Source organism: Strongylocentrotus purpuratus, unplaced genomic scaffold, assembly GCF_000002235.5.
Source record: "Strongylocentrotus purpuratus isolate Spur 01 unplaced genomic scaffold, Spur_5.0 spur5_scaffold_8, whole genome shotgun sequence".
Classification (NCBI taxonomy): domain Eukaryota; kingdom Metazoa; phylum Echinodermata; class Echinoidea; order Camarodonta; family Strongylocentrotidae; genus Strongylocentrotus; species Strongylocentrotus purpuratus.
This window is the reverse complement of record NW_022145614.1, coordinates 13523733-13584680: the sequence shown is the minus strand read 5'-3', so window position 1 is coordinate 13584680 and position 60948 is coordinate 13523733. Positions and strand designations below refer to the sequence as shown.

The 60948-nt window shown below is 38.3% G+C and overlaps 1 protein-coding gene across 1 annotated transcript; it reads left to right on the top strand.

Moving 5' to 3' along the window:
- Positions 1-357: 357 nt before the first annotated feature.
- Positions 358-57586, top strand: LOC105439894 (U3 small nucleolar RNA-associated protein 4 homolog). Its single transcript, XM_030975641.1, has 16 exons — positions 358-467; positions 3214-3413; positions 4345-4464; positions 6324-6389; positions 8046-8220; positions 10729-10883; positions 11596-11815; positions 14133-14239; positions 15846-15945; positions 17608-17672; positions 43447-43563; positions 44826-45107; positions 46187-46285; positions 47359-47544; positions 55869-55985; positions 57443-57586. Exons 2-16 carry the CDS (start codon positions 3249-3251, stop codon positions 57584-57586), a joined length of 2118 nt encoding a protein of 705 aa, XP_030831501.1. The 5' UTR covers positions 358-467; positions 3214-3248.
- Positions 57587-60948: the final 3362 nt, after the last annotated feature.

The following is a 60948-nucleotide window of genomic DNA, read 5'->3' as shown; positions in this document are numbered from 1 at the left end:
TTATCAGATTATGAAGGTTATAACTTTAAGTTAATTACCCAGTTAACTCAGGGAGGTGAGCTGAGCAGATGCAGATTGCAGTCTAGTCGAGTCCAATGATAATCGAAATGGCGAAGAGTCTACGTAGAGGTGGTCAGAGGGGCCGGGGCCAGATGCAGATGCTCAGATCAGCGGAACAACCGTCGACAAACAGAGACTGCAGCTATATGTTGGTCGATCCGTGCTGCAGGAGAGGGCCAGTGATCGGATGCATGGCACGCCAGGGCTGCCCGGCTCGGATCAGAGCGACTAGCTAGATAGCTGGTACAATTTCTACTGCTCGCGCTCGATGATACGCTCCATGCATAGCCGAAGCCACATGCCCATGCGTACCGGTATACTGCTTCGTCTTTGCTGCAGCATGTAATTGCCGAAAATATAAAATATTGTTGAGAGTCTACGCACTTTGAATTTAATTTGGATTACACGTAAGTATTTTGAATGTTTGATATGGGACTACTTGATTTTTAAAGTTTGATTGCTGATGTAGAGAATGTTATTTGAAGGTTGATTTTGACACGAGTAGATATCGCAGTCCCACGTGTAGACATTTGTGTTAGTCACAAAGAAATTGTCCCACTGGTAATTGGGTGGGGGTGATTGCCTAGGGGCAGGGGATAATTGTCTTAAAACCTAATTTGTTATTAATGGATTCGTAGTGAATTGTACAAAATATGTGCGCTAGTTCAGAATCGTATCCAGAGTTTGACCCGTAACTCCGGCGTGCACGTGTGCGTGGAGATACCCTAGCTATAGACCGAAAGCTTCAGTCTCTATAGATGATAATAGATCTACTGTCGGTTGTTCCACTGAGACTACGTCTGGCTCCACTAGACCTCCGGTTATAGAGACTGAACGATCGCCTATGCCAGCCTATGTTGAAGATATCACGGCTAGATTTTAGCCGTTAGGCCCCTCCCACAAACATGAACAAACTTGCCACGGCTGTATTGTTATGCCCCCCAAATCCCCCAAAATGTCATTTTAACTCGTGCATATCCAATTTTACATTAGGCCTAGGCTATAATACTATGGTGTCTGAACGATTTTTCAATTTTCAATTTGGGATCGTTTTTCACCATTTTTGTTTGATATTTGAATAAAAATTGTTATCAGAATAATACATTTCAAATTTCAAGTCTCACCGATGTTTCTATCAAAAGTTACAGCCCCTCCAAGACGCTGGTATATTCATATCATTTTGGTCAAAATCGACGAAAAAGACGTCCACGCAGAGTGATGTTGTTTTGCTAAATTTAGCCAAACAGCTGTATCGCGCGATATGCAAGCGTATGCATATCGTACGCATGCTGCTAAGCCAATCCGCGACTTGCAGCTTGAGCTACGCTGTCTCCGCGACATGTGCCATTGACTAGTATGGTTGGCGTTCGTCGCACAATAAACCCGGAAGTGAATGCACGTTATAGTCAATGGCAATATCGCGGAGATGTCTCCGCGATATTGCCATTGACTATAACGTGTATTCACTTCCGGGTTTTATGCCACGAATGGCCACCCATACTTGAATTTGGGGTTTCGTTCGTACGCGGAGATGTTACGCGATGTAACCATGGTTTGGACTGAGCGGAGCGCACGCCCCCTAATTAGCTGATCCACCAAATAGCGAGAAGGGTATTTTTAAACTGTTATCAGTTGTGATCCCTGGGGGCTAGCGAAAAAATAAGCACATAGAATTGTTCCTTAGGACTGGGACTACTTATCGATCGGGGCGTCATATCTCAAAAGTGACAAACCTCAGAGTTAGCCAGGACACAATGTTTCAATTGCTGTTTTGACCAAGATATTTTTAGCATTTCGGGGGCTACGCCCTTGGGAAATATTGGAATTCACCTGCTCTTTCATATGACACCTCATTTATTGATTATCACCTTCAGGATCACAACAGATAAAGGTTTGAATCTCGAATTGAAAAAAAAAAAATTGACCTTTTTTTGCATGGTCGCGCAATGCACGTAGACTGCATAGGGATGCGTGTAATCTCTATGGGAAGAATTTTAGCACACAACATCGGGTGCGCGATCAGACACCCTAATAATACATCGGTTCCACTTACTAACTTGATTGAAATAATCCGTTTAATGGTCCCTTTTAAGGAAATTATGGGTCAAAATCGACATCCATGTTGAAAATCTTGCAAGCCGTGTTAAACTCTCGCTGCCGTCAATCTCATCCCTTCTAGTCTACGCATGCCGAAGGCAAAAATGATTACGAAGGAAAAACTGTGATAACGCCATTACGAACGTGTAGATGGCGCACAGTTTTTCCTTCATAATCATTTTGCCTTCGGCGTAGACTAGAAGGGATGAGATTGACGGCAGCGAGAGTTTAACACGGCTTGCAAGATTTTCAACATGGATGTCGATTTTGACCCATAATTTCCTTAAAAGGGACCATTAAACGGATTATTTCAATCAAGTTAGTAAGTGGAACCGATGTATTATAGCCTAGGCCTAATGTAAAATTGGATATGCACGAGGTAAAATGACATTTTGGGGGATTTTGGGGGCATAACAATACGGCCGTGGCAAGTTTGTTCATGTTTGTGGGAGGGGCCTAACGGCTAAAATCTAGCCGTGATATCTTCAACATAGGCTGGCATAGGCGATCGTTCAGTCTCTATAACCGGAGGTCTAGTGGAGCCAGACGTAGTCTCAGTGGAACAACCGACGGTATAGAGACTGAAGCTTTCGGTCTACCCTAGCTAAAACTGAAAAGATATAGACTCTACCAATGATTGACTAAATCTTCATCAATTGTTCAAATAATGGTCATGGTTTAATAGTCGTTTTTTACCTCTTTCGTGTCAATTTTCTTATCTTTTTTGGTGTATTTTCCTAAAAACAAAGACTTCTATACACTTTCTCATGGGATCGATTCACGGCAAACTGCTGCACAATACAATTGCGATGGGGTGCGGGCGCGCGCGTATGTTAAGTAAGCGACCATAAACTAAGATTACAGTTAAGCTGATCATAGAAGTTTGATGACCTTGTTGCTTGTCATGTCTTGTGAAACGGTTTGTCAGCTTCTTAGATCATGGACAATGGCATGCTGCGATCGTCATGGTTTCCTGATTCATTATGAATAATTAAAGCATCAACATTATATGACTGTAGTGCAGTCTATCATACTTGTTTTTATCCATCGTCACAGGTTCACAGCGCTCAAGTCTAGCTAGACAGACAGTCATGAGTGAGTTTCAGGTCCACCATGTCAAGTTCTGCAACTATGTCCCGAGTGGAATCCAGAGCCTGGCATACAACCAAACAGACAAAGTCCTAGCAGTTGGCAGGGAGGACAACTCTGTCGAGATATGGAAGACAGGAGAGGGCAGGAAATGGTTGCAGCAAAAGGTTTGTGTAAAGCCAAGGTGGTAGCACTCCAGCAAAGCATAGAGAGTCAATGCTAAAGCGTATTGACCTCTAGCACTGCATACATACTGTGAGGCAGGGACCTAGAAGTCTATACACAAATATACACACCACACAATATCGCCTAGACTGTACACAATCATGTCGATGCAGCTGTAAGCAAAGTTTGACACTAGACTTACAATTTGAATTTTTAAATTATTCTTTTTAACATCAGTAAGTTGAAAAAAATGTATTTTACTGCTATTTAGGTGTCATTGATTGTCACTAAAGTACCGATTTTGAGTGAAATCAGTTGAGTTTTGTACAGTGGTGTTTGAAATGTTGAGAATCAAAAGCACAGCTTTTACTACACAGCCAGGATAGTGATGCTCCTATGTGTGGGTGGTAGCAGGATATTATAATAATTATGAGAGCTCTTACATAAGTCTAGAAATGTATACCTTTCTAGTTTGATTTCTTTTCAATCATTTAATTAAAGCAAAAATATCTTGAGAACAAATCTTACATCTTACAAAAGTGGAATAGGTAGAATAGGGGCACAGCCCTCATGTTCAAGTGAATGCCTCTTCAGGGCACAGAGCAGCAAGACATGTGTATATGATGAAGCTCAATTGTAGGCCACATTACGCACTATAAATTTGCACAATAAATTCCACCTTCATGGTGGTACGTTCTTTTTTCACCTCGGTGTGTTTCTAATATTAAGCTTAGAAGAATACTTTCAAGTGCCTTTTAGGTTGACAATTTAAAGGGGGCACATTTTATAATTGTTTTTGCTTGCAGATTTTTAAATAGCAGAATATTACCGGGCTCTGTCCCCCTCCCCCCCCCCCCCCCCCCCCCCCCCCCAAAAAAAAAAATCTGGCAGTAACTAAAACTACCTTTACACTGTAATTTGTTTTCTTTTCAGGTAATCCCAGGGTCCGAGAAGAGGAAGGTGAACAGTCTAGTCTGGGTCAAAGGTCGACTCTTTTCTGCAGGTCTACAGGGAGACATCACAGAATATGATCTGCAGCATTTAAAGCCAAAGGTATCATAAAAATGATGCATTTTGTTCCGTACAATATTTCCCAGTGAGAAAATAATTAGATGAACAGTTAGCAATATATTTCTAGCAGAGATTCCATTCTTTAGATTTTTCCTGAAATCAGGATTTTACAAATAAATTGAGAAAGTTCATGGAAAAAAATGAACATCAGAAAATGCACAAATGAAATATCTTGAAAATCTTACTAAAAATATAATTGAAAGTGTAGGGTTTTGAATACTGTTACTATTCACACTATGCTCACTCCACTCAGATTTCTCAATATTTGAATGTCAGCTCAGGGTATTTTTTTAATTCCTTGTAGGGACTCTGCTCTAGAAGACTCAAAATATTTACTCTTGAATAATATGATTTGCATCAATGTACTGTACAATGATTTTCAAGTTAAAACAAACAGAATTAAGCTCTGAGAAATTTGGCTTTAAAACTTCTTAAGAATTTAACACCAGCTCTCATTAAAAAAAATAAGAGTAAGAATAATTTTCAAAAGGGGAAAAATTATTTAACTTGTCAGAAGGAAAGGTAAATATTACATCAAATTCAAAGCCAAAGGTATTGAAAGGTATCACTTGCTCATTGTTTTTAAACTATATTCCTGGATCATTCTGTGTCGAATCACAAATGTTTAAATACCCTCAGTTTGTTAAAAGTTTATTTTTACTTCTTATTAATTAAGTCTAGAACACTAATACTGTTTTCACGCTGGTACTTATTTTGCTTCACCCCGTACTATAGGTGGGGTTAAAGGGTATCTTAACCCCACCTATAGTCCGGGGTTAAGCTTATTCCACTTTCTTTTCACACTGGCAAAATGTGGCTTAACCCCATACTATAGGTGGGGTTAAAGGGGGGTTTTAGCCCCACCTATAGTACGGGGTTAAGCTTATTCCACTTTCTTTCCACACTGGCAAAAATTTGCTTAACCCCGTACTATAGGTGGGGTTAAATGGGGGGGGGGGGGGGTCTTAGCCCTACCTATAGTCCGGGGTTAAGCCTATTCCACTTTCTGTTCAGACTCGTATTTACCAAAGTGGGCTAACCCCACCTATAGTACGGGGTTAACTAACCCTGCAAAATAGCAGGGCTAACCTCGCAATTGTGGTGCTAACTCCTGCTAACTCCGCAATTGTGGTGCCAAGCAAATGAATGAGAACAGAAACGAAAAATAGTCCGGGACTACGTAGTGAAGCAAATTAATGAATTCCATGGTCATGGCTAGTACGGGGCTAAGGGATTGCAGTGAGAAAAGCCAAAAAAGTTAGTCCGGGGTTATGGATAGTACGGGGCTAAGCAAAACAAGTGTGAAAAGAGTATTATGAGCATTCGCAATTTATTCAGACCAATACAAATACCCATTATGGATGACATCAACCATTGTTCCATCGTCCATGTTCTACTCTTCATAGCCTCATGTATTGTAAGCTTAACCTAAACAAAAAGCATACAACAAATCAAAGATAAAGGTGAGTTCTGGTCTTCCGAGTGCATTGTGGAATGGATCTGAAAAAGTTGATCATGTAGCATATAAGTATTTGTGTGTCCTGCAAAGTTCTGGAGCCATCAAAATCATAATAAATCGTAACAAACACTGTACACAGAAAGATGTATATGGAACTACACAAATGGTGTCAGGGCTACCAACCTTGATTTCCTAATCTTTCTATGCTCTTTACTCAGCCAATGTACAGTTGCTACCAAAAAAATTTGGGGCAAACGACATTTATTTGTAATCTTGAACATTCAGTGTAACTTTCTTTTGATTCTGTGAGAATTCTTTTTCTTTTTTTTACCAGAACTCACCTTTATCTTTAAGATCTTTTTCCTATTCTTTCTCGTTTCAGAAATCAATCTACTATGGTAATGCCTTTTGGTGCATTGCAGTGAACAATGCACAAACTCATATAGCAGTAAGTATCATCTCCAATTCGTATGCAATACTTTCAATAGATCATACACATATACACGGTCTACATAGAACATATTTAAAATACAAATCCACTCCACTGAAAAGTTGAGCTGATTAGATAGACAAAAATCTAAAAAGCCCAAATATAACTTGGTTTTTGAAAATGGTGCTGAGACTTATTCTTAATAATTTTGTTTAATGGGCAAAAAACTAGTAAATGATCGAGCCAGTTCTCCCCTACAACATATTTTTGTGACGTATGGTCCTCACAACAATTCAATTTGTCAGATTGGTCTATTTGATGAATAGTAAACTATCAGAATTGTAAATGGAATTCCTTTACTCCTGGGTCCTGTAGACTGCTGATTGGATTTTACAAGACAATTACCATTCCAAGTAATTGAATATTAACTCATAGCCTGCCATAAGGCTGCATGCACGCTACCATTATAGTGCTTTGTTCATGCAAGCGAGCCAATGGGCCGTATGCATAAAAAGTAGCAATTGCTTGCAAGCAATTGCTTCAAGCACAAGCAATTGCTTGTCAAGCAAAAGATCAAGCTCAAGCAATTGCTTAAATCCGTATGCATAACATTTTGCTTGTGCTCGTACCTTTTGCTTGCCTCCAGCAAGCAATTGCTTACGATCTCAACAATAGCGACGTCACGCCGGTGCGAACATCATTCATGGGAGAACAAAGGCGGGTTTCGCATACTAGTAGTGTATTCAAATGTCATGCGTGTGGGGTAGCCTTTCCTGACATGGCAGTATAACATTCCAGGATGACATATTTCAGAACAAAATGAAAAAAAAACACCGATACATGCACACACAAGCGCACACCCAAATACAGATACACACATGGCATGCATATACTAACAAGAAAAATACGTATAATACACGTGACTGTACTGAAGGGATTTTACAAGTAAGGCATTTTTTCATCATGTTCAGGTATGAACCTGTGTGCTAACCACTCAACGTTCTCTTTGTCGAAACGGAATAGTTTCCGATAGGTCTCGGGAGCAATTTCTTCTCGATTTATTCTACTCCTGTACAACTTTGGTTTTTCTCTAACGAGCATAAACATGATGCTTAACCGCGAACGTCCCGATTAAGCAAGAGCTCAAGCTGCTATGACGGAGCTTGAAAAAACGTAAGCAATTGCTTATAAGAACAAGCAAAAGGTTCGTTTTATGCATACGTTTTTAAGCAATTGCTTGATCTTTAAGCAATTGCTTGTGCTTGCTAGCAAAAGCATTTGCTTGCAAGCAATTGCATATGTTTATGCATACGGATTCAAGTAAAAGGCTAGCACAAGCAATTGCTACTTTTTATGCATACGGCCCCATTGCTTTGGTGCTTCATGCATGCTCGCACGCATTCGTAATGGCAGTTATTGTTCATGCTCATCATAGTGTGCTGGCACAGGGGGATTTGGGGCTTGGCACAACGGGGATTAGCCCTGTGGCATGAGAAGAGTTAAAATAAATCAAACAACAGATAGATGGAATACACAATATACAAAAAGCACACGCAGGTATTTAACAATGACATAGAGGGCCTGGTTATCATAGCCCTTTTTTCAAAAGCTCTATTTTTTATCTATCTTTCTTATTATTGTTTATTTCTATTTTGCTTCCTTCCCATAACTCAGGCAGGTTGCGAGGATGGGTACATCCGTCTCTACGAGATGACAGACGAGGGCCTCATCTATGATAGGTCGCTCCAGATGCAACAGGGTCGGGTCGTGTCACTAGCATGGCATGTGTCAGATGAGGTCATTGTGACGGGGTCACTGGATAATATCAGGATTTGGAATGTGAACACAGGTATGTGATGCATTAAGTCTTCAATATTACTGTTTACATTCTTTTTTTACAACTCTTGATTATATCAATTGTATCAATTGACTTAAAGTAAGTTATTCAGGAATAGAGTGGTGAAGTGTGACGTCATCAAAAATCTATTTTTAAAATTTCTCAATTTTTTTTCTTCATTTTCTGAAAGAGCATCAAAAATAATGTCCAATTGTTGAAAACCAATTAAATATGTTAAGTATTGGCTGAGATATGACCGTCTGAATAAATATATTTCCTATAGGAACTCAGTGTTATTTGCTCTAGTTTATGATGATTAGGAGCCAGAGCAAATAACACTGAGTTCCTATAGGAAATATATTTATTCAGATGGTCATATCTCAGCCAATAACTAACATATTCATTTTGGTTTTCTACATTTGGACATTATTTTTGATGCTCTTTCGGAAAATGAAGGAAAAATTGAGAAATTCCAAAAATAGATTTTTATGACGTCACAGCTTCGGTACTCTATAGTTCATTTTTACAGGATACGATGCTGAATTTTGAATATCGTTGGACGATTTCTATTTTTTAGATTTACATGTAAAAGCCATCTCCATCACATAATACAATTGTGGTTTGTTGGATGTTGCATAGAACTAATTCCCCCCTCTCTCCCCCTTGTTCTGTGTCACACTCTGTTTCAAATATTATATCACAGCCTCACTGGATGGGCAGGTTTGTGGCTAGTTAAAAGCCGGGGGGGGGGGGGGGGGGGCACCTAGTAGGTCCTTTGTATATCAATATTTACATGTTGAATAAATGGTTTTGTTATACCTGGGCAGAAAAACCATCAATCACATTTTATTTCATCATAAGGTAATACAAAGTTTTGGGAAATTTTGAAAAATTGGTGGATAGTGATTCTTTACAATTTTGATATATTTGGATGCCCCTTTGGATGTTTTAAAAGCACTAGAAATTTTAGCCCCTAAAACACTTCTGCTTTCGAGAAAAATTTAATACAAAGATTTACCGGTGCTCCCTGTAAATTTTGATATATTTCAAATAGCTCCTACGGCTGTACTATGGTAGCTGCGACCATGAAAATCTCAGAATATGTAGTTGTGGTATATAATTTCCGAACGGGAATAGCTAATTGGCCGATTTTAGTCAAGAAACATTGTTTTACAGCTTAATTAATATCTTGACCTTGAGAGGGAGCTATACAACATAAAGTGTTGATTATTTACAATTTCATAACTTTAGAGTCGATTTCGACCGCGACAACGATCAGTGAATATTGTAGGATCGCATATGCTTCCAATATGTTCATTTGAACCAAATTCACGACCCCATACTAAAACTTTTTATTACCTTTAAGTTCCTCAAAGGCCACACAAAAATATGCCATAATGATGTTCTACCTAATGGCTAAATGGCAAAACTAAGTGAAGGCTTCTTAAACCATGCTATTTTGCCTAATTTGTTTTGACCTTTATATCTGTCTCAGTGCCACCAGAACAGCCTGGCCCTAAACCTGATGCTATTCAAGGTGCCCTTATCGTATGCTCTGGCAACAATCGCTCTGGGCTGTATTTCATCTAAGATGTAGGGTTAGGCTTGGGCTTGCAAGTGGGTTTTAGATTACGCTTAGGGTAAGGGTTGGGGTTAGATGAAGCCTTTGTTCCATGGTTGAAGTAATTGCTTTGTACACCTGCCAACCCTTACAATTCATCCGGAATATTCTGTTTTTCTGGATTTCTAGGACCTGAAAATCCAGAATATTCTGTTTTTTCAAAATTCCAATTTTTTTTCTTCTTCTTTTTAAATTTTTTTTTTTGGTGCTTAAGCCAAATAAAATTTGTTTTATCATGTGCCACGATGTGTGCGTTTAATGGTTGCATAATCGAGCAGCGAATTTGTATTCACCCTTTGGTACAGATTTACCGCCAGTATTGCCAGTTACACCGCCGCTGCAAGTGCGATTTGTCATTTTCAAAGACATACCGTGCTAGAAATACCTATTTCTTATTTTCAAATGTTGGCAGGTATGGCTTTGGGTAGTGTAGGATATTGTCCAGAGAGGAAATGTCACTGGAGCATCTGTCGTTCATCTGTCATTTATCTGCCATTCAAGTCTTGTGTCATACTAGGTATCTCTAACAAGTCAATGTTGTATCTGACTTTAAAGGGATCCGGTAACTTTGTCTCAGATTCTGAAACAAAATCTTTAGCTCATGCTGCAATGATAATTATAAACCTTTAGGTCAGTCAGGAACCCCATAACTTTTACGTTACTTTGCGTTTTCTTAACGGTTTTCATAACACTACAGTCTATTGGGGAAAACGAGTATGGTAAAACCGGTCACTCAAAGATTTTTACTTTTTTGAGGCACTTCTTGATCATTTTGAAGCGCAATTTTTTTTAGGGCTTCAATGACAATATTACACCATATCACAGACACTGATAACACGTAGGGCCGTGCATCTCAGATTTAACATTGTTTAACCTTTAACCTTTCACTACCCACCCAGGACACGCAACGCTGAGGATCACCACTCAGAGGGTCCAGAAGCACACCGAGGTTGTAGTTTGGCAGGTGGCTGTCCTGGATGATATGACCATAGTCAGTGGAGACTCGGTCGGGAGGACCCAGTTCTGGAACGGAAAACATGGAACACTGCTCAAGGTATCAGGCTAGATTAAAGACACTCAGTAGTCAGCTCTCATGGGGAATTTGACACCATTCGGGTGTTTACCCAATAACAGGTGTTGTCAATTACCAGGGTTAGCCTTCAGTTTTATGACCATTAGACTTTGTGTAATGCTTTGCTTTTTCGTCACCCGAAGACTCTCGAATATTCTCCGAGAAATTAGGGGGGGAATTCTTGACTGGCCAACGGGTTTGCTGTGTGCAGATTTGTACTCCCATTAATGGAATTTCCACCAAGTCTGGAGTCAGCGAATTATGGCCTTCTGCACATGGAAACTGATGAGTGACTCCCTTTAACCCCTATTTCATAGAAAAAGAAGCTAAAATCTGAACTGAACTTATGAGTTGGGACACCTCAGTTTATGCGAATTAGTGAACCTACAGCAGATCTGATTCAAGGAACCAAAAAGGGGTTAAAGAGCAATGGTGAATAGATATTGAAAAGGCCCCAATTAATAGAGAGTTTTGATTGATCCAAATTGATCACTAGTCCTCTAACCGATCACAAACCTTCAATCTTTTATCTCTAATTTTATAGCTGATGTATAATTATGCTTGTGGATTACACTAACTGCATGTAAAGAGGAAAAAGATTGCCCTGTAAATTCCACATATTAGCTATAAACAGAACTATTTAAAAGTGCACACTTGTATAATTTGTACTCTTTTTCACTCTCCTCCTTGACAGAGTTACACCAGTCACCGAGCATCGGTCCTAGACCTCTGTGTGTCCCAGGACCAGACCAGTGTCTTCTCGGCCGGTGTGGATCCCATCATCTCCGAGTTCCAAATGGTCCAGAAGGCGTCGGGATCTGAGACCAAGCACTGGGTCCGGGGAAGGTCCATACGGGATCACAGCCACGATGTCATGGCCGTGGTCATAGCTGGAGATAAACTCGTGTCGGGAGGTATGTGGATAATTTTATTAATGATAATTTACATTTATATGACAACTAAATGACATGTGCCAAACAAATTTGGTAGACAATGTATAGACGATGAGAAATGAGTATAGAAAGATAAGGAAATCAAGGTAAGTAGGCCCGACATCAAGTGCTTAACATGGGTCACTATGTGCAAATGAGAGTTGTGGTTTTTATTGAAGATGATTTCCAGCAAGTTTTTGTGAGTTTGTTTTTATTTTACTGGTTCAAACAATCAATCTACTGCAGGATAAACAATCCAGAATGAATTATGTTCCTTCGACATACGATTCCCATACCAGAGCTCAAGATAAGATGAATGCTAACATCACATTGCCATTTACTCATCTGAGGAAGATGTGAGAACCATAGGCATTTCAAAATATCACAGAATATCACAGAAATATCTTTAGAAATGTCATAGCACTTATTTCTAAAACAGTTTGTTTAATATTTAGGAGTCTTATTTATTGTGCCAAAAATTTTTATCAAGAAGAAAATAACATCATCATTTCATAACGCAATTCAGAAGACTTTTTTTTTTCAGAGCTTTTTGGCAAAGGAAAACACAAAATATGCTATAGTCTCTGAGCATTTATGCTGTTACCTGCGACCTAGTCTTGGTTTTGTAGTGTCACGGTCACATACATGTACATACCCATTATTCTCAATCTCTTTCTCCCTCGTTCTACTGAACTAATTTTCCTTTTCTAGAGCTTTTGCCGGCAATCATTCATTTCCCCCTCTTTTGTATCTTTCTTTCTTTTTGCCTTCTACTATTTTCCTCCATTTTATTTTTGTTTTCCTCTTTTTTTTATGCCTCCGCCACCGAAGGTGGTGCCGGAGGCATCATGTTTTCGGATTGTCCGTCCCGTTTGACCGTTATCACAATATCTCAAGAACCATTTAAGATTTAAACTTAAGACTCGGGAATAGTATTTATCACCATAGGAAGACGATCTGATTAGATTTTGGAGTACGTAGGTCAAAGGTCACAGGTCACAGAGGTCAACTTATGAAATTCCTTGTATTGAGTTTGTTAGCGCGATATCTCAAGAACCATTTGAGATTTAAACTTCAAACTTAAGGATAGTATGTATCACCATAGGAAGACGATCTGATTAGATTTTGGAGCACGTATGTCAAAGGTCAAGGGTCACAGAGGTCAACTTATGAAATTCCATACATTGAGATTGTTATCATGATATCTCAAGAACCACTGGAGATTTAAACTTCAAACTTAGTGATAGTGTGTATCACTATAGGAAAACAATCTGATTACATTTTGGAGCACGTAGGTCAAAGGTCAAGGGTCATAGAGGTCAACTTATGAAATTCCATACATTGAGATTGTTATGATATCTCAAGAACCACTGGAGATGTAAAAACTTCAAACTTAAGGATAGTATGTATCACCATAGGAAGACGATCTGATTAGATTTTGGAGCACGTAGGTCAAAGGTCAAGGGTCACAGAGGTCAACTTATGAAATTCCATACATTGAGATTGTTATCATAATATCTCAAGAACCACTGGAGATTTAAACTTCAAACTTAATGATAGTGTGTATCACCATAGGAAGACAATCTGATAAGATTTTGGAGCACGTAGGTCAAAGGTCAAGGGTCACAGAGGTCAACTTATGAAATTCCATACATTGAGATCGTTATCGCGATATCTCAAGAACCACTGGAGAATTTTCACTTCAAACTTAATGATAGTATGTATCACCATATCATAATATCTCAAGAACCACTGGAGATTTAAACTTCAAACTTAATGATAGTGTGTATCACCATAGGAAGACAATCTGATTAGATTTTGGAGCACGTAGGTCAAAGGTCAAGGGTCACAGAGGTCAACTTATGAAATTCCATACATTGAGATTGTTATCATGATATCTCAAGAACCACTGGAGATTTAAACTCCAAACTTGTTTAAATTGCTCTATGGCGGAGGCATCATTTTCGACTGCGCGCAGTCAAAATTCCATCTAGTTTAATTATATTTTTTCCCCCATAATTTAGAATTTTTTAGTTACATATTTGTCTATTTATTGATTTCTAAACATACTTTGTTCATGTTATATTTTAAAACAGCATCTGAGGAACTAACACTTCAACAAGCCCTGCTTCAAGTTAGTTCCTCTTTCTCATGCTTTTTTTCCATTATATTTTTTGTTTCATTGCAATTTTTTTGTGATATAATTATTCATGTATTATGTTTTGCATGAGAAATAAACTCATTTGAATCTTGTTGAAATATGACAATACATTGTATGTTTGTGTTGTGTTCTTTACAGGTGTAGACACCATGCTGGCAGTGAATCCAGTCCACATAGAAATGTCTGGTGGCAAACTGAGTAAAGCGATGTCCCGACTGCGTCACAGAATACGCGGCTTTCCACACGTAAGTCTTGCTATGAAACAATCATCAATTTTTTTACTTGATGTACTCATAATTCCACAGTGCTTCGCGTTACCCCCTCTTCATTCTATATCAATCATCTTTTACGTTATACACTACTTTGATTTTAGAAAAACATGCAGGGATTCAAACCCTTGACTGATGATTTGACTGGTATGAGGAGGCCTGATAAATTCCCGATTTAAATAGGTTTCCCAATTTTGTTGTTATTCCCTGATTTTCTTTGTTCCCCAATATTTTGTGGATTTTTTTTTTTTTCATCCAAAAAGATGGATAGTCCTTGAGATTGATGTAAATCCGGTTTAGAATTAGGGGGGGGGGGGGGGGTAAGGTGCTGTTTATCCATGACTTGCTTGAACCTGTTTGTTTGTTTTTTTAACTCTCACTAAAACCTTTTTTTTTTAATGCTCATGATCACCTCTGTATAAGGCTAAAATAAGATTTGCAATTGAGTTTGAAGTTAGAAGTGGGTATAAAGTTGGGTCCGAGGTTGAAGTTTGAATTCATCTACTGTAAAACTAAAAGCGTTTTCAGGCATGAAATTTTGCAATTTTGCTTGTGGATGAGATTTGCAAAGGTTCAGTGCTGTCAAATATAAAATCATGGCATACAATTCTGTTATTTGGGATAGTTTTAGTTTCACAGTTGCGTGAAATTTACCACTGAGCAATAAGTGAGTTCGTTAATAGCTTCGGAACGCATGACCCTAAAATATTTATGGATGGATACGTCCCACTTGTGCATTTTTAGAATAATCACTGCCAAAGTGATGAGGGTGCTTTATGAATACCTTTTGTTTGCCTTTTAAGAAGAATACTTCCACCTGTGTATCAAATAAATGTACTGTCGGCGCATAAATGAATATATAACTTTCATGAGCACGATACCAGTAATCATCTCTTAATGGGTTATACAATGGGGAATGAATAACCTTTATCTGCCCATGTGCAGATAGTACTTACGAACTGGCTTATTGTCACTGGACCATGTGCTACATTAAAAATCTGTCAAACTCTCTGTTCATGTTCAATTGACCCCTTTGAAGTCTCCTTTCCTCAAGGATTAAAGGTAATACAAAGTTTTGGTATGGGGTCATGAATTTGGTTCAAATGAACATATTGGAAGCATATGCGTTCCTACAATATCCATTGATTGTTTAAATTTATGAAATTATAAATAATAAACTCTTTATGTTGTATAGCTCCCTCTCAAAGTCAAGATATTAATTTAGCTATGAAACAATTTTTATTGACCCAAATCGACCGATTAGCTATTCTCGTTTGGAAATTGTATATCACAACTATATATTCTGAGATTTTCATGGTCGCAGCTACCATTGTACGGCCATAGGCGCTATCTGAAATTTATCAAAATTTACCTGGAGCACTGGTAAATTTTTATATTCAATTTTTCTCGAAAACAGAAGTGTTTTGGGGGCTAATTTTTTCAGTGCTTATAAATACATCCACAGGGGCATCCAAATATATCAAATTGTAAAGATTCACTTTCCACCCAATTTTCAAAATTTCACAAAACTTTGTATTACCTTTAATCTATTCATTCTGCTCTCTATGATTTTTCCATACAGAAGCCCATTGTGACTTTGGCGCCCAAGGCCAGGATGCTACTCCTGCAGTATTCACATTCCCTGGAGGTGTGGAAACTAGGCAACACACAAGCATCCTCAGGTGAACGAGATGAAACCACCAATTCTTTTTTCTTCAATTCAATTGTTTTATTTTTCCAAATCATTAACAAATTTACATCAAATACAATTACAAATACAATTCATGTACAGTAACATAATAGATAAGGTGAAAAAGAGGGAACCAAAATAGAGCAGAAGCCTGAGGGTTGAAAAGTTCCTCAGAACATTATCATAATCAAACTGTGTACATAAATGAAAAGTAAGACAAATATTCCAATATAACAGTTACACTGTACAAGACAGATAGATAGAAAGATAAATGGATTTTATTAACATCTTCGTGTCTGGCAGTTAAAAACTGAAATGAACATGAATAACAAAACAAATTTCCAAAGAACATTCACATAATAATATGAGATACCAATAGGTCACTTTCGCAATGCACTCAAATGCAGTCGAATGGAAATACCAACAAGCTTTCACAATCGCCCGCTGAGGGACACTGCACTCCAATAGCCAGGGCGCGGACCGCATACATCAGACGCCGCTAGACCGGGCAAGCTATAATGCTCGTCCAGCCCAGCAACGACTAATGCACGCAATCCTCACCCCGACAACCAAAACACAGCAATCCTCGGCAGGCGAATGCGATCATTCATCTCCAGGCACTCCATAAACACTTGCATATAATCTGAATACATTAGAGAATGGTATTGCTTAAAACATTAAAAATATAAATTTGTGGGTATTTTTTTTTTATAGACAAAAAGTTAAAAAGTGTATAGTTCATACCAATTCGTTCCCATTTTCACGAAGTGACGGCAGTGAGGAAAATCCGCACGCAAATTGTATGCGATCTTCATTCACTCCCGTCACCTCGCGAAAATAGGGACGAATTAGGGGATAAATACATTGTATTCTTCATTTCAATGTGCTGTATATTGCACAAATATTTCTTATTTCTTACAAAACTGACAAATCACCACATGGTGACAGTGTTACTTTATACTTTGGTGCTAGTCGGTCAAGAGCATAGTGGTCAGTTGACATTGATTTATAGGCGTTTTGTTTTCACTATGGTATGTCATGTATGATTTCATCCATTTCCTATACTGAATTAAGGGCTGAGGCATAAAGGAGATGCAGTTGCATTTGTCTTGTTACATCTAGATGTAACCTTGGTTTAGTACTCCATTTATTTTCTGACATTACCATAGCTCTAGATTACCATACTTTTAAATCTTTCCAACCATGTAAAACAGTTGATAAATTTATGCCATCTCGTCTCCATGTACGTGTATCTCCTTAATGAAATAAAAAAAGGTCTCTTGCCTCCCTAACAACATATTAAGTAAATTTAGAATGAGGGTTCGGGTGTATTCATGATGGAACCTTTGTTAGAAAACAAGATTTACATTTTAGTTGAACATAAATCCCTTGATGCATTTGTGGGAGTCGAGTTGGAGTAAATTGGAGGATCAATCATAGATGGCCGACATATATCTATTCATCAAATGTCACACAGAAACTTAAAAGCTTTGAAACTGTGCCTCTCATCCAGGAAGGCATAAAAATAGTAAAGATATATCCGTCAGGATATAATGTTTCTCCGAGTATGAATGTATAATGAATTAGGGGGTTGACAAGTGCAATTGATGTAATCTGTTTTTTCAATGTTTTTTCTTTTCTTTTCTTTTTCTAGATGAAGATGGAAAAGTTTTGCCATTATCTGAGAAGCCGGTCAAGTTACTGGAACTTAGAGCAAAGGTAAGAATCTAGAACTGTTCTGGGATGGTGGTACCAAAGGTGTATCCACGATTTTGATAGGGAGGGGGGTGTAAAATGAGAGAGCATTTTTTTCTTCTCTCAGCCTCTCTCTCTTTCCCTCCCCCTCTCTTTCTCTCTTTCATTCTTTATCTCTTTCTCTCTCCCCCTCTCCTCCCTCCCCCTTTCTTCATCTCTCCCCCTTCCCCTCAGCCCCCCTCTTTCTCTCTCCTTCTCTTTCTTTCTCATAAACGGGGGGGGGGGGGGGGGGGGGGGGGGGGGGGGCTTCAATCACCCCTGAATCCACTTAGGGATACATTCTGCTGGATCATAGCTGATTAGTATGAATCTCTGGAGATCTAAGAACTTTCTTTGAAATTTGATTTGATAGACTCTCCATAACCTTTCTGGAGATATTTACCGTAGACTAATGCCACTGCAGAGTTGTTGTATTTGAGTGATTTAAGCACTTGGCTTGAAATGCGAAGGTTGTGGGTTCGATCCCGACACGGCACTAACGTCCTCTGGCAAGGCATTAACCTACATTTACCACTCCATACCCAGGAGGAAAATGGGGACCTGGTAGGATGTAAAAATCCTTTGTCTTTGTAATTGCCGGACCATATGGCAGGATACTACCCAGAGAGTGAAGATGGTGCAAATTGTGTGTGAATGAATGCAATGACTGAGGTAAAGCACTTTGAAACCGTATTTTGGTATTGAAAGCTGTTTGAATCCTGATTATTGTTATTATTAGACTGAAATATAACTAGATGAATAGAGATAAAGCTGTCGGCAAGTATCCCAGTATACTAAAAGACTGAAAGTAACAGATAATGTGGATAAATGTCTTTATAACGCCAAACTTGGGTTTTAGACCCAAGACTTCTTAATTGGTATTTGCTAATTGCTATTTTTCAAAAGAAATGCTTCAAGAACCTTGATTCAAGTCGATCTCATAAAGCCACTGCTCTACCTTAGACTTAGCCCCCTCCTCTTTTTACAGGGAAAAAGTTGATGCCCGGTTGGATTTCTATAAGAGCTTTTATGAGATTTGTATCAAGGTTATTGTAGCTTTTCTTTCAAAATAACGCTAATAGCTCGTTTATCTGTTTGTTTATCTATCAGCTCATTTACATGAACAAGTTTTATTCCTTTTCTTGTAAAGCAAAGAGTTTATGTTTGATAGTTAATTCAACATCATTTTCTCTGCAAAAGACAGGGGGTGGGGGTCAACTTTTTTTAATAGTAACTATTAAAGATATTTTGTAATTACATAATAATCTGGTCTGGTGCCGTAAAGCGTACATAGATGGGAAAATATACAAGTATTAGGGTGCGTTCAAGCGATTTTTTGAAGCTAGAATCACAAACATGAATCACAAATCAAAACGGCATTACAAAACACGGTTACTGTGGGAGATCGTTCAAGCGATTATCCATCAACGCTGATTCTCGCTTATTTCAAGCTCATCCACTATACGCATCACACTGCCCAGTTTGACACAGGACCTGGGAATGTGTTCACGGTCGACTGTCGGCCAAACTGGAAGCAGGCCAGGATAATGACGTCATGGAATCATGATTGAGAACTGTTGCATTCAAGCGATTTTTAGCATCATGTTACAGAACGCATCTTTTTCAGAATTTTCATACTTATGCTTTGAAACTAAGGCTGTGCACAACAGTGTAATGAGGTACTCGAGTACACTCCCAGGCTTACAAGCGAATACTCGAGTATTCGGACGCCATGTTTTTTATAATTTTTTTGAATTTTTCAAATTTTTTTGATTTTTTTTTTAAAAAAAAAGGTTTTTTTTTTTTTTTTTGGCCACCACCATACCACTGGGGCAGTATCTCATGTCGCCGAAAATGCATGCAATTTTACTTTGAGTTGCAGTTGAAGGCGCCGATTTAATAATAATAATAACAGTAAACAATGCTGTTTTAAAAACCAAAGATGGCAGAATAATCCATTTTCCTCCAAGTCCAAACAGAAATCCAGACATTTGGTCCCAGTTTCTGAGTGGTGAGTTTGACAGTGCTTGAGTTGGAAGCATTTTTACCGACGGCACCATGCCAGCGGCCGCCGCTCACCCAGGCACGGGTAAGCGTCGGCCTGGACAGATTTTTTTTTTTTTTTTTTTTTTTTTTGCGGCCGAATATTCGGGTACTAAAAATCGTACCCGAGTAGTTGTCAACCGTGCAGGTACTCGAGCATTCGACTTCATGTCGCAGCCCTATTTGAAACACGTTTATTTTTACGACAGACGAAAAATCGCATGAACGTAACATGTCTTAAACTAAACGTCTTTGAAAAACGTGTTTCTAGACTAAAAAAGTGTCACTTGAAGGCACCCTAAGTAACATGGAATAATTCTTTTTTTCAAAGCTGCTGTATGTTGCTGTTGTAAATCAAAACATGTCATTCTCAATTTGATGGGGATCACTGTTGGAGGAAGTAATATGCATGACATTATGCTTGAACATTTAATAATGCTTAAGAAGCAAAAAAAATGACATTTCGTGCACATTTTCTTATTAAGGACCTTGTCTGTAAGCTAGATCCCTTCTGTAATTATTTTTGTTATGCCTCCGCCCTCTTATACTAAATTAAGGGTAGATACATATACGTCATCTTGCTACTTCGCAGCGTAAATCAGAAAGTAAAAACAGAAAGAGAAAGTGATAGAATGATGAAAAAAACAAAAAATAACATAAGACAGGTGATAGAAGGAATAAACAAAGAATAACATAAGGAAAGACAGAAAGAGAAAGTGACAGAATGATAATTAACAGAGAATAAAAGAAGAGAAGGTGAAAAAATGAAAAACAAAGAATAACAAGGAAAATAGAGAGAGAAAATATTAGAAGAATAAACGAAGAATAACATAAGAAGTGAAGGAAGGAGAAATTGAATAAGCACGTGCGGGGGCCATTACATCATCGTGTAGAGAACGGGCGTCGACTAAAAACAAAAAGGGTTATAAGGTAATGAACAGGACGGGTGTCTGACGCCAATTCGCATCGTTGGAGGACGGGAACGCCGTCCTCGTCCACACAAACGAAAAGCCCCTAATGTCTACTTGTACCTGCAGTCTGAAGCCTAACAAAAACTGATTTCCACATTGCTAGGGTTATAGATTTGAATTATTACATAATCCAGTTAATTATATTTTTTTTTCTTCAGACAAAACACATCCCCTTCCAGTTTAGCTTGGAAAATGTGCTTCAGGGATTATCTCATTAAAGTTTTAAGGTCTAGGCTCACAGTAAATTTATGCAACTATGTCTTGCAGCGTTTTATAGATTGAATGAACGGTATGAAGCCATTTCTGTATGCAATTAAAAATGGGTCATTCCTTGTACACGTAGTTCCTGATAAAAAAGAATCCTGAAGAAAATCTTAGCATCATTCATATTTTATGTACTAAGATTTCATGATTTATGTCTCCCCTGAAGCTTTATTGCTTTACTAAAATTACATTCACAATATAAGTTTTAATGGTGTTACCGTATTGATGTTATCTCTTTTATTTCAAAAAAATACTTTAAACGTAAAGACCAGTTTTGGAAACGACCCCCCCCCCCCCCCCTCTCAAAAAAATAAAATAGAAGCTCTTATTACCAATCATGTGAAAGATTTTTTTTTTTACTTAATGATACAAATGTTGCCGAGAAACCGCCTACTAATTGATATATTTGGTAAATTATTATATCTATCTGGACCGGATAGATATCGTGCACGTGACCCGTAGTCCCATATACATCTTTCTGTGTACAGTGCTTGTAACTTTATAGAGACTGGGCCAAATTTCTTATCATTTTGATAATTCCAGAACCTTGCAGGACACACCAATACTTATATGCTAGATGATCAACCTTTTCTGATCAATTCCACAACGTTTCTTTCGCAATGCAATCGCATGACCAGAACTGGTCTTTACCTTTAATGTGTCTTTTAAAGTCAGTCTTGACATGCAGTACTGATGACTGGTCGGTAAATGCGGTCTACCTGGAAGTTAAATGATGATTTCCTCAGAGTGACAAATATGAATTTGTTTCTTTGGAATTGGAAGTTTAATAACCCTAAACTAAAAGGATTGTGTAACTGTGTCTCAGATTCTGAAACTAAATTATGGACATAGCTCATGCTGCAATGATAATTATAAACCTTTAGGTCAGTCAGGACCCCTATGACTGTTACAAGCCGATCGCCTGTCTGATTGTCAAGATATTTATGATTGGAAATCAAAATTTATTAACCGTTTCACTAACGGTTTTCATAACACTACAGTCTATTGGGGAAAGTGAGTATGGTCAATCTGGTCACTCAAAGATTTTTACTTTTTGAGGCTTTTCATGATCATTTTGAAGCGCAATTTTTTTTTAGGGCTTCAATATTACACCATATCACAGGCACTGATAACCCATAGGGCCGTGCATCTCAGATTTAACATTGTTAAAGGATGCCTTTAAAGTATACGAGTTAATGCCGTTCTTGCTCCAAGCAGACAGTTTGAAAGTGGTTTGGCATGAGCCTCCCAGGTCCGGCAGCCAGCCATCCATCATCATCATCGTCTGTCCGTCTGAGGTTTTGAAGCTTTTTTGACTTTTTCATGGGGGAGCCGAAAGAATGGGGTCGGATGCGTTGACGGAGAAGCGTGTAACAAGCTTGTGAGGATGACCGACCGTAAGCTGATTATCAGATGTGTAGGAGGGACTAATTATGTGTTGATTTCATCAAATGTGCAGCCCTTTTTTCACGGGCGAATTAGTGGTGGTAGTAAAACCTGACATATATAGTGACCGCCTCTCTAAAGAGGGCTACTATATTGAAGTAACTCCTTTTCTTGTTTTATTCTCTTGGGAATATTAAAAAGAGTTTTAGAATAGCCAGTTGTGTTTAAAGGCTATTAAAGTCCACCCCAAAAATAATTTGCTTTTAATGGAAGAAAAAAAATATTGAATGGTGTTGTTGGGGCTTAAAAGTGATTATCTAGTACATATTTTTCAAATCTTTATCTTTGGAGGGTCGATGAAGAAAATAATTTAAAATACAATAATGTGTACTGGACATGTATGACGTGTGCTGCATGGATGGTAATGTTTAATAGTTATTTTACCAAAATAAAGACATTCTAACTTTTGCTTTGATAACAAGTCGAAATGTGATATATTTAGGAATATGTGCCATTTGTGAAAACTGGGCTTGAAACATTTGCTTTCCGTGTGCATTATGGGGGTCTGCACAAATAATTTGACGTAACGAGATTAGCGAGGTGGAGGTCAAAAGAAAAAAAAAATATTAAAAATAGAATGTAAAAAACAGGAGGGGCTAAAATTAGAGTGGGCATAAATGACAGATTAACGTATGGCTAGACAGTGCATTAGCCCCACTGGATGTCATTCAGCAGCATAACTAAAAGATATCATTAGAACCTGAGGTAGAGGGGGGTAGTTAATATAGTCAGTTAGAGGCATTTACGCTTAGCAGTCGCGTGAATTAAAGATATATGTGTGTGATGTGATGAAGGCTATATTTAATGTTGTACATAGTATTTGGAGGGAGATTTGAGCTAGTCTAGTGTTGGTTTGTGTATTCGATCTGTTTTAACCAACCCAGGGGGGTGTTTCATAAAGAGTTCGTAAAGTTACGCATGACTTTACGCACGACATGTATATGAAGTGCCAGGTAGGATGCCCAAAGTTTTTTCTGATATTTCCAATAACCTCAATTAAATTATGGCAAAAAATATACTTGGCATTAAAAAGTTGTTATGATAAGAATGTTAATCTACATCTGCACAGTTCAACTTAATAAATAATAATCAATAATGATTGAGCATCCCATTTGGCTTTTCATATACAAGTCGTTCGTAAAGTCATGCGTAACTTTTCGAACAGCTTTATGAAACACCCCCCCCCCCCAGGTTCCAATTTGATCTTAGTCACGTCTTTCAAGTAGTGGTGTTTAAGGTCATTTTGAGATACAAATTATAAAAATCTGATAAAGCATGCAAAAGTGAACTCACAAAGAAACCCACATTTAAAATCAAAGTGGACTGTATGATGTTGGCAGTCCTTCCCAAACCTCATGGAATTGTAAATTTTAGCTGTACTATATTCCAAAACTAATATAAATAGATCAATAGATTTAAGTAAGAATTCATTTTTTTAAAGAAATCTGTAATAAAAACTATTAGATTATGTGTGACAGTCTTTAAAAATTGAATGTCAAGCACTGAAGAAAGAAAAAACTCTGCCGAGACCCTCATTTATTGTAATATTGGATCCAAATAATGTTGATTAGTGTTTGACTAGTCTTGAGTCTGTCTCAATTGCTTTTTTTCACACATGCCTTACCAAGTTTCATGTTGTAGCCTGTGCCAGGAGACTGGGGAGGGGGGGGGGACAGGATAGGATAGGCCAATCTCGGTGTGCGCTACACAAATGTCATATGATCTGAAAAAACAAACAGGCAGATGGCAATGTGGTTGGAGAGAACATGGGATAATTTTTAAAAACGTGAACTATAGAAGCTTGCACGAGGGCGGCATGTTTAGGTAGCATTACGCAAACTCTCTCATTCAACACTGTGTGACTCTAGAGACCTCGGAGAGGCAGTATTTGTAATTAGTAGTGGAAAGTACATGGACGAGGCAATAGGGTAGAGTTAATTCTGCCACGTAGCTGCCTTGCTGAAAAGCGTTGTGATGGCAGGGAATTGTGATTGGTTGTTATTCCCTTCTACTACCACCAAGAATACACAATACTCCAATCTGATTGTTTTTCCCAGGGATGAACTGTATCCTCTGTTGAGAACCAGAAGGGTGTAAGTTCATTTGAGACGTTTGAGCGATAAGACATGAGATTAGAAAGGCGTTAATGTGATTCAGAGATGGGGACCTTCTCGTCTGGTTCGCAATTACTTTATTTGAGAACCATCTGGTAAACTTGTTTAAAGGACAGACGAGTTGATACTATCTTGGCATGAAGAAATATCTGCTTCCGATTCAAAAAGAATGTTAAAAAATGAAGAAGATCATGTCGATTACACAGAAACTCCTCAGTTGTATTATTCCATCAAGAACAACAACTACTACAAGTTAATTGTTTGCACTGCAGCAAGAAAATGTAAATTGAAAGGAATATTAGAATCACACAGATTAAGGGGAAAGGCTAGGAGAGAGAAAGAGATAATTTGAAGAAAGTAGAAGAACTTGAAGTTCATTCACCAAACCTTAAGGGGGAATTGATATGCCCTGAAAACCACAGTAGGAAAGTAAAGAAAAAAGGGAGAAATAATGTGTCTATTTCAAATAGAACAGAAGAAAATGAGGAAGATCTGGTTGATTACACTGAAACTTCTCAGTTGTAAAATTCCAGCAAGAACAGCAACTATAAATGAATTATTTGCAGAGCACGAAAATGTAAATTGAAAGGAACATTAGAAATGTAAAGATTGCGGGAAAAGGCTGGGAGGGAGGAAGATGAGGAGATTTTATGAAAAAGAACATTCAAAGAAAGGAGAAGAATTTTGAGTTCATTCACCGAACCCTAAGGGAGAATAAATATGCCCTGAAGACAAGAGGAGGACAGAAAGGATGAAAGAATGAGAGGAAGGAAAGAGAAAGAGACCAGAGGGGAAATAGAAAAAGAAGAGGGTTGATACAATAAGAGAGAGATAGAAGGAAAGTGGGAGACGAGGAAGGGTAACACTAGGAAGAGAGGAGGGGGGGGGGGGTAGAGGTACAAGTAAGTAAGATAGAGAGAAAAGGCAAAGACATAGGAAGAGAGAGAAGGTGAGGAGATATATGAAAGGAAGAGAGTGAGAGAGATTGAGAAGGTACATGAAAGAAACAAAAAAGAAAGAGGGAATTTAAATCATTTGGAATTTATTCACCAACCCTGTAGAAAAAATGAACATCGCCTGACAACAGAGAGAGAGAGAGATAGAGAGGGAGAGAGCAAGAGAAGACGATGGATTATTTTCTTCATTACAAATGCTCTCTTGAGCCTTACAATACATGCTTCCATTTTGAGGCAGAAAATGCCATGATGTTATCCAACATCGAGATAATAATTGGTTCAGTCATTATGCCCTCGGGCTATGATAAAGCTTGAATTAAAGGATAGGAAATTAAGTGGAGATGGAATTTGCTGATCCCAAGAGCACTTCTGAAATGAAAATTCAATCGTGATCGAGACATTCCCATCAAATCTATGACCTAATTTGATGTCGTTTTCAAAGCATGCATTTAGATTTTCGTAAACATGTGCTTTATTTCCAATTATAATATCCTTTCTCTATCTGTTATGCAGATCTATGCTTTATGCTTTCAATGAGGATGTTTTCCTGGCATTTTCCCCACTACCACTTAATAGGCACACTGACATCAGGCATATATTATGTCTTATGTTCTCTTTTCTACCAGCCCCTTTTCACAGTTTGTGTTCGCTCTCTCTCTCGCTCTCTTTCTCACCTTTTATAATATGTTTCCTGATCTCTTTTCAGATATTTTGTTCTGTAATACTGTATGTACTTCATGTATACACCATTTCTTTCAAGTATGTGGGTTCCAATATCCTTAGGTCATTATCTCTCTGTCACTGTTTTTCTTTGTCTTCTAATTTAGCTCTCCCTCCCTCTCTTTCTCTCTCTCTCTCTCTCTCTCTCCCATCCCCTCCCCTCTCTCTCCTCCCAGACTTTTCTTTTGGCTCATCCCCTTGTGTTAGACTCCTAATATAATCTACCTTGCCTGGATGCTTCCCCCTCAGGCTGCGACAGAAGGTTCACTGACCGGACGACGAAAGAACACGAATGATTTTTACGTGTGACTCACCAGATATGAAAATATTGGTTAATATTGTTTGTGATTTATATCTCATTTCACTTTCTCCTTCCTTCAATTACGGCTCCCCCAAAGCCCGAGAGAGAGGAGAGTACACTAAAGCTGGAAAACCACACCCTGAAATAAAGCCAAATCATTTTCCTTTCCACTGGTAATCGAGATAAAAAGATGCGGTGTGCAAGGGTCTGTCTGACTCATTTTTTTTCTAAATGTATTTCTTCTTCTGATTTCATTGCTTTCAATATTCATCTCCATGTACAGGGATGTAGTTCATTGAAAATCCATTATTAGGGAGAGGAGTTGGAGAAATACGAAAGAAGAAAAAGGGAAAAAAGATGGAGTGAAAGAGAATTTTTTTTTTTCTTTCATGTTTTGAAAAATATTTTGAACTTGTTTGATAAGATTCTCAGAAAGTAGAAAGAATGTAAAATATAGTAGAGCATCAAGGGAAGAACGATGTATGCAATCTGGTTTGTGAAGCCACGTTCAAACATGAATAAATGAATAGATTAAATAAATTTTTGTTTAATGAATGGCAGATGGGGTTTAAGAAGTAGCTGTGCATAATAAAGGCCCTTACATATACCAATTTATACATCCATTTCACAAAACTTGTCATCAGTGACAAATGACAATTCTTGTTATAAGCTACTGAAATCCTTGCTTCTGATTGGTTATCAGCAGATTTGTCACTGACTTTTGTCTTTTGTCATTGAAAAAAGGCTTTGTGAAACGGGTCCCTGTTGTAAGATACAAAGTTATCAAGCACACCATAGGTAAACTTGAGTCATTTTATTTTGCCGTTTTAGATGTTTTAGATGGCTCATCCTGTTATTTTAAAAGGCTGCATGGTTTACAAAAAACACTTTTATTTACAGGTGTCTACAAATTTGTTAATCTCAATTCTGATTTTTGTCCACAATAATTTTTCTTTTGTCCAGGATATTAACTCTTAGTCTAAACTTTTTTTGTATTAATCCACCAATATAAGTCTAACTTTCAAGTGTGGATAGGTTCCCTAAGTAATAAATTAAAAAACAAAAACATTTGACAGCTTGATTTTGTTCACATTACTGAATTTCTTTATCCCCCTCTCTCTCCCTCTCTCCTCTCTCTCTCTCTCTCTCTCTTTCTCTCTCTCTCTCTCTCCATCTCTCTCTCTCTCTCTCTCCATCTCTCTCTATCTCTCTCTCTCCATCTCTCTCTCTCATTCACTCACCATATATACATGCATGATCGAGGACAATGACACTAAAATCAATTACATTTTTTCCCCTTTGGCCATCTTTTCACAGACAGGCATTAACTAGGGGAAGAAGGAAAAAAAAAAAAAAAACAGGGCTCACATTTGTTTTCCTCCCCAGACCCCAGACAGACTGTCAGAGTATGTCTGCATTATTCTTCTTTTTTTTTTTATCCCGTCGCATCCCAACTTTAACATCAGCCGACGATGACATGTAGATCACAAGATTCATCATAGATACTCCAATAATGATGGAGGATTAATATGCCATTTACAGTCCAATCGAAGAAGTGATTTTCAGCCTGCTGTTTCCGCTTTGTGACGGAAATGCTAAAAGTCGGGATCACTCAGCTATGGGAGGGATTATCTCAACTTGTATGGCGTACAACAAGCAGAAAAAGGCGGAAAAGAGAGGGATTAGGGTTGTTTACCGATGTTGGATAAAATAAGACTTTAATCCTTTTTGAGATGTTACGGAGGAAGATTAATCCAAAGTGGAAAAAAAAGCTAGAGATTCCAATATTTATTCATCCCTGTTGAACTTAGTAAAACGAGGACATTCCCAAACCTCTCTCATCCCAATTAATTACTTCTTATTTTGATATTCCAAGTTTGATGTAAGTCTGAATATTAAAAGTAAAGATCAGTTTTGGAAACGCCCCCCTCTCAAAAAATGGAATGGAAGCTCTTATTACCAATCATGTGAAAGAATTATGTTTTGACTAATATGTGATGATATAAATTTTGCTGAGAAACCGCCTACTAATTGATATATTTGGTAAATTGTTATATCTATTTGGACCTGATAGATATAACACACTTGTCGCATGTGGGGGTAGTCCCATATGCATCTTTCTGTGTACAGTGCTTGTAACTTTATCAAGACTGGGCCAAATTTCTTATCATTTTGATGATTCCAGAACCTTGCAGTACACATCATTACTTATATGCTAGATGATCAACCTTTTCTGATTGATTCCACAACTTTTCTTTCACAATGCAATTGCATGACCATAACTGGTCTTTATCCTTAACTTTGTCATCATACTTGATAGCATATGTAATAGTCTATTTTTATAGCAAACAAGAACAGTGAGGAAGCAAAATCTTTGAGACGCTTCTTCATTGTTGACAATCCGAATGGTGCATTTTGCACGCTCTTATAGCATTTAAAGCCCCACTGCACTACTTATAGCTACTTGCGCCCTCTATATAGCAAACAATTCCTAAGCGGTGACTATTTGTCCCCCATGGTTCCCTTTTAATTGAGAGCTGATTTGATGAGATAACCACCTGTCAGGGACCATGCAGGGAGGTCTAATCCCTCCTGGCCAAACTAGTGCAGATAGGCTTTAAACGGGACCCCCCCCCCCAATGCATTTTTATTTACTTTGTACCTGATGTTGTAGGCAATGTCAAGTCATGTGTCCTTCTTTGTTTTGTCTATATTGTTATTATTTTTTTTTTGATGTTTTATTTTTTGTCTTAGAATTTTACAACAGAAAAAAGTAAATTGTTTCCAAACTTTCTTTTTACATATTAGGTGTCAAAGCCATGTGAAAAATGCCTTGTTCATTTGTTTTAGAATTTTGCAAAAGAAAAAGAAAATTGTTTCCAAACTTTCTAAATGCCTAGTTCATTTTAACATTCATTCTTTAGAGTACTAATGATCCGAGGAGATTAACAAGAGTTGACAGTTCTCTGATTCTCATTGCTTCCATGCCATCTGTGAAAGCAATTTGGATCCTTAGAACGGTTGAAGAAGTCATTCTCACTTCTTCTCAGCCCAGTTTTCAATCAGGAATTAGAAACGGCAGGATTGTGACAGATTGTGTCATTAATTTTTGTGATCATGATGAAAGGTGATTATTAGTTTCTTCTCCATCAACCACACCCTACTATGGGATATTCAAACCTTATATCTGTAGTTCTTTTTTTTTAAAGAATAGTCATCATTAGCCAGGTTTTATATTGTAATTTTGAGCTTTCTCAAAGATTTGATGATGTGAATAGTCAACTATAAACTCTCTGCTCACTGTGCCAGGGCTCCTCACTTAAATACAGAGGCCTGGTGTGCACCAGCCCCCAAAGTTGCTCATGAGCCCCTCAAATTGCACAGGAGCCCCTCAAATTGCACAGGAGCCCCTCAAATTACACATGAGCCCCCTTAAATTGCACAGAAGCCCCTGAAATTGCACAGGAGCCCCTGAAATTGCACATGAGCCCCTGAAATTGCACAGAAGCCCCTGAAATTGCACAGGAGCCCCTCAAATTGCACATCAGCCCCAAAAATTGCACATCAGCCCCAAAATTGCACAGGAGCCCCTCAAATTGCACATCAGCCCCAAAATTTAATGGATAATCAAAATTTCATTTCAGACTATACCCTGTAATCATGGTAGAAAACTGTATATTCTATAAAAGACAAACGGAACATGTCTAAATGCAAATATGTCTCCAGACAGAGGAATGAGCTTCACATTCAATGCTTACACCGTCCGTCATGACAAGTCGATCCTCTCGCCTGTGGGGTTCTTTTGATCGTGATGGAACATCCATTTTCATTAGTCCATTCTTCAAACAGTAAAGCTCTCAATCAGTTCAAGCTTTACCACACCCAGGTACCTCCCTGCACTGGTAAGGTATAGCCGCAGGAAACTAATGATATTAGGTTAAGATCACTCAGATCGTCTGCCAAATTGGACTTGATGCATATCCTTTAATACACTTTTTAGCACCCTTATGGCTTTCAACAGACAATGTACAAAAGAAGTATATTAAGCAGAGTGGAATTAACACTGGAAAAAGAAACGTTAAGTGATGCAGCCCTGGAGAAAAAAAGATAATTGGAATACTTTGACATAATGTTGTTTCACAAAGAAAAACATTCAACAAGATATCCCACAAACAAAAAAGTAATGTTTACATTAAAAATTATATATGGGCCAAATTTGTCATGGGATGGTTCACAATGCACTCCTAAATGATACAAGAATAAAATATAACTTTTGAACACAAAAAGTGACTTTCAAAGCAGCCTCAAAAAATTGAGATAACAATTTTGTTCAACAATCAGGACTTTCATCAGTACAGCTTTGAATGAGTCAGTCTTGAAAATTGATGTGATTGGTATAAAATTCTGTTTGACTAAACTCCTTTCTCACTTGGTGAGTAGACGTCTCTAATTAGTAAGATGATGAGAAAGACGTTATTTAACAGTATTTATGGGCAGGTCATCCATGGAAACAAAAAAAAGTATGCCTATTAAAGAAATGTGCTGCATTCATAATGTAATTTCTCAAACAATACAAGGTTCAAGAAAATCCATGCTTCTTGAAAAATGTGCAAGCCCCTTTAAAAAGACATTGAGTGTTAAATTGAGGTAAAATTTCCTCAATCGAAAATATAAATTGTTGGAAGTTTTTTAGTACAGAGCAAATGAGAGGGGAGCTCACAAGATATTCACAGAGTTTTCAGTCTGTGTTTGATCGATCGCACCTTCAAAAATTCATAAGTTTCTTATCTTTAATTGGTTTTCGCTAAAACTTTCACTAAGCCGTTTCTCTCATTTTTCTGCTTCTACCGAAACCAACTTAATATCAGGGTGAACTTCCCCTTTAAATGCATCCCACATGATATGAAAGTTTAATCAGGAATGTAGCGGGTTTTATCCTTGGAATTTCGTCATGTACCTGTAAGAATAGAAAGTGATTAAGACATGGGATGTTTCTTGATCAGGTTCCCCTGCAGGTATCTATGTTGATGGATTGAAGCACCGCCAGCGATTCCGCCGCCAAGACAAGAAAACAGATAGATTGTACGTCCTGATAATAATAATAATAAAACATGCTATTGTGATGTATCCTTTTGACTGGAGAGAGAGAGATTGGGTGGATTGAAAGGGAGGCTCCGGAGCTTCTTTCTTTCTCCCTCCACACCTATCTGTTGCTTTGCTACACCTTGTTTCCTTGAACGCACACAAAAGAATCACACCTTCCAGACAGTCCCAAGGGACTCCAGAAGTCACTAGATATGTTTTCATTACCGAGACGTTGTCTTCGTCCGGGAAGATCATTCCATCAGCTGGGTTTTCAGGGCCAGCGTTCACACCCCACCGTCGTCGTCGTCGAGAATACCAACTTGAGAAATTTCTTTGAAAGCTCTGCTTGTCATGTTGAGCGTACAGTATGATGTGGCCATGACAGATGACGTTCATAGATGTCTAAAAGATGAGCATTGGTAAATTGTTATACCAGGATGAAGGTTTAATAGTAAAGTGTATGCTTCGGTTATCTCTATCCCTCACTCTGTATGCACGCTGTAAGCCATAACATTTGGCAAATTATCAGAAACTTTCCTCCAAAGATAATCCTGAGGGAGTTTTGTAGCAGACAGTAGATTCAGTATTGTCAACACAGGGTTCTGTCAATTGTGTTGAATGAGCACAGAGAAGAGGCAATACTTTTAAGCAATTACCCCTCCTAGGCACTTAACTGAAAGGGTTGCTAATCAGTTGAATCTACGCAACACCATCTATCCATCACAAAGTTACCATCTCCTATAACCATTATATATTGAGAGTTGTGATCGGTATCAAACAAAAGTTTACTCTGAAACCAAACTCCAATAAAAAAAAAAATCAAATTTTTCTCAAGAAGAGGCTGTGTTCATACTAAACAAACCTCTGTAAGATGTTTAAATTTTGCAAAGTATCGCAAAATTTCCTTGAAAGGTTGCAAAACCTTTTCATAAATTCTTTATTTGACTTGCTTCTATGTCAGTATCAAACAAAAGTTTACTCTTAAACCAAACTCCAATAATAAACAAAATTTAAAAAATCAAATTTTTCTCAAGAAGAGGCTGTGTTCAAACTAAACAACCTAGATGTTCAAATTTTGCAAAGTATCGCAAAGTTTCCTTTGAAGGTTGCAAAAACCTTTTCATAAATTCTTTATTTGGCTTGCTTCTATGTAACGAAAACATGTCAAGGGACCATGGCACATTCAATGTATACCCAAGAAAGGACAATAAAGGATCCTTCTTCCTCGGGGTGTCTTGAAGGGGGAGGGGGAGGGGGAAGGGGTGGGTGGGCATCCGATTGCAATCTGCTTAAGTTACATATCCAACCGAGAGCATGTTATCAGACAACGTACATGATACTAGTCTTATTCTTCCTCACTTTATTCTTTTTTTTCCTTTCTTTTCTTTGGTTGTGTGTAATGTACCAGGTCCAATGCGATATGTATTCTTTGTTCTTTCCAGCTAAATTATTGTCTTTGCAAACTTGTCGACAACACCAAGCGCGAGAGAGATAAAGAGAAAAGAAAGTAGAAGAAGGTGAGAGAAAAATGACAAAGAAAGATGATGGGATGCGAGAAAAAAGGTAGAATTGACAGTGAGAAGAGAAAAAATGAGGGGAGATAGAAAGGGGCTGTGGGTTAATATTTGTATGTGCAGCCTTTACGCCGGCAAATACGGTAGGTTTGTCGTCTGCTTAAAAAGGGGTTTCTTGTATAGCGCTCATGCCTGTCAGACTTGACACTTCTGGCCCTTTACCATTATTTTGCTGGCTTTAGCGCGGCTGCCGTTACGGCGCTCTAGCATTTCAAGGAATTAGTTCCTGCCAGGTACCCATCTAACTCAACTTAGTTGAGTGCTGCAAACATAGATTAATGTCTTGCCAAAGGACATTAGTGCTGCAGCGGGGCTTGAACCACAGTGATCCACAGTCCGGTGACTTATCCTCTAGACCACGACACCTCCAAAAGCTACAATAGTTTGAGTGCTGTGAATAAGTACCCTTCTGTCTCTCACTAGACAGTATATCATGCTGGATTTTTTGCCTCATGATCGAGGTTGAGATGCATTAAAGAGAGGGTTGAGTTCTGGGAAGAGAGGAAAAATAATTTGTTGGCGTTATCATAGTATTATGCAAGTGTGGAGGAACATCAGATAAAAAATGTTCCCTGAAAAGCATGGCTCTTCAAATGCCTTCACATTCTAAATATGGCATGTAACAACATAAAAATCCGGACAGATTTTTATGCCACATGTTTGTGCAGTCCCATATACATCTTTCTGTGTACAGTGCTTGTAACTTTTTCAAGACTGGGCCAAATTTCTTATCATTTTGATGATGCCAGAACCTTGCGGTACGAACCAATACTTGTATGCTAGATAATCAACCTTTTCTGATCGATTCCACATCGTTTCTTTGACAATGCAATCGCATGACCAGAACTCAACTTTATCTTTAAGTTGAGAAGGAAGACAAAATACTCCGAAAATGCCTTGATCAGAGCATCTTCTTGCTCTTTCTATCAAGAGAGACCTAGCAAAGCTCATTCTGATGTCTTACTAGGCCTGTCTTACTTGGCCTGTCTTCACTAGCTCGAGATAGCCAAATATCCCGCTATTTGAACTATCCCAATCGTAAACTATCCAGCTAAATTGCGTCCTCATCGGCCCGAAGTTGCAATTAGTGGGATATTTGGTCGGGATTGTCATCCCAAGATATCTTGGGATAGTTTGCAAAATATCCCACTATTCGGCAAAATATCCAGCTATTTGTCCGGTGCGTCTTCTCCAGACAGAAGACTCGCCCTATGCGCCAACGCTGAGCAAAATACCTCGAGCTAATTTCTCAAGGTCGAGTTTCAAGTTTCGAGGTCGAATCTCGAGCTGATGAAGACGCGATTTGTAACTTCGGGATTATTTCCCAAATCAAAAATAGCGGGCTATTTGGCAATCTCGAGATGATGAGGACAGGCCTCATGTTACTCTAGTCTCCTTCCTACTCCAGGGATGTCTTTCTCAAAGCAGGGTACTGAGCAGATATCCTTCCTTGATGGTTCTAAGGGTGTTCTGATATGTTTGTTCCTCTCAGATGAACCTGCTTGGGGACGAATTAGTCTAGATGCATTTAGATAGAGATAAAGAGATCCAGCCAAAGCAAAAGAAGATTACTGTTTTTATGCCTATCTCCGTCCCATTCTACAGGCATGTACTTGTGTATGCATGTATGTAGGCTTTGCCTTAGACGAGGCATCTTGTCTGTCTTGCTGCCACAGTTTTGGTTTAAAGATCTTCCCGTGCTGTCTGCTATTCCATCTGGTTGCCACACCTTTTGCTCATATGCTCCCATTTACTTTTAGTGGGAAAATGAAAAATATGTAGTTCATGTGCAAGGCAAAATGAAAATAAGCTGAAAATACCTACAAAGGTTTTATAGGATAGGACAGAATCAATTAATACGTACAAATATTAAGTTACTCTAACTGAAGTAAGTCATTATTCCTCAGTGAAGGAGTTGTCCAACACTGCACACCCTTTTTTTAACTTTACGATTTGATATTTCAAGTTCACTGCAAATTTATTGATCAGACCAATACAGTGATTGGTTGCTTGGTTTTGTCAGGCTATTGGTTGATCGATTGATGAATGAATGATTGATTGATTGATTGATTGATTGATTGAGTAGATGATATCTTATCGTTAAAAGTTAAAGAGAAAGTTGAGTTCTGGTCACGCGATTGCATTGTGAAAGTGATGGTGTGGAATGGATCAGAAAAGGTTGATCATCCAGCATGTAAGTATTGGTGTGTACTGCAAGATTCTGGAGTCATCAAAATGATAAGAAATTTGGCTCACTATTCGTTAAGTTACAAGCACTGTACTACACAGAAAGATGTATATGGGACTACACGAACATGTGGCGTAAAAATCTGTCCTGATTCTTATGATGTTACATGCCATATTTAGAATATTAAGGCATTTGAAGAGCCACGCTTTTCACAGAACATCTTTTATCTGATGTTCTTCCACACTTGCATAATAACAATAATAACTCTCACAAATTATTTTTCACCTCTTCCCAGAACTCAACCTTCTCTTTAAGATGCATGAGAGTGTATCAAGTCATTAATAAGAATCTCAGTAATTGCCAGTATAGGTACATGCTTCAGATATGAAGTGTAAATTTTATTAAACATTTCACTTGCTTTAATTTGTACATGTATCTAAACATCCTCCAATATTCTCTTCATAACATCCGACGTCTTACTAAATATAATCACCCATGCGTTGTGTTACCGTCATTCTGAAGACAATCCCAGCTTCCGAATCCTGGATGGTATCTTGTATCATCTTATGAATGATGAATGATTGCCTACCCAGCGCAGGGCACCTAGAGGGATTGATGTTCCGCAGACGAGGCTTTCTTAAAAGGTTCAGACAGTACTCACGCTAAAGGACACGTCTACGATGATAAGATAATGTTTTTTCTGTGTCTGCACATCCTTTCTCCATTTCTGCTTTGTCTCCTTTTTTCTGTTTTTATCCTTTTTTGTTATTTGCTTTAGCATGTATTGTCTAATTCAAACCCTTTCTTGTTTGTGTTCCTTTAAAGGGCCCGTGACATCGAAATACAAGTGTATTCCTGTTGGTGTGCAGTCCTGCATACATCTCATATTTTGATATGTAAACTTCTGAATTTGTTTCGTAGATTTTTTAATATTTTTTAAATATTTGTTTTTCAAACTTGCTAAGCTCCACCCCAAGAACCTCCAGATCTCATTCCCCTTGTGACATCATCTGTCAGTCATTAATGAGCTAACTTGGGAAAGTGGTATGTATCTTTGCCAAAGTCGACCACCTGTTATGCTTTTACAATACGTAATACAATAGCAACATACAAGTTGATATGTCAGACATGTCAGACTAAAATTGGGAAAATTTGAATAAGAAGCATTTCTTCATTCTGGGGTTTCATGGGAAAGGACTTCCCCATTTAAAAATAAGTGCATTTAATTGGCCTTGACAAACCCGGGCCCTGTTTCATAAAACTTTTCATCAATAACAAATGCTAAAACTTCTGTGACAAATTTGCTCTCAACCAATCAAATGCCACAATTTCAGTAGCTTATAACAATTAGGGTAACTTGCTGTTGATACTTGTTTTATGAAACAGGGTCCAGATTTTGCAGAAGCAGATGATTACTGAGATTTGTAGGTCTGTTCGTGTTTTGATACCGGTGTGTTTGGATATGTTTCCAACCATACTGTACACATTATTTATTTGTACTCTTGAACATAAATGTAGAATGTTAATTTGATTTCATTCCACAAAAATGTCTTTCCCATCCTGACCAGAACTCAGTTTTATGCAACTTCGGACAGTCTGTTGTTTGAATTTAATTGGTCTGGACAACCAGATTATTGCACGATGAATAATTCAGAATTTGGCTTTCAGAGAAGTGTCTCTCAATGTCATGTCTCTCAATATCAATGGGGAACATTTTTAAAGCTAAAGTTGATTAACTAGTCGTGCGATTACAGGGTGAAAGAAACTGTCTGGAAGCAATTGAAAAAGGTTGATTTTGTAGTATGTATACTGTTAGGTTTTGCAATGATGAAAAGGAAGTTAATTAACTTGATCCTGATGAAACCTGGGTATATGGGACTGCACACAAGTATGACATAAAAGTTTGGTCCGAACTTTTGAGCTATTTCACATCATATTTTTAAAATGAGGGCATTTGGAGTGTATTCCTTTTCATGTGGCATGTCTTTGACAATGTTTTTCCAAGCCGACATACAAATAAAGCAAAAGCTCACAAATTACTTTTCACTTTTACACAGAACTTGATCGTCTCTTTAAAGGATGTCTCCATTCTGAACTCTGCATAATATTATTCTAGCCCGTTAGAGTACCTGGTCGTCCTAAGCAGATATTATTACTCGTGATTTCCCCGAAGTCGCAACCTAGAGACTCGGGGATGGATTGCAGGATTTTAGGGGTTTGTCTGCAACAAAGTGGTCAGGGGAACAGATGCATAATGCATGCAGGGCTTAATGGGGGGTTTGTTTTACTTTATCACATTATTTGTGCAGCGAGATCAGGCCCTTGCATTCAGATGCAGACAATTAAATATTTTGTTACAGATGAAATAGAGACGGAATATCCGAGGGGAGGAGGAGGAGACGGCTCACAGATTCTGGGAATATTCAAAATCTAATCAGTAACCCTAGAGGAGAGTGGAGACTTGGTTTGAAGAAATACTGTGCCTGGGTGTGGTGAGCAATTCAGCTAAGATGGGGAGAAAAAAAACATCCAAAATATAGAATCGGGGAAAATGTCGCAGGGGCAAAAGCAGTGAAAAGCAATCAATAAATCAACACAATCAAGCGTTAGAAAAGCTGAAACATACTTAAAGCCCCACTGTCCTACTTGTACATTTGTAGCTACTTGCTCCCTCTTTATAGAAAACTTCCACAATCGGTACCTGTTGGTCCCCAAAGGTCCTCTTTTTCTTATGTTAGTTGAGAGCTGAGTTGATGAGATAGCCACCTGTCAGTGACCTGGCTGGGTGGTCTAATCCCTTCTGGCCCAATCCCTTCTGGCCCAGTAGTATTGACGGTCTTTAAGTGTCCATCCCCATATGAATAAATGAATTTGTGAATGAATGAATAATTGAGTTAATGATTAAATAAGCAAATAAATACATGAAATAAATAAGGGAATAGATATTGGCTCTTCCTTTGTAAAAATAAAAAATATCATACCGTAAATCTCCATGTATAAGACGCACCCCTATTTTGGGGGCCAAGAAAGAAAAAAAAGAGAAAAAAAAAAGAAGAAAAAAAACAAACTTGTTTGTACCCATGTGTAAGACGCACCCCCGTCTTTCAAAAAAAAATTGGCGGGAAAAAGTGCGTCTTATACACAGAGATTTACGGTAGTTTGTTAATCCAGCTTGAAGTGGAATCTTATCAGAAAATTTGAACATGATATGCTTGCCAGTAAATGCAGAGAATTGTTGAGATAAGGTTAGATACTGAGACACATAGATAAGGCCTAAAATAAAAACTTGTTGCATTGCCCTTTGCGACCGACCCAAAAATCTGAAAATCTACGGTCGGCATTTAAAAAAAGTTTTACTTTTTAAAAACTGTTTTTTAGATTTTTTGATATTAATGAATAAAAAAATATGTATTTTGTTTGTTTAAATGGGTATAAATGCATAAGATCAAATTATTCCAAAATTCTCACCCGTGCGAACCATGGATAATTATAAGGTGAAAAAGATATCAATGGAATGATGTGAAACACATGTATTAAAGCATTAAAAACTGAGAAATATCAGCAAATAGAGGGCGGGGAAAAAACAGAAAAAACACAAAAACATTCAAATCTGAAAAAATATCAGTCCAAAGAGGGCGACAAAAAAAAAGTTTTAAAAAATAAAAACTTTTCCGACCGACCGACCCATGTTTTGGCACCCAAAGGGCAATGCAACAAGTTTTTATTTTAGGCCTAACTGCATTACATGTATTAATAATGCTATCATGTGAATAAGGAATGCACCACCCAGGCCCTGTTTAATGAAACTTGTTATCAATAAAAGGTTGCAATATGTTATAAGCTACTGAAATTCTTGTATTTGATTGGCTGTGAGCAGAGTTGTCATAGATCTGTGGCAGTTTTTATTGATAACAAGTTTTATGAAACAGGGCCTAGAACCAGGCCATATTTTAAGTAAAAACTGACCGTCCACCCCTGTTTCCTTTTTAAAAATTGAACCAACTATCCCTCCTTCCATTCATCAATCTTCTTATCCATCTATCCAGCCATCATTTCTATCAATCCGTGAATCCTATTTCCCTCCATCCGATTTCTCTCCACCCATCTTGTTATCCAATTTTTACCTATCGATCAATTCAATTTTACTCCCTATCTATTAGCTCCATCCATCCATCCATCCATCCATCCATCCATCCATCCCTCCATCCATCCATCCCTCCATCCATCCATCCATCCATCCATCCATCCATCCATCCATCACTCCATATTTCATAGGAACTGATACCCAGTGTGTTATTAATAGTGTTAGTCTAGGTGTCCCAATTTCCAGGGAGCTTTTCAAAATGACAGATGCCGACATTCTTATTCTAATTGGAACTCAAGTAAAGAATCCTGCATTTCTGATATATTATTGCAAAATTTCATCAAAGTGTGGTAGATATCATTATGCAGTGTATAACTGATAGGTCAATTTAATAGGCATCCCAGTTTCAAGGGAACCTTTTAAAATAACAATTGCAGACATCCCTTTTTACCCTATTTATCCCTACTTACATGTACAGATAACTTCTCAAAATGTCATTGATACTTGGTAGATATATCATTACAGCGTGTAAAGGAAGGGTCAGTTATGGTGTCCTGCTTTCCAGGAGGCTTCAAAAATAGGACAATTGCTGACATCCCTATTTTGATATGCACTTACTGTCATGATTTTACATGTACATGTACAGATAACTTCTCAGAATGTCATCGATGCTTGATAGGTATTATTACGCAGTGTGAAACTGAAGGGTCAGTTAGTCGTCCCAGTTTCCAGGGGGCTTCAAAAATATGAACATTTCTGACATCCCTATTTTGATTAGCACTTAGTTTCAGACGTTTACATTTCCAATGCACTAATACTTACATGTACTAATAACTTCTCAAAATGTCATCGATACTTGAAAGATATCCTTACGCAGTGTGAAACCAAAGGGTCAGTTAGGTGTCCCAGTTTCCAGGGGGCTTAAAAAATAGGACAATTGCTGACATCCCTATTCCTACTCAATTTCAAACTTTTTTATGCTTCAGGGGCATTTTACACAAGGACGTACATGCAGCTTCTCAAATTTCATGAACATAATCTTTGGGAAGATGTAGAGTATTTAATACCGTAGTAGATGTTGTAAAACAACAATGAACATCAACAAATCTTCCTTTGTAGAACATTTGTCTAAAATAAAATAATTTGATCTCCAGATTGACAAGTATATTTAGCAACTCTTTTGGGATTTTGCCCATTTGGGATAACCGTTCAAGCTCATTTTAATCTATAATATTTTGAATTAGTTAGGGGCATTTTAATTTTTCAGTATTAATGAAACAAGAAAATAACTACTGGTAATTATTTTGGTAACATGTATTGTTGCAAATAACAGGGACACAAACATTTTTGTGACTTACTGTTTTTGCAATACTTATTACAGGCTACTTTAATATAATCCATTTTTCCATATGCATTGCCAGCTCATTTTTTGGATGCTCTTAAATGTGCAACTCTACAAAAATTCCCAGACATTATACATGCACAAGAGTAACAGACTATGCACTAGTTGTAATAGTAGTAAGTATGGCAGTGATGCTCAGATAATTATGGTCTTGAAGTGGTGTTTGATGGGTAATGAAATCTTCTCGGAGAGCACAAGATCCCTGATTATGAACTGCTCTCTAGGCCTGTCTTCATCAGACCGAAGTTGCAAAATAACCCATTATTTTTAGGCTCAAGATATTTTCCTGAAGCTCGAATTGCGTCTTCACCGGAACGATCCGCTCATCACAAACTAGCTCGGAAGGGCGGAAGTTAGCCCGCTATTTCCCAAATAGCGGGCTATTTTGGAAGCAAGACCAAGATTTCTCAAGTTATTTTCTCAACCAAATAGCCCGCTAATTGCAACTGTGGGCTGATGAGGACGCAAATTAGCTGGCTAATTGGAGATCAGGCTAGTTAAAATAGCGGTTTATTTTGCAACTTCGGTCTGATGAGGACAGGCCTGATTAAGAACTGCTCTCTGCTTCCTTCAGCTGGACAGGAAGTTTGCGTCTAGACTAGGTCCCCGTGGAAGGAAAGCCGGGGATAAACTATTGCTTTTTGGAGGATTCCAATATTTTCCTGGACTTTAATAATAGACAAGGTCTTCGTTGCTCTCAGCTCCAAAGGATATACGCTCAATATGTTTCTGAATCAAAGATACTATTTTAACATTTTCAAGCGAGAATAAAACCAGGTTGACTGTAAATGTGTCTTTTAACTACAAATTTTGATGCATATTTTTAGGCCCATATTCTCTGGTATTTCAGGCACTGTCATTCTTTGACAGATTCAAGATTTGAAAACCCTTTTGACTAGAATTTCTAAATACATTTTTGAGGTGCCTTTTGGAGTTATAGATAAGGGGGGGGGGGGGTATACAAATCAGAATTAGAGGTTATTTTAACACATGATGTCCACAAGGAATGGGAGATAAGTTTTAGAAGGGAGCATTGGTTGTTTTGCCATCCCCAAAGAAAACAAAATGCCAGTGATTTCATTCATGCTAACAAAAATTAACCAAAATGATTTGTTTAGTGTATGAAATGAAAGAGTTAAATAACTAATTGTAAGCTCCTGACGATCTCCCCACTCCTGACGACGGATAGTCAACCTGTTTGAAACGTCGAGCCACTCCCGCCACTCATCCTCTCCAAGCGCTGCAGTTCTTCTTAGAACTATAAGCTATGAAAGATAACCAACAGTCTTTTTCAAGACTACACCAACAGTCCTTTTCAGGACTAACACACCCTCAAGAAAGATTACCGAGAGTTCTTTTCAGGACTCCTCTATCCCCCCTCTCTCTCTCACATGGTGCACCTGCAAGCCTTCTGTATAATTGTTATCTGTTCTGAATCTTCTGATCATATTCTCTCTTTGAGTTATGCTTTGACTCTGATATTTGGCAGATGATCTCTGAATCTGAATCTCCCCCCCAAAAATGTCGTGTGAACAATAACTATCTATCTCAAAATGATTATGAACGTCTACTTCTAGGTCAGGTCCCCACAGTCGCACCCTCATACCCACAATCCCCTCTGGAACAGATGAATATGCATGTGACACCTGTTCTACACATTTTTACATACATGTAATAGCAGTGAAGGGATGTTCCTTTGTCTACCACAGCAATTGTTGAGGGTAGAGTGAGGAACTGTATATTTTGTCCTCTTTCTTTTTCCGTCATGTTCATAGTGAATATTACATCTTGACCACAATAGAAGTATCAATCCAAAGGCAACCAGTTATCTTATATGTTGCCATGGCAACTGGTCCAGAGTTTGGTTCGATGGTAGGAGGAAAGGGGTGGGTTAACATGGACAAATATCGTCAGGCAGAGCAGCATAGACTTCACATGACTTCCAAGAATGAGATTTTGCATACGTGTTCTCATGCAAGAGTTCTGCGGTCGTTGAACCAAAGATGTACACGTAGTACCATGCGTGATATCATTTTCTTTTTCCTCTGTATTTTCTAATGCTCGTTCTAAGATCCATGTGCCCACATTTTCATCAATTATTTAAGTTCACTTGATGCATATGATGTAAATGCTTTGTCTGGTAAAAGGCATAAAGAATGTTTTATTCAGACTATACTTGTTCAATTTGACAGCAACATTTTTCGGATTTGTCATATTTGTAGTTGCTATAAATATTTGGGGTCATTTAAAGATAATAAAACGGGGGGGGGGGGGGGGGGGGGTGTCAACTAAAAATCCATCAAAAGTATTTTGGAAACACAAAGAGAAATTTTAGAAATTATAAAGAAGACAAATATATTACTTGAACATCATCATACTGAATGATATTTTTTTCAGCATGAAATTTCCAAAATGTCTTTTCAAAGGTTAACACAGGTTTCCTTGCATAATTTGAATACTAGGAAACTGCTAATGTTTAAATCTCACAGATAGGACATACGTGACATATATTCCTAATTCCCACAAAGTTCTACAGAATTTGATGTTGGCTGCAAAAGGTACATACCGGTAGTATCTTTAATGGTTTTTATTTCCTTTTTTTTTCTTGCAGGGTGTGGAACAGATCGTCTGCAGCACCATCAGTAGTTGCGGAACCTGGGTAGCTTATTCGGATGTGGAGAAAATCAGATTCTATCACGTCACTCACAACCCACTCTCAATAACCAGGGTGAGTTCTTCATTATAGGTTTGATTGAAAGTCTACCAATCATTTAAAGCCCCACTGCACTTATAGCTACTTGCGCCCTCTATACAACCAACAATGCCAAAGCGGTACCCATTGACCCTTTTTCTTATGTTAATTGAGAGCTATGATTTGATGAGATAACCACCTGTCAGTGACCATGCAGGGATGTCTAAACCCTCCTGGCCAAACTAGTGCCAAACTATTCTAACCAGGCTATTTCAGACCAAGTTTTTACTGAGGGGGGGGGGGGGGGGTCAATTTGACCCCCCTCCCCCCCCCCCCTTTCATCCACGCGAGTGCATCGATTAGTCTACTCACTAGTCACTCCATCTATGCTTTAAATTGAGAGTTTATTTAAACTTGCAAAATACTTGTCATTAATGACACAAATAGTTAGGGATTAGTACAAATCTTTTTCAGACTATGCATCACACATTATCATCAAGAGCAGAAATTTTGAGGGAGAGCAGGGAAAATATATTCCAACTTGAAAAGTGTTCATGCTGTATCTTGGTGTGATATTCACAAAAATGGGCACAGGGGTGAAGGCAAATATCTTTCCTACAGCAATTTTTTATGATAATGGCGTAATAAAAGATTATTTTTTAATTTACTGTACAACATCCTGATGAGCAGTGCAAGCATCGAATAAGACATGATCACTCAGCATACCTGCCAACCCTTCTGAATAATCCAGAATATTCAGATTTTTAAAAATTCAGGTTGTTTTTTTGTTTTGTTTTTTTTGTGGGGGGGGGGGGGAGGGGGGGTTGTTGCTACTTACTAAAGCCAAATTAAGCTTGTTTTATCATGTGCAGCGGATTTGTATTCGCTTTTTTGTACGCATGTGCGAACGCCTGTTAAGGATACAGATTTCTTATTTTCAAAGGCATACCGTGCTAGAAATTCCAAATTCTTGTTTTCAAATGTTAGCAGGTATGACTCAGTGGTAGAGCAGTGGCTGCACAACTAGGAGGTCCTGGGTTTGAAAAAGAATGAATGCTGTAGTGCCTTGCAGTAAGGTATCAGTAATTGTTTGTAGACAGCAGGGCTCCTATCGTATTGCAGAGTTAACACCCTCCCGCCTCCTAACAGATGACTTCTTCACTACCAAGTCCCTGAGTTAGGACCTAAAGCTGTAGGTCCCCTTTGTTTCTTACATACAAGCATTCATCCTCTCTCTTTAATGTTGAGGTACAATAATAAGTCATTAATCGTTTCATTCCAATTCTTTTGTATCACAGGTCCCAACCATCCCTTCTAACCTGCATCCAGCGCATCACCTGGCCTTCACCCCGGACTCTTCCAAGTTAGTCTCGGCAGTTTGCACGGGATCAGCGGGTCTTCAGCTCCTCACCGTGGACGGTCCAGACGGTGTGGACTGTCCCCAGCCCCTGGTCCAGTCCTTACCCATCACAGAGGTCCAGGGGCCGTACACGGCGCTGGCGGTCAGCGGGGACGGGGAGAGGGTGGCTGTTGTCGGGTCAGAGGGCAAGGTAGCTGTCTTGCCTCTCAACAGTAACAAGGTGAGAATAAGGTCAAAGGCCAACTTTCATGGTGTTTATCATACCACCAAAGCTTTTGATAAAGAAGTTTTTGTACACCAGTGATACTCTTATTTTGTAATGTTTTTGACTCTCTTGTATTTTTTTATACTTTGGGAACTATGCCTTACAAGTATTTAGCAAACTTTTTAGTAGTTTCCATTTTTCTTCATTGTATTGTGTTTGTTTTTTTATAATTGAGAAAAATAATAAATTGAGCTGGTCTTTATTTTTTGAAGGAAGCACAAAATCTGTGCTTTACAAACAAGGGTCTCTCACTATCCCCCCCCCCCCACTCAGTGTTATTTAAGGTACGCATATTCATGTTCCCTCCTTTTAAAAACAACCCCCTAAGTCCGGTGTTAAAAGTCAATGTGGGCCAGATTTTTGTGTACCATGAGCCGGACTTTGTTGCGTGAAAAGTACCGATTTACCAGACATTTTGGGAACACGCATGCGGTCCTTCCGATCCCGGAATGGGGGGCTGGGCTCACTATACAGTCAGTTGCTAGAGAAGATGGGGCTTTATGCTCCTTCTTGCTTCATGAAAACATCTTAAAACATCTGGACCCCATCTTACAAAGAGTTTATATCAATCGCAACTTATTCGCGATTGATATCAATCGCAATTATGTACATAAGAGATAGGAGACTGCAAACTTGCAATTGATTGGAGGACTAGCCATTGGTTTGGATCAATTGTATCTCTCTGTATAAGTCGGGGCCCCGTTTTAAGTTGACAGGTACATGTTAGACCTTCAGTATCAAGAATTCAATGCTTCATTTAAAGCAACATTTTAATTGCAGTTGCTACCTAATCATCTATCCATCCGTTTTTTCTACAAAATGAATGAAAGAAATTCATGTCATCTGTGATGACTACATAACTTTCTGTGTCTTTGTCACTTTTTCTATCAAATACCGTTAAGATCTGTTGTGAGTTGAAGGTAAAATTTAAAGCTGCAGTACCAAGTGTTATTAAATGCTCTGATAAACCTTTTAATTGCAAGTTGCCATCCATCCTTGGGTCACTTTGTTATCAATATGTGTCCAATTTACAGATCAAATCAGTAGTGCTGCCTCACACCAAGGTTCCTCCATGTTGCTTGGCCTTCCATCCGTCCAGCAAGCAACTAGCGGTAGCTTACACAGACAGAAATGTAAGTAGTAATTGACCAATCAACTCCACAGCAACACATCCATCCAGGTAGATTTCCAAATTAGTCGTTAATGAAAACTCCTAAGCGTGATACTGAATTTGTGTAAAGATTCTCTGGAATAGCGCCATCTCAAGTTCAAACCAGTTGTAATTGCATGATCCTTGCTTACAACTTCACATTTTCCGGACAAATGAAAGATTACAAAATTGAACACTTGTAACTGCTCTCTTTCATGACAATACATATGTATTTTGGGCATTCGAAATTTGTTAAGATACTGCTAGGTTTTATTTTAGAACACAAGCACAAATTATTGCTCAGAACTTATGTTAAGATTTGCAGCAATTGTTTATATAAGAAATTTATAAGGGTTATAAGAATGATAACATGCTTCATACATCAACGATGCCTTTAAGCACTCTACAGATGTATTATATATCTAAGATATCAATCATATTATTATATTCCCCTGATAATAATAATAATCATAATAATCTTTTATTAAGTTAAACTGAAAATGGAAATTCTTTTTGCCCAATTGATCGTGAGCCCGGCAGCCACTGAGCAGCGCCAGATCGACGTTGCTCTATCCCTTATTGTTGAATGCCAAACAAGGTAGCAGCAAGTCACCGTCTTTTAACGTCTTTTAGTACGACGCGGCCGGGGTTCGAACCCACGACCTCCCGGTTGTGAGGCAGACGCTCTACGGACTGAGCCAACACCCCTGATCTTGTAAAATGTCTGTGAAAAACTAGTAGCTACTTTATGTCATGCAGAAATATAGAAGAATGTGATGATGTTGTACTTCTACCATTGAACTACCCTCCAGCACCTGCAATATGAAATTTTCCATGTGTTTAGATTTATATATACTTCATCCTTCAGATTGCAGAATATGAATCACCAAGCACGAGTACACGCCCTTTGACCGGTCCGTCCACAAGCAGGGTCTCCACCAATCCTGGTTTTATTCACTTTGTTATAATTTTATATTTGTTATAATTGGATCGTCATAACTTAACATGGCGTGTAAAATTCGAATTTCAATGGTCTTCCTCAACTTCATCCTCTAGATCGCAGAGTATGACATCACCAAACACGAGTACACCCCCTGGAGCCGGTCCGTCCACAAGCAGGGTCTCCATCAAGCTTGGCTGGAGAAGACCAGTGTCATCCATCAGATGACCTTTGACCCCTCCGACCCTGACAAACTCCTGGTCCAAGACGGGACCTGGTTGACCGTCATAGACAAGACCAAGGTAGGCTTAGTAGCTTAACATGCTATTTTTGTTTATTACTAGGGCATTAGTAAGAATTACCCACACAAGGTATCGTTGGAACGGTCTAACACGCCTGAGGCGATAGCCGAAGGTGTTTGGACTGTAAGCAGTCGGTTGCTTGGCGTATATGAACAAGACGGACACATTGTGGGTCTGGAATCTTCCAGATCGCAATCCCCCACTCCAAATCAAACTCTTCCTATAATCCCAGTTTTGTCCCAGAATTCAATTGAGTGGTAATGGACCCCCCATGGAAACCTCTCCCCCGCAGTGTTCTCCAAAATAACACTTTTCTTGAAAGGCAGCTCTGTATCACCCGGGTCAAGGGTTAAACGCAGCTAACATCCAATTTATGCGGGCATTTATCACTTGTCTTGAACGGAATCATAAAAGCTATTGGTGATGTGTTTTTGAGAGTTAAAGAGAAGGATGAGACCTGGTAAGGCGAACATTTTGTTGACAAAATGTTATTGTCTCTTTTGTTTCGTTTATTTTTATTTCAAGTTTAGTTTCATTGACTACATGAAATAAATTTGCATTTGAAATTGGTGTTTGTTTGTATGGCCTTAAGAAAATACAGATTCTGCACAAGTCGTCAACAAGTCATGAAAACAGATTTTTTGTTAATTTGTATTTTTTATTGTTATGCAATCTGTATCCTCTTTGGATCTATCTTGAATTCTTAAATAATAATAAAAATCATGATAAGGCCTATAAAAAAAATGTTGTATTGCCTTTTAGGTGCCAAAACATGGGTCGGTCGGTCAGAAATCTTCTTTTTCTTTTTATTTATTTTTTTTTATTTTTTTACTCCCTCTTTTGGTTGGTATTTCTCCGTTTTGAATGCTTTAAAACGTTTTTTTTCTTCTAAAAAATGGTTTTAAAAACAAAAACTTTTTTTAAAAGCCGACAAAGGGCAATACAACGTCTTTTTCTTTAGGCCTTATGATGATGATGATTATAATAATGATCATAATGATGGTGATGATGATGATGATGATGATGATGATGATGATGATGATGATGATGATGATGACGATGACGATGGTGATGATGATGATGATGATGATGATGTGCGTTACAGAATATCATTACCCAGTTTAGGCTTTCCCTCACACAATGTATGCAAATTCTCAAATCCCTGGGGAGCATTAAAGGGCATACGTGCTGTGTCAAGATCGGTGATCGAACCTATGACCTTTGCATTTCCAGTCAAGAGCTTAAACCACTCAACTACATCACCTTTACTTTATATCTCTTCTCCCCTCCCTCCCCCTCTCTCTCTCTCTCTCTCTCTCTCTCTTTTCTTCTCTCCCTTTAATTTTCACATGCAAACATGAAAGGGAAATCCAACCTATTCTAGAGGAAAGCTGAAATATTAGAGAAGTAGACTGGTGAAGGTTTGAATGAAATTAGACAAAACATTAGAAAGTTACAATTACAATTTTTGAAAACTGTAATCACTATAGGTAAGGGCTCTTCAAATTGGATAAATTTGTAATGTCTCGGTGATGTAGAAAAAAAAATTAAAATCCAAAAAATTATGACTCATAAGGGTCTAGTTAGGCGACCTATAATAACATGCTAGCCATAACATATATTGAGTAATGCCCCAATGAGAAGGCACTTACAGACAAACATTCATAACTTTCTAATCATCGGTCAAATTTACTTCAGTCTTTCGCCATTATGTTTTTCTCTTATTATTCTTCTTTCATACAAAGTAACTTATTACAAGGGTCATATTGCCCTTTAACTGTAATAGTGTATGTTTATAGTATATGTTTTAAGGTTCTTCGCAACCAGCCTGCTCATTTGTGCAAACGAATTTGCAAAATTGAAAAATACATTAAAATCTCACTAGTCATGTTCGGGTAAGCCACCCATTTCAACAATTATTCTAAAATATATCAGCAAACAAAACCAACATTAGGCAAGTGCAAATTGATGTCGTCGTCTGAGCACCCTATATCCGCTCTGGATTCATCAACATTGTACATATCTCTTGTCTAGTCAATCAAGTGATATAATTTTCACATTTTTTTCTTCTTTAATGTGGCCAAACAAAATTGGCACCAGGCAAATACAAATTGAATCAATACTGAGAAACCCTGCATCCTTTCCTAGTTTCATCAACCGCACTTATCACTGTTGATGTATACTGCGTTTGCCTTTATATCTTTTTAATGAATAGATATAGAGGATATGAAGTTTTAAAAAAGAAAATGTGTCATAAGAAGAAGACATAATGAACATCTGAGCCACAAAGGACCAAACAAACAACAAATACATTACATTACCCTTATTTTATTAGGACGAAGGTTTTGTATAATTTGAAAGTCACACCTACTTGCATACAAACGCTCAAAACCATGAAAATCACAGAAAAATATCTGAAGTTTACTATGGTTCGTGTGTTTTTATACCTCCGTTACGAAGTAGCCGGAGGCATTATGTTTTCGGGTTGTCCGTCCGTACGTCCCGTTCTCCTGATCGCGTTTTCTCAAGAACCGATTGATGGATTCCTGCCAAACTGTGGTCATGTGTGTATCATGCAGAGCCGATGAACTGATTAGATTTTGGGGTCACGAGGTCAAAGGTCACAGGGCTCATTATGTATGCAAAAACAGCTTGTGATCGTGTTATCTCAAGAACCGATATATGGATTCCTGCCAAACTTAGGTCATGTATGTTACTTGCAGAGCCGATGAACTGTTTATATTTTGGGGTCATGAGGTCAAGGTCAAAGGTCATGCAGCTCATTATGTATGCAAAAATAGCTTGTGATCGCATTATCATTAGAACAGATTGATGGATTCCTGCCAAACTTAGATCATGTATGTATCTTGCAGAGCCAATGAACTGAGTAGATTCTTGGGTCATGAGGTCAAAGGTAATGGGCTCATTATGTAAGCAAAAATAGCTTGTGAACGCATTCACATTAGAACTGACAGGATTACTATTTAACTCAGGACATCTTGCAGAGCCAAAGAACTGAGTAGATTTTAGGGTCATGAGGTCAAAGATCAAAGGGTCATATATGTATATGAGAAATTGCTGGTAACATGATATTCTGAGAACCCGTTAATGGATTACAATTGAACTCGAATTTGAAAAATTTCCGCTGTTTTGGTTTGTAAAATTGCTCTTTGACGGAGGCATCATTTTCGACTGCGCACAGTCGAAGTTCCATCTAATTTAAATTTGTTATTGCTTCCCCGCATCAACTGCTGAAATGCGCTATATAAAAATGAACTATTATTATACATACATGAATAGATCTCCTCTGTAGAGCCCGCCTGCCTACAGTGGTCACCGATAGTGCCTCCTGAAGGAAATATGTGTTGAAGAACCTGTCTAGAAAGGCCACATGTCTACAGTCATCAATTTTTGTGTTTCCCTTGGACGGCCTTAATAGACAGGTTGACTGTATTCATAAGATTCGTAACACCTGGCTGGAATGCTCCCCAGGGAGTGGAGATTGTGGGCAAGCACTGAATCCAATAACCAGGGCAATAGTATATTTGTAAAGCACTATAAAGACATTGTATTAAACGCTATATAAAAGCTAAATATTATTATTATCATTAACACCTGACAAGCCGCGATCTCATCCTTTGATGGTCGATCGATTTTGGAGGTGTGACATGGTCATGGAGCTCCAGAAAAAACGCTTGTCTGCTGTCAGTCATGCGGACTTATTCAAGGTCAGAGTAGAGCCAAGTTTAGCTCACAGGTGCTGTGACACAAGACAACGATGCCCCTAATCCCTCATTAAAAGCCAGACAGGAAGGATCATCGACTCTGACATTTTTGGAAGCCTTTCATCAAATGGACAGCCCCTTGGTGTCCAAGTCTATCACGGAATGCTCCGTGTAATGGCTGAGAAGGCAAATAATGGTTGCCAGACCTTTTTACATTTGAGGTTTAGTCACCATCGTTGGCATTATATATTGTGAAAGAAATTGTCGCAGAGCAAATGGAAAAGGTTGATTATGAATGCGGTACATATGAATTGATATATATCGTGAGGTTTTGAAATCATCAAAGTATTTCAAAGGCAATGCTTAACAATGTTTCCAGTTTGACAAATCTGAGATGCATGGCCCTACATGTTCTCAGTGTCTGTGATATGGTGTAATATTAAAGCCCTTTCAAAATTTGCGCTTTAAAATGATTAGGAAGTGCCTCAAAAAAGTAAAAAATCTTTGAGTGACCGGTTTTACCATACACATTTTTCTCAATAGATTAGTTTTTGTGATATATCACCGTTTCCATTAAATTAAACTAATATTCTGAATCACTACAAGATGTAATCTCCATTTAAAAATAACTCTTTTTCAGACACTTGCTCTAGAAAATTCTATTTGTATTGAAGAGATTCCAGAAAGCTGCTTATTTAATACCATGTTTAAGATGAAAACATGATGCCCTTGATGACGGCACCTGAGACTGCATGGCTTCACTTGTCTAGGATACTATCCTTGTGAAGCCTTTCAGTTTGTGCCCACTCTTGTTCTTAATCCTTTGACTACTGAAATATCTTATTACCATAGGCTTAATACTGGCGATGGGTCTTTTTTTGTTTCTCTCTTTCTTTTCCTTCTTTTCCTTCTTTTCCTTTTTCCCCTTCTTCTTCTTCCTTCTCCTCTTCTTCTATTTCGTCCTCTACTTCTACATCTTCTTCTTCCTCTCTTTTTCAGACACTTGCTCTAGAAAATTCTATTTGTATTGAAGAGATTCCAGAAAGCTGCTTAATTAAAACCATGTTTGAGATAAAAAATATGATGCCCTTGACGGCATCAGAGACTGCATGGCTTCACGTGTCTAGGATACTATCCTTGTGAACTCTTTCAGTTCGTGCCCACTCTTTGTCTTAATTCTTTGACTACTGAAATATCTTATCTTATTTTGAGGCACTTCATGATCATTTTGAAACATAATTTTCGTAGGGCTATAATATTACACCATATCACAGACACTGATAACACGTAGGGCCATGCATCTCAGATTTGTAAAACTGGAAACATTGTTAAACAATGCCTTTAAAGGGATCGTTTAACAATGTTAAATCTGAGATGCATGGCCCTACATGTTACCAGTGTCTGTGATATGGTGTAATATTGAAGCCCTAACAAAATTGCGCTTCAAAATGATCAAGAAGTGCTTCAAAAAAGTAAAAATCTTTGAGTGACCGGTTTTACCATACTCATTTTCCCCAATAGACTGTAGTGTTATGAAAACCGTTCAGCGAACGGTTTTCAAAATTTGTAATTCCAATCATTAATATCTCAATAATCAGACAGGCGATTGGCTTGTAAAAGTCATGGAGTTCCTGACTGACCTAAAGGTTTATAATTATCATTGCCGCATGAGCTAAATCAAGGATTATTTCCAAAGGATGTAAGACAAAGTTACCGGATCCCTTTAATGTTACTCCTACAGGGCAATCACCACCACAGAGTGCATCGCTATGATGCATCAAGGTATAGATAGGTGTGCGCCATCAATCAAGCTAGCTTCCCTCGCATTCTGCACCAAAGAGTAAACGGCACAGTCTCCTCCCTCCGACATATATCAAATTGGCAATGCTATTCAGCAGCCAGCCAGCCAGCGTGCGCTGCAGCCCTCTTCCTTCCTCCCCCCACTGCGGGTTTAACGGGCAGGGAGCGAGGGAGAGGAAGATGGGACAGGGAAGGGGGGACCGAGGTATCTTTGCTGGCTGGCTAGCTAGCTGGGTCTGCGGCATCACGTTTGCGTCTGGTAAGACCATTAATTAGTTGGGGAAAACGGGGACAAGGCTGCTGTCCCAATTATGCAGCAAATGAGACTGGTTCGTCGCTAATTTGCTCTACCCAGACACTCGTTAGTGACAGGTTGAATGAACCCTCCCGGGATCTTCTCGCCCTTTATGCCATTTGCTCTCTTGCTTTTTCCTCTTTTCTGTCTCTTTTTTTTTTCTTCTATAGATGCTCCTTGTGCCTTGTGAATTTGTCGATTCTTTTTCACGTGTTATCAATATTGAACCGTCTTTTGTCTGCAAATGTGGTAATGTCATTCACCGGGATATTAATTTTCTGGCAAAAAAGATGTCTCCCCCTCTCTCTCTCTCTCTCTCTCTCTCTCTCTCTTTCTCTCTCTCTTTCTCTCTCTCTTTCTCTCTTTCTCTCTCTCTCTCTCCTCTTTTCATATACCCAGTGCTCACTCTTTATCTCTCATTCTCTTACTGTTGCTCTTTTCCATCCAAGTGCTGCTTTACCTTGTTACTGGTTTGGAAGCCTATGTATTATTTGTAATGTAGGGCCTGAATTTTTATATCTGTACCCACACTTACAGAAGCTCTGTATTCTTGAAACAAAAAAAGATGTAGAAATTATTTTCTATTCTTTGCAAAATTTGACTTAACTAATTTCATATCTAATGTAGAAAGCATATATACCACTTAAAATCCACAGACATTTTTCTTCTAATAAATTTTATATCAGAATTTTTATTTTCAAAAGCATTTCTTTAAATATGTCAAATGCAGTTTAGCTGATGCCTTTTTGCTCCAAAAACAAATGCTTTGGGCATGTGTGCCCTGGCTTTCAGACAGGCAGAAGTGGAGTGCCTGAAAAGTGGCAATGTTTGATGTCCGGCTTATAGTTTTTATTAACTCTACTTTTTTTTTCCTGATTTGTAATCTGCTCTTCTGGTGTTCTTCTTTATCGGTATCGTTATCATGGATAGCATAACACATGAGGCGCGTCGTCATCATCTCGAGATTGCCAAATAGCCCGCTATTTCTGATTTGGGAATTAATCCCGAAGTTACAAATCGCGTCTTCATCAGCTCGAGATTCGACCTCGAAACTTGAAACTCGACCTCGAGAAATTAGCTCGAGATATTTTGCTCGGCGTTCGCGCACAGTACGAGTTCTTCGATCTGGTGAAGACGCACTGGACAAATAGTGGGATATTTTGCAAACTATCCCAAGATAGTTCGGGATGACAATCCGACCAAATATCCCGCTAATTGCAACTTCGGTCTGATGAAGACGCAAATTAGCTGGATAGTTTGCGATCGAGATAGTTCAAATAGCGGGATATTTGGCAATCTCGAGCTAGAGAAGACAGGCCCATGGTCATCATATTTTCTCATAAGGGCCAATCAGTTCAGAAGATATTGACATAACTAAAGGTGTCCAGATGAAAACTGAACAGGAACATAATGCATCAATATAAAGATGAAATGATAAATAATTTCAGAGAATTTAGTTTTTAAAATTTAGCCCTTAAGGTATCTGTCAAATTACTTATATTGGATATGCCTGAGAGAAAAATTATTGCTGGTGTGAGCATGATCACAATTGAATATATATGTGACTGAGGTTCTGTAATCACTTTCTGGTAGAAAATTGTGATTAATAATTATTGCTGGTGTGAGCATGATCACAATTGAATATATATGTGACTGAGGTTCTGTAATTACTTTCTTGTAGTAAATTGTGGTTACTTCGCTTGCAGAAGAAATCATGGATTTTCAGGTTTTCTTGTACACTAAAATGTAAAAAGAGACAGCAATCTCAAGGAGGTATATACAGGGCCTTGTACAAACAGCTGATTCTTGGTTTTACTGGTATTACATATTCCAATTTTATGTTTACTTTTGAAACAAATATTGTTCTTGACAAGCTGAAGGCCTGCCCGAGGCTTACTCGATATAGCAACAAATAACATGTATGCAGAATGAATTCCAAGTATTGTAGTTCATTCATTAGTAACAAGTTAATGGAGAACCTTGTCATGATCCCCAGGAATGAAATGTGCATAAATTTGAATATTTTGAATTATTTTGTTACTTTTTAATCATTTGATATTTCACTGAAAGAGGATAAAAATTACATCAGCTTAGAATCTTGAGTTTCTTGATTCATCAACTAAAATCAAAGAAGCTGATAAAGAAATAGAGGGGGGGTAACCAAATTGTACCAAGGCTTTAAATATATATATATATATATATATAGAGAGAGGAGGCGCGATAGCTCACCCGGTAGAGCAGTGGTCTCGTAATCCGGTGACCCGGGTTCGAAACCAAGGCGATGCGCTACTGCTCTTTGGTAAGGCTTTAATCCTCACTACCAGGTCCCTCGGAGAGGACCTAAAGCCGTCAGCCGTCTGGTTGCTTACTTACAAGCATTTATGCTTTCTTAGCAGTCGGGTAAAATAACCATCACATAGACAATTATTTATACCGTTATTAGACCTGTACTTTTTCTTCCAATGGTTATTCCGTCTTGTTAATTTCTTTCTCTTTATCATTAGCCGTTGCCAAGAGCAAATGAGAGACTGCTAGCTCCAAGGGCGGGCAAGAGACGACATGATGGCACCTCACGTTCAGAAGACAGAACGCACGGCTTCTCAATATGCAAGAAATACAAAGTAAGTGCCATCTTGCTTTTTTTAGGGGGGGGGCCTTATTGTAATTTGTTTGCTTTGTTTTATTTAGATTTTATTTTATATATATTCTTTGTTATGTTTCTTTCTTTTTTTTAAATTTGACAGTGCATGATGATTGCTTTTCTGCAGACAAGCATTCATTACATTATGTGAAGTACTGTCTCGACATCGCCATAATGGGATCGACAATATGATTAAAGTCAACGTAAAGCATTTCTAATTCAGGTTGTCTCATTCAGCCTGTATTATAACCAGATATTGTTGTTAGCAATAGAAAAATTGAAATTTTACTGTGTATCAGTTCTCATCTTTTACCTTGCTCAACAAATTATATGTCCCTGGAATTGGTGGATGAGAGTCTATAATTTTTTTAAAGGTTTTTAATTTTCTTTTTACATAGAAAAGGACACGATACACCTAGGGAATTACGGTTTTGCATATATCCAGTTTCATCATTAAACTCTTTTTACGAGGTTTCACTTCACCATAGTGTGACACATTTATTGTTTTATGATTTAAAAATAGATCTTGGATCTGGTGCATTCAATAGATCAAGAACATTGACAATTAACACGTATTTGTGGGCTGTCTGTATGCTGTGGTCACATATTCAGACAACTTGTTAAGGCATAAAAACAAAAGGAAATTGTTAGAAAAGAGAGCAAAGGGAAAAGCTACAGTTTGATAGTTTCTCATTTTCTCTTCTAGCAGTCAAAGAGACTGTGTATCTCAATATCTTGCAAATGTGTACCGAACTTTCAAGCCACATGTTTGTGTGTGTGTGGTCCCATATACCCATTTCTGTGTGCAGTGTACGTGATTTTCAGGAAGATTGAGTCGACTCTTTTCTTTTTCATCGTTCAAAAAATACCACATAATACACCTGGGGGGGGGGGCATTTCACAAAATTTGTCATCAGTGAAAAATGACAGTTTTTGTTATATGATACTGAAATCCTTGCTTCTGATTGGTTATCAACAGATTTGTCACTGATTTTTGTCATTTGTCACTGAAAAAAGGCTTTGTGAAATGGGTCCCAGCTGTATTGCTTCCCGCCCGTGTTTTTTTTGTTTTTTTGTCAGAAGACAATCAAAGGAATCTAGTACTTGGCTTCATCTTTGAGGCTACTGAAAAGCTTTTCCAGTTAACTTTCATTATATTTAAAGCCCCATCGCACTACTTGTAGCTACTTGCTCCCTCTATGTAGAAAACAATGCGTAAGTGGTGACCGTTGGTCCCCCATGATCCTCTATTTCTTATGTTAATTGAGAGCTAAGTTGATGACATAGCCACCTGTCAGTGACCAACAGGGTGGTCTAATCCCTCAAGGCCAAACTAGTGCAGACGTGCTTTAAAGACAAGAGGAGAAAATGTTGTGCCTCTAGATAAAAGTTGTTATAGTCCATTTCACAATGCTTGTTAATACATCTTGCCTGTAGTATCTATCGTCGGCTGCCAGCAAGAAGGCTGTAACTGCCGCTTATGATACACACAACTCTTACTGCCCTCTTGCAGGCTGCGCGACAGACATTATTTGTTTCTCTTCGCCTCTTACCAGCTCAATACTCCTCAATGACGAATGAGTCACTGTACAGAGGGGGGGGGGGGGGGGGGGGGGGGATCTGAATGTTGATAGGCTTAGCAGCTTGTGACATTATCAAGCTCATGCAAGACTTGGTTTAGAAAAGAGCCCTCGAATTCTCTCTTTTCAGGCAAGCTAATTGAACATGATTGTCAAAAGCCTGCTGTGAATTCGCTGCTTGCTTGACAGCTAATGAAACAAGTTTTATAGTAGGCCGTGTTTGTATTATGCGATAGTTTAGCAGAGTTTTCTTCTGACTGAGTTTGGTAAGTTTCTAGAGGATGTACCGGAGTTTGGTAAGTTTCTAGAGGATGTACCGGAATGCGAGACAGCTTAAACGAGAAACTCTCAAATCAGAAATTTTTGTCATCACGAAACTTTGCAGGTTTCACCAGTTACTGCAAATGATGATTTACAAGATGAAATTGTTATAATGGCCAATTATTGCTGTTTTAACGATTGAATAAAGCTCGAGGTCACTAATGTTTCTGGATTTACAGTATATGCACATTCAAAGATCATTCTATTTCTTTGATTGATAATGTAAATGAAAGTTTAGTTTTCTCCGGGGTTCCCTTGTGCATGCTCAAAGATGAAACAAACATATATGCCTTTTTACACGAGTGGTCCAAATGACATGTCAAACACAGAAATAGTCTCAAATGTGCAAACATTTATGATGCAAAACTCCAGTGCCAATCTTTGTGGAAACATTTGAGAGTAAGTTTTTGGAATAAGCGCAGCCACACCTGCTAAACTACTGGAAAAAAATAAAAATAAAACAAATTTCCAGGAATTTTTTTGCCAAAATGACCTCACCTAATACAGAGTAATTGTCTACTATTTATCAGTTCCACCAAGTAAATTTCCTAAATTCTTGGGGATTTTTGTTTGTTTAAAGCTTCACAAGCAAATTAGTGAAATCTGAAGGTTAATTTCCTAAATCTAAGGTGCCTTTTCTTGTTGGAACTTTTTTAAAGTAACTTTTGGAAAACTTTGCATTCACACTGACAGAACTATACAAGTTAAATATCAGCAATTTTCTGCCAGTTGTGACGGCAAGCATTGCATTTTAGCAGACCTAGTCCAGGTCAGTCCCAGACAGTGGGTGGACCAGAGCTAATGAATTTAAGGTTCACACTAATTGAGTAGAGACTGGTTTGATGGATGGGCCCAAGGTCATTGTACTATTATGGGCTTATCCTAGCTAGGCCTGGTTTAAAATTGGAATAAATCGATAAACCGGTCCGTTTGAAGCGGCAAGTGCTTAATTCTTCGTTAGAGTAGTCTAATTGCCCTTGTATCTCCAAACAGATGAATATAATGATGGGTTGGGATTTTTTTTTTAATGTTAGAGAAGTTTTCCAACAATAAATAAATAGCATTGTTGGCTGTATTTGTTAATCTCTCTCTCTCACTCTCTCTCTCTCTGCCTCTCTCTCTCTCTCTGCCTCTCTCTCTCTCTCTCTCTCTCTCTCTCGATAAATCAGTGAATATGAAAAGTACAAATTGAGTTCAGTTCTGGATTTTAGAAATATGTTCAAGTGAGTTTGATGGAAAACTATAAAGGTACTCGTCCACTCCTGAGATGTTCTAAGAACTTCTATCATTACTTAATGGGAGAAAATAATGGCTTGATTAATGTGGATTCACAGACTACAAGGTGCATACTATCCGTTACTTACGACTGTTTTTCATTGGAGAAGTTATATCTGACGAGTATCATTTTGAGTAGAAGCACTCCCTCTTGTGTGCATTCTCTTGCGTGTTGTCTCTCTCTCTCTCTCTTTCTCTCTTTATACCTGTAATCCAAAGGAAAATGCAAGAAGCTTTTTTATGTAGGTCTGATACATTCCCCTCATTTCTGCCCGGGTCCTTGCCCTTGTCTGTCTGCCTTACGTGCACTTTCCCTTCTGCCGATGTCATTTGGTAGATTCCATTCCCAGTGTCATCGCTCGCTCTGTCTCTCTATCTCTCTCTCTCTCTCTATCTCTTTCTCTCTGTATTTATCTCCTCTCTCTTTTCTTTCTTTTTACCTTTCTCGGTTCCACTTCTCTCCTTTCTCTCCTTTCTCTCTCTTTCTCTCTCTCTCTCTCTCTCTCTCTCTATATATATATATATCTCCCTCTCTCTATGTATACATCTCAACATGTCTTTCTCTGTTCTTCTATCTTTCTTTTCTTTGTCCTCTCTCTATCAATTTCTCTCACTCATCATCTATCTGTATACTTCTATTTTTCTCTACCTCTCCCATGTTCCCTTTGATCCTCTGACATTATCATTTTTATACATTTAACATGTTTTGTGCTTTGCGCTCTCTTCCGGCTTATATCTCTCTGTTGCTCTCTCTATCTCTCTCCTCTCTTCTCTTCTCTTCTCTTCTCTTCTCTTTTTTTCTTCTCAGTTTTCAACCGATTACTGGTTCACTCACCCCAGCCGAAGCTTTATTTTCAGCGCAGCTTGGATTTAGACAACGGCACAAAACAAGACCAACACAAATTGCGCAATATAACTGAGCCTGTTTGTGGTAGCATTTAACGGCATGACCAGCATCGCCTCGTTTGCTGGGCTCAGACAGTGTAACGAACCGCAATATCAATCTCTCTTTCTCTCCGTCTCCATCTCCCCCTCTCTCTCTTTCTCTCTCCATCATATTTCCCCCCTCTATTCTCATCATTCTCTTTGGAGAGCTGGCAATATGAAAATTCTTGTCACATTGCATGCTCGGCGCGCATGTGTCCTCGTCGCGAGATGGGCCGATGGATGCGATCGTGCCGTCGTTCTTCTCGAGGTACTAGTTGTTGGTTGTTGATCTATGGGACTCCGGTATTAAAATGCTAGGAAGGTGTTGAACCCACTATGTGCAGCTATTCCGATCCTGTGTGTTTGCTCGCACCGTTCCCATGACACCCTAAACAGACCACTGTCTTTGTGGCTTGTCAGGGATAGTTTAACATGACAGTAATAGTGGCTCAGCAAAAAAAAAACGAAACATCATCTCATTTTCCCCCATCCTTGATTGTATTAGAAGTTTGGAAGATTATACATTTAGGGGATGCTGTAGCTATTTGGTTCAGCCATCTACATTGAAAAAGTCTATCTTGTGATAAGAATCAAAGTATAGAAGAATACTGATGTTTTATTCAATATTACAGTAGTTTAATAAGAGGAGTATGGAGTTATTAAAATAATAGAGAAGAGATGACGCCATACATAGACGTTTGTGAGCAAGAGAAAGTTGCCATAACCAAATTCAAAAAGTTTGTCTTGGCCAGACTACAGTTCTGTGTCTACTGCTGAATTCTTGTTAGGTGAAAGTTTGTGATCAAGAAATTCTAATAGTTCAGAAAATAGAGTCAGGAA

Bases quoted from the DNA above. Each gene is read 5' to 3' on its own strand.
- LOC105439894 (XM_030975641.1), top strand. From the start codon at position 3,249: ATGAGTGAGTTTCAGGTCCACCATGTCAAGTTCTGCAACTATGTCCCG. The intron at 6,390-8,045 runs GTAAGTATCATC...CCCATAACTCAG, and splicing joins ATGCACAAACTCATATAGCA to GCAGGTTGCGAGGATGGGTA. The intron at 10,884-11,595 runs GTATCAGGCTAG...CCTCCTTGACAG, and splicing joins AACATGGAACACTGCTCAAG to AGTTACACCAGTCACCGAGC.